This window comes from Pinus tabuliformis, chromosome 3_2 (assembly GCF_031772625.1).
Source record: "Pinus tabuliformis cultivar Carrire ecotype Pingquan chromosome 3_2, CPIR1, whole genome shotgun sequence".
NCBI lineage: Eukaryota > Viridiplantae > Streptophyta > Pinopsida > Pinales > Pinaceae > Pinus > Pinus tabuliformis.
The window spans coordinates 392,638,984-392,711,072 of NC_142302.1; positions in this window are offsets into that span (position 1 = coordinate 392,638,984).

Here is a 72,089-nt window from a genome sequence, read left to right on the forward strand (position 1 = left end):
AAAATCCTAATTTTCGTGGCTAGCAACAGCCCCAATACAGAATCAAACAAAGACAACAGCGAGCCCAAGATCAAACAGCGCAGTAGCAAGTGCAGACACCTTTACAACAGAATGTTGTGCTCGGTCCGGAATCAGAAGAAGAAGAGAATGCGATTGGAGAAGAAAATCATTTCTTTACGCCCGATGACATGCCAATTTACATCACTGAAGATGAGGAATATTCCAAGAATCCGGCTAAACGAGGGGATGAAAATTTTATTTTGGCAACTGAGACAGTGCTTGAGGAAGAGTCTGATGATTACCAAAGAGGATATATGAATGCTTTGTCAGCTCAGCAGCGGAAATATTCACTTCGATAGAGATGTGCCTATAAATCCAATTCAGAAAAGGAAGGAGGCAGCAACCTCAAAGAATGATCCTCCCAATGTGCAGAAAAAGGGAAAAGAGACAACTGATCCTAGCAGCAGAAAATCAACATCATCAAGTGAAAGACCAAATCAGCCTAATGTGTCAAAGGAGAAAACGGAAAAGAAGGATGTTTCAGCAAAAGAGGTAGAAAAGGTTTCAGTTTTTAACTTAGAAAATGAAATTGCTAAGTTGAAAATATCCATTCCTTTGATTGAGTTGATGAAGAACAACAATTATAAAGGTCAAGTGTCTAAAATTTTGAGCTTAGATCCATCATCAGACATGGTAAATGTGGAGGATGATAGTCCCGATTTGATCTTTGGGCCAACGTTGGAAGGTCAGTCCCAAGATAGCGATGTTTCTCCTTTCTATATTAGTCTCAGGGTGCATGATTTTGTTTTACATAATGCTATGTTTGATTCCGAAGCCTCTCATAATCTTATGCCGAAAGCTATCATGGAGAAATTGGGATTGGACATCACTAGAAAATACCATTACCTATACTCTTTTGATTCCGGTAGGGTAAGGTGCATCGGGCTTATAAATGATTTGGTGGTAAGTTTGGATCAAATTCCGGCTAAAAATGTTTTGATGGATGTGGTGGTGGCGGATATACCTCCTAGATTTGGCATGCTTCTTTCCAGATCTTGGGGAGCAAAGATTAAAGGGACAATGCAACTTGATTTCTCCTATGCTACGATTCTCATCTTTGGTCAAATGAGGAAACTATACTCGGAGCAGAAAATGAAGTACATGATCACTAGCAAGGAGAAACCGGTAAATCATCTGATCAACTATGTACATACTGATCTAGAGTCATTTGTTTTGTATTCAGATAGTTTTAATGATGTAAATAGTCAGCTAGTGGAAGTAGAAGACATACCTGAGATTACAGAAAATTTTAGAGAAGTCTTGAGACAAGAGCGGCAAAGACTTGATGGCACCACTGAAAAATCAGCAGTCCGACAGCAGCAACATAATGATGGACAGCAAGGTAAGGAAAAAGAGTTTCAACATTTGGAAGAGGATGAAACATACCTATGGAGTATGAACTTTGATGGCACTGTATGAAGTCCATTCAAAAGATTGATTTCCCACGAAGTAAGAAATAAATCCAATCTTTCAATGGTAAGATAAATTTCCTACGTCGTTTTGTTCCCAATCTTGCAGAACACTTAAGAGAGATCACAAACATGCTGAAAAAGGATAGTGCAGTAAGGTGGACCGAGGAAGTGGTTAAGTCTTTTAATTTGGTGAAATTAGCTCTTTCTTCAACTCCGGTTTTGATCAGCCCGGACTATACTCAGGATTTTATTTTGTTTTCCTTTGCCTTGGATCATACTATGGCAGCGGTCTTGATGCAGAAGAGAGACCAGCTCGAAAAACCAATTGCATTCTTCAGCAAAACCATAAGGGATGCGGTATTGAAGTATAATATTATCGAGAAACAGGCCCTTGCATTGGTTAAAGCATTGAAAGATTTTCAGGTTTATATTTTTCACTCTCACATCCTTGCTTATGTTCCTAATGTTGTTGTCAAAGATGTCCTAGTGCAAATAGATCCGAAGGGAAGGAGAGGCAAATGGATTGCTGCCTTGCTGGAATATGATGTAGAAATCAAACCGACAAAGCTCATTAAAGGACAGGGGCTGGCAAAACTTATGGCTGAGTCAAATCTACACGCTTTGGACATTAATCTAATTGCTGCTATGTCCGAGGAAGATGAAGAAAATTTTCCCACTTAGGTATCAGAAATTTTCCTCCTTTCTCCTTGGTATTCAAACATCGTTTATGTACTCCAAAATTTGTCATCACCTCCTGGAATGGCCAAGAACAAAAGTAGGGCCTTGAAGGCGAAGGCTGCAAAATTTTGTATCATGAATGGTGCACTTTATTGGAAAGATCCCGGTGGTGTCCTACTGAATTGCTTGGTAGAAGAGGAGGCAAAACAAGTTATGGCAGACTTTCACAAAGGAGATTGTAGAGGCCATCTTTTTTGGAAAACAACAACCAATAAAATCTTGAGAGTGGGGTATTATTGGCCAAGTCTATTCGTTGAAGTGTACAAAATAGTGGCCAGTTGTCACGAATGTCAAATTTTTCAAGGTAAGCGTAAGTTGCAACCTTTACCACTCAAGCCCGTTGAAGTGAGCACTCCATTTCAACAATGGGGTTTGGATTTTATTGGTGAGATTCATCCTTCTTCTTCACCATAGCATAAGTGGATCCTCATGGCGACGGATTATTTCACCAAATGGATTGAGGTAGTTCCAACAAGGCAGGCTATCGATTCGGTAATTATTTCATTTCTTGAAAACAACATTTTGTCTCGCTTTGGATGTCCAAACAAGTTGATCACTGACAATGCAACAACTTTTAAATTGAAACGAATGATTGATTTTTGTTATAAGTATCAAATCACTTTGGGGCATTCGACAGCCTATTATCCACAAGGTAATGGTTTGGCGGAATCCTCCAACAAATCTCTTGTCAACATCATCAAAAAGTTGCTGGAAAATAACAAGAAGAGTTGGCACAAAAATCTGATCAATGCACTTTGGGCAGACAGGGTAAGTCAGAAGAAATCCATTGGCATGTCTCCTTTTGAGCTCGTGTACGGTGTGGATACAGTCTTCCCGACCTCTTTGGCTGTCCCGGTGGTGAAATTGTTGCAAGAAGCTGGCAGCGAGGATGATGGTTTGCAGCGGAGAATCAACCAAATGATACATTTGCAGCAAACAAGAGAAGAGGTATTTCAGCATACTTCCAAGCTGCAAGAAAGAATTAAGAGGATATATGACCGGAAAGCAAAGGTGGACAGGTTTGAAATTGGAGACATAGTGTTGAAATGGGATGCAAGGAATGAAGAGAAGGGTAAGCACGACAAATTTGAAAATCTTTGGAAAGGGCAGTACAAGATTGCTGCACATCGGGGCCAAAATGCTTTCCTTTTGCAAGAGCTGAATGGCGAAGACTATCCTGGTGGGCTGGTCAATGGTCAGCTTCTCAAACGGTATATTGTGTAAACTGTGTTCTACTGTCTTATCATCATTGTACATACTGGTTTGTTTAAATTCCATTGCAAGAATGTGTTGTCTTCATTCTTCAGCTTGGGGCCCGAGGTGAAGGCTATAAAGCTAAAGTTTGATTTCAGTTTTGGTTTGGTTTGTTTGAGTTAAGTCTTTTGGTCAATTTCAGTCTTGAAAATGAGTCAATTTGGGTCACGTTCAGTCCTGAAATTGATTTTTTTAGTCAAGAGTTCTGATTTGTTGTGTCGAAGTTATTGACTCCATAGCCCAATGGACAAAGGAACTGCCTGCTTACCCAGAGATCTGTAGTTCTTGGCACCTCCAAGGAGCTACCATCCCCATTGGAGCCAATGTTAGAGTCAGTATTGTCATCCCTCCGTCAGAGATCAAATCCTCTTGTTGCATTTCATGTTAGGTGTCCCATCCAGTCATTTGCATTCCATTAGGTGCATAGATCATCTGACGGCAGTGGCGTTCCTCCAGTTTCCCTCATGTTATCTACCTACTGGCTCATGTTTGTTCATTTAGAAACACACACAATCTTATTTTTATCCTGAAAATTGCAAAGGTTGTCTTTAGGGTTTCATTGTCAAATAGGTCTAGGGTTTCATTAGGGTTTTGTCAAAAAATGTGTCAGAGTGTTCAATAATTGCCAGCAGGCCATGAGGATGTTTCAAAATCAATAAAATTCATCATCAAGTGTTCAAAATGTGTTTTTCCTCAAAACTCTGTTTTGAGGAAAAAACAGAGTATTTAGTATTTATTGTACAAAATCATGGAAATTTTGTTTTCCTCATTGTAAATTCTTTCATCTGCACCCTGGTTTCCTTCCTTAGCCCCAGAAGCTCCATGACCTGCAAAGCAAGCAAAGCTCAGGTCATTAAATTCATCATGAAGTTCAAAAGAAGTGAAAAGGTCCAAAAAACAGAGTTTGTAAATAAAGTCAAAGACAAAACATTATGAAAGTGGGTTTTGGAAAAAATAAATTTAAAAGCTCCATATATAAACCATTCCTCCAAGTGTTTGAAACTCATTTGCACTCCAAGAGCCAAGAGAAAACAAAGCAAAGTGATTGTGGGAGTTTTGGGTGAAATTCGCTCCAAATCGACCGGCACGACGCACTGGGCAGGAGGCGCGACGCACTGGGCCTTAGTCTACAGTTCATTTTAACATGGGCGCGACGCATTCGTGAGGCACGGCGCATTGGACATGCTGCATGGCGCATACAACCAGGAAGCCCGAAAAACACCAGGACGACCTCCAATTGCCAAAAATCGCACGAATTTGCCTTGTTCCAAGTAGGTTGAGCTTCACCTTTGCTGTTTATCCAAGTTTGGTGTTTATGTTATGATGGTTGATGTGGTGAGTGTTTTAACAAATAATCAAACCCTACCATTACAAATTCCTCAAACAAAAATTGCTGCCTAGGGTTTTGAAAATCTATTTTGCTACCAAGTTCATCTTCCCTCCATCATTCCCTACCCCATTTTTCCCTGTTTTCATGCTTCCCTAAGTTCCTCTACCCCCTAAATTCACTAATCCCCTATCCCAAGTTCCCTTTCCCAAATTTCCTATTATAAAATCCCAAACCCTAACCTTATACAAAACCTCCCAAACATCCCATATTTTCCCTAGCTAACTCTATCCCAACAGTCCCAAAATTCCCACTATTTTTCCTCCTCCTAACAGTCCCTTGTTTCAATGTTTTCCCTTCGTAGCAGAGGTCAAACAATCATCAAAGGCAGTCCAACACAGTTTCAGCACCTATTTCTCCAAGCCAATTTGTCTATCAGCAGTCATGGCATATGATCCTTCATGTGATTATGAAGAAGAGACCCAAAGTGATTCACCCACGGAGGGACATGCACCCAAGAGGCCTCATAGAGGTGGCAGACATATCAGAGAAGAACCTACCACTCTTACCGAGTTGCAGGCCTGCCCTCTTGCCCTCTTTCATTTCCAGCATCATTCATGCTATGAATTTTGCGAGAAAGTTTCTCATATTCAGTTTCATCGTGAGTTGGCCCGCTTATTTGTGTTGCATTTGCATGGTGATCAAGCCACTCTTGCTGGTGTTACTTTCACATTAACACCAGAAACCATTTCATTGGCAACCGCATACCAAACATTGGAGAACCATGGAATAAGAGACAGAAGATTGACCGGCAACACTATGAACCATACATCAAACCTGGTTTTCTGAGGCAGCTTAAGAGAGTGTTTCCTTTTTGGTTTCTCAAGGATGAGTATGCTCCTTTAATGAAACTCATCATGAAGTATTTCACCTGTGAGGGCCGGTTCTCCCGCTTGTATGCTTATCACATCAGGTTGCTGATGCATTTCACTTAGGTGCGGATGATGAACATTCCTTATTTCATATGCCGAAACATAGAAAGGATGACCACCCTTGTGCAGCACAAGACCCCTCAGCAGCAATTTAACAGTCTTTATCATTTTTCTCTCATCAAAATTGTGGTCGTTCATCAGCTTGGTTTATAGGGCATCACATGGGATGACTTCATCTCTCGTAAGTTTCTCAGAGCTTCACAGGGACCTTCAGAGGTTGGGCACGAGACAGGTGGACCTTCTTATCAGCAGGGCCATGAGACCGCTAGTGTGCCGGTGTTCATCTCTTATCAGAGAGGCACTAGACAGTTGTTTGTAGCAGCGAAGCGAGTGTTATCTCCACCCAGGGTGGAAGGGGCCTCGTTTCCTTCATCAGCACAGTAGGTTTAGGACCGAGGCAAGAGGCCTCTACAGGAGGAAGGACCATCAGGTGAGCGAGAGACTAATTTCATCCTCATTGAGGGTGACGATACTGACATGGGCCCACAAAGTGCAAATCTTAGAAAGATCATCAAGGAGCAGCAGGCGGACATTGATGCCTTTTCCACCAACTTGGATAGAGCCCAGTGGACTATACAGTATTTGGAGCAAAGGAACAAGCAGCTTGAGGATCAGCAGGTGGTGATGGAGTTATAGAACATTCGGCAAAACCGGCAAAGTGCCCAAGGAGGAGGATAGAGTTCACTTCATTGGAGCAAGAGATCAATGCAAACAGGGAGTCATGGCATGAAAGAGCCAACATCCACTTGGAGAGGAAACTAGAGAAGGCCATCAATGAGAAGAATATGCTCAGAAACTTGTCATATCATTATTTGTCCCGGAACTTGGTGTGCAAAGCAAGAATCAGGAATTTGAAAGCAAAGCTAAAGATAGCATCAAAAAGGCAAAAAGAGGATGAAGGACTTCAAATATTGGCTGAGGCTTCCTTAGCCCATCACAGCACTTAATAGAGAATACTCAGCCCGAATTTCAAGAAATTTGGAGCAATTTTTGCATTTTTGTAAATTTTTGGCACAAAAAACAGAGTTTTCCTCCCTATGTGCCGCGCCACGTGGCACTCGATTTTGCTAGAGGGCTCTAAATCACAAAAAATTTGTGTTTTTGGATTTGGCATACAAAATTACACTTGCCTACCTATGGCCAAGAAATTTGGGCAGGTTTTGAGCCCTCAAAAGGTCAAAAAACACTCAAAAATGACCTCACTGCCCCTATTTTGACACACAGGAAGTAGTGTTGGGAGAATGGATTTTTGGAGGGGCAAATGGAGGCCAAATTGAAAATTTCTACTTGGGTTGAAAAGTAGACAGGTAGACCTTTCCAGAAAGTACACCTGGAGCTCATTTGGACACCGTGAAGGCCTCCAAAAGTGGGTCCAAACAGGCACTACGTATAGAGAATCAGGCGCTGCACATAGAGGAAAAATTGCCAGTTTGACCAAGTTTTGCTTTATTTTTTGCCTAGCTTTGCCTAGTTTGACTTTTTCACTTTCCTAATGGCAAATTTATGATGTAATTTGATGAAAATTGATGGATTATGATGTAAATATGTTGTATTTTCACTTGTAGAGGTAGATTCATCAGTTTAGAGGTTGTTTGAAACTGAATGAATCAGTTCCCTTGTTTTTAGAGGCAGGCTGTTATCTTGCCTAGTTTCTAGTTCTAAGTTTAGAATCAGTTGGATCAGCTCCTAGACTCATGAGCTTGACTACTAGAGGCAAGGATGAGCTATGTTTGTCTATATTATGTTTTTTTTTCAGTCATTAGCATGGTTGGACTCTTGAGAAAGCCTTGAGCTTCATTGTACATTCACTTTCAGTATTTTGGCTAAGGAATTGAGACCGGGATTTTTAACACTCTTTGGGATTCATGTGGCAATTTGTATTGGTACAGTGTTTCTCTTTGTAATTGTGAATTTTGTTTATGTATGTCATCATATATCTTATTTCTTTTGAACTAAACAAACAAGAGTGTAAGTAGAATTCATTGAAAGTGCAATGCTCTACTTGAAGTTTGCTTTAGTTGTTTGATATTTTCAGCTGTTTGAGGAGGATTCATGATTGCCCTTGCCCTCTTCAACACCTCAAATGTCTTTTCCCTCCATCTCATTAAAATTTAAGTGCCAAAACGGTTGCCTACCTTGCCCCATCGAGATCTCTGCAGAACTGAGCCTCAATCCCCGCAGCCCAAAATCTGCCTTTCCCTTGATTCCAAAAAAAACCCCAAAAAATCACATCAAATCCTTGTACTTCATACCTAGCCTAAAATTAGTTTATATTTCAGTCATCTCAAGCCCCATAGATCATCTTTGTTGAGATTGACCCGGAGAGAGCCCTCTCCTGTCCTCATAGGGCTAGCTACGAGGCTGAGCATGATTTGATGTTGGCCCTGGATCCCACCTTTTCAGCCTGAGGTAAATCTAGGCCCTAACATGACTCACAGTCCAAGGTTTCAAAACCTTCAAGCTACTCTATGTACACCTCTTCGTCAATCATGCCATTGAGGAAGGCAGTCTTCACATCCATCTGATGGATACGCCAACCCATCTGTGTAGATAGTGCCAAACTAGATCTGATTGACGAGTACCTTGCAACAGGAGCAAAGGTCTCATCATAGTCAATCCCCTCTACCTGTGAAAAGCCACAGGCCCCAAATATGGCCTTATGCTTCTCAACACTACCATCTGCAGCTTGCTTTATCTTGTAAATAAAACAGGATCTCACAACTGACTTGTCCTCCAGTCTCGGGACCACATCCCAAACATTGTTTCGAACTATGGAGTCATACTCCTCCACCATCACATCAACCCAAATTGGTTGTTGCACTGCTTCCTGAAAGGAAGATGGCTCTGTCACAACACATGCACCCATAAGTTCCATGTATCCAGTGTACCTCTCTAGTGACCTCCTCTATCTGCGCTGAGAAGAGGGTGCTCCCACATTCTCTCATGCATCATCCAACAATCTATTAGCCTCTCTAGTGTGCTTTATTCCCTCTCTAGAAGACTCTGCCTGAGTGGATGTCTCCACTCCCGGAACCTCTACATGTGGTTGCTCCACATCAATCTGAGGCTCCTCAACCTTAGGAACTAAAAGTTTCTCCTCCACATGTAGCTCAAGCTCCCTCTCAAGGGATACTCGCATGGCCTTCTCCTCATCAAACTTGACATCCCTGCGAACCACTATCATCCGACTAGTTTGCATGTACACTCGATAGTTGTTGAGAGTATCAATGTAACCCACAAAGATCCCCAACTCTTTTGTTGGCTCAAGCTTCTTCCGTGCATCTTTGGTCACATGGAAATAAACCGATGACCCAAAAATCCTAAAGTGACCAACATCTAGCCTCTTACCGGAATAAGATTCCTTTGGTGTTTTACTCTCAAGTATCTGATGTGGGATACAGTTTTGAACATAAACCGTTGTGTTGTATGCCTCATCCGACAAGTGTAGTGGTAGGCCCTGATCATGCAACATCGCCCTTTCTACCCCTACTATGCTCCTGTTCTTCCTCTTGGCAACCCCATTCTATTGAGGGTTATGAGGTGTCGTCAACTCTCATTTAATCCCTTCCGCTGCATAGAAGTTCTTAAACTCATTGGAGACATATTCTCCACCATTATCACTCCATAGAGCTTTAACCTTCTTTCCTAACTCTTTCTCGACCAATGCTTTGAATTCACAAAACTTTGTGAATGTCTGATCCTTTCTCTGCATGAAAAATATCCAGCATTTACAAGAATAGTCATCTACAAATATAACATAATACCTGTGTTTGGCGGTGGATACTGTCGAGAATGGTCCACACACATCTGAATGGACTCTCTCCAGAATAGACTCTGCTCGACTGTCTCTATCTCCAAAGGAAGACTTGGTGTATTTTCCCAAAGTACAACCCTTGCATGTATCAACTTTCTCAAGTGTACCATTGGGAAGACCGGTAGCTGCAATATCTTCAAAGCCCCATGATGCAAGTGGACCGATCGCTTGTGCCACAACTCACCGATGTCTCGGCTCAATAGCTTTTCCACTTTTGAACTCAAAGTTGCACAATCCTCTACCTCTATCTTATAGAGATTCTGAACTTGAATCCATATCTTCTTTACTTGACCCGTGGCTATGTGTCGAAGGAACGCATTTCCTTTTGAAAAGATCACATCATAGCCTCTATCCTCAAGCATGGCAATGGATACCAAGTTCTTCGTCAGTCTGGGTACATGCATAACATTCTTCAAGGTGAGTGGAGCCACATCCAACCTCTGAAAAGTAATAGTGTCGACACCAGTAACACTATACTTACCGTCATCACCCATCTCGATATGCATCTTGAGATCTTTCTCCTCCAGTTCACTGAATAACTCTTTGTCGCCAATCATGTGGAAAGAATCTCCATTGTCTAAGTACTAGACACTTCCTATCATTGAAGACACCATGCATGTAATGAGGGAAAATTCCAATTCGAATTGGGAGGCCAAAGCCTCACCCGCCTCTCCTCCTGAGGACTTATCCTTGGACTTCTTCAATGGACAATTTGTAGCAAAGTGACCCATCTTGTGACAATGAAATCATTTAACTTTCATCATGTCCTTCTTCTTACCTCCATGATAAGAATCCAATTTGGAACGAGAAATTTTACCTTTCCCCTTCCTTGCCTTAATCGCTAAGGCATAGTTCTCTTCATTGTTAGTCTTTGATGAAGAGACATCCCTGGTGTTCCTCTTGATCTCATCCTGCATCAAATCCGACAATAGTCATTCCCAATCTGGCAGCTTCTCCCAGTCATTGACAGAGTCCTAATAACTATGCCAACTATTTGGTAGTCCAAGAAGCACAAGGCTCACCATATCCTCCTCGGAAACTGTGATTCCAACACTTCCAAGTTCATCCCAACATTGAGTGAACTTGGTCAAGTACTTTGGAATCGTCTCACCTTTCTCCATCTTTATTTTACGAATTTTATCCTTTAGTGTTAACTTCCTTTGATCACTGCTATTTTGATATAAGTTCGTCAATGTTTTCCACATAGCATGCGGAGTTTCCTTACCATGGAGACTCAAGACAACTCCCTCAAGGATTATCTACCTTGCCTTTGCCACACACAGCTTCCATTTGGCCAAGTTTTGTGCATCTGTATCTGCTGGCTTGGGGACTTCTTGATAAATGAATTCCTTCAAGCCATTATCTTCTAGCACAGTCTCCATCCTTTCCCTCCAGGCTATAAAATTTGAGCTACCTTCCAAGGAATACTCAAGCCTCAACCCATGGAATTCCATCTGTCGATCCTGAAGTATGTATGCAAATTCAACTTTCACCTGTAACCCAGAAACTCAAAACTTCAAAATATCCTCTAGAGAGATGACTTTAAATCAGCGATATCTCTCCCATACAAACTCCTATTCAACAGATTTATTTTTTGAATTTATGTATCTTTGCCCAAGGAATCCAAATCTGTAATTTGTTTCTGAAAATTTTACACATAAATTCAGAGAACTTCTCTGCAAACTCTCGGCCCAAAAAAAAATCTTGCTCTGATACCATGTAGGAAAACCTGTAGATTCACAAGCTCATGTAATCTACTAAAATAAGAGATAAGAATATAATTCTACTCTTTACATTAGAAGCCCATAAACATTGAGAAAACAATAATCGATAGAGGAAGCGAATCAAAGGCACATAACACAATAAATATCTGGGGAAAGCCACAACTCAAAACCCCACTATCTGATTTGTATTAATCTAGAAAATCAAGATGAAATTACAATGCTTGTTCTCTCAAGAACAATCCCAGCACTCAACAAATTCAATCTCCAACTCATAAGCAAGCTCAAGGTGAAATCTTAGCCAATTCACAAGCTCTCAAATTCCCTATTCCAATGTGTAATTCCTATTAAGGATAGCTTGTATTTAAAGGGAAATAAAGCCTCTAAAAGTAGCGTAATCCCTCAAGGATTAGTTCCTCATTGCATGCACTATTAGTGAAACTCAGAAAAATCTAAAACAAATAATACACTGTCCCCGCACTCTAGTCTCAATTGGGTCTTTCTCAGAATCAACATGCATGAGTTTCTGATGGTGGAATCTTCATTTAACTAGAGTAGCACTAATTAGGTCACTAGTGTCCCAACTGACTGTTTACTCACTATTAGTTCCTGAAACTAATTGGAACTAATTTAACTGGACTTAACTCAATAAACTGAGTTAACTAATTACAACTCATTCATAACTCATCCTTAACTCTTATAAGTTAGGGAGAACATATACATGTCTTCTAAAATACTTCCAATTCAAATTTCCTAAATTAATTAAGTTAATTAAACTTAATTAATTATTTTCAAATTGCTATGAGAAAAGAATTCTATTTTAATTCACAGTTTAATTCAAGGACAAATTAAACTGGAATTTCGTGTTGCCATTTGTCAACAGTTTGAGGACATTAGAAACGAGAACAACCATTTATGGTCAAAGGATAGTGGTGTTAATGGTACATTGACTCTAAATAGGGTAGGACAAGTAGAGCAGAAAAATGTTGAATGCAAACATGATATACTTGCAAAGCAATTAAAGAATTTTGCCCTCATAAAGGAGGTGAAGAGACTTCTACTATTATTGTCAAAGTAGGAGAATACAAGCAACGAGGTCCATCACATTAACATTTCATGCAAGAAAAATATTACTCAAATGTTTTCCTCTTTATAATAGAACACATTCATGTTCTCAAGAAAATACAATTGTTTTGCAACCTAATGGGAGTGAGAGCATTCTCAACCTTTCCTATATTAGATCAAATAGTTTCTTCAAATTTTTTTCTTCATATTCAAGGTTAAAGGAACCTTCAATGTGAATAGAAATGGTTCAAAATGTATTCCTTAATTGTTTTCTAGAATCAAGGCCACTATTAAGGAGCTAGAACACAGATAACTCTGTAATGAAGAAGCTAGGAAATCTACCCAAGTTTACACATATGGACAATTAATCAATGTATCAAAAGCAATTTTTTACAAGTAATTCATCAACTAAAAATCCCTATTACTTTTGAAATCCTACTATAAATACAATTACAAATTTGGTTATAATAACCAACTAAAAATTCACCTTCAATTTCACAAGGGCTTTCTCTCTGAAATATATGGCCAGTGATTAGATTCCCATTTAATCAATGTATCCAAAATATTATTTACAAAGTAATATATTAAAAAGTACTTGCACCAAAAAGCTCTATTTCTCCTCAAATCCTACTAGAAATATAATTTCAAAATTGGTTGTAATAATTATAACCCTGTGAAACCCTAGTTGATATTGAATGGTGGATGGCTCAGAGTGAGCTTCTCCCCGCCCATAGGATGACTCGACAACCTTCCATACCCTATTTACCTCCTTTTCAAAGAAACCACGATCAAAAAAGGCTCAGTCAAGGTTTGGTGAGAAGGCGGAGACAAGACGTTCAACGGTGTTACCTCTAGGATTTTTGCAGATCTCCTTGGCCTTTACAGATCGAGCCCAAGCTGGAAAATTCATTAGAATGTGGCCATCTCCCAAATCCATGGAGAAATGGTTAGAAAATATGTGGAAACCATTGGTGAAATATAAAATTGGACTATATGCTTGTGGTAATGGATTCTACATGGTTTTATTTGAGTTAAAAGAATATAAAGATGTTATCTTTTGAAATGGTCACAAGGGGTGTGTATTTGAACAAGTGGTCAATGGACTTTGATCCAAATGATGATATTCTAAATGCGACATTGGTTTGGGTTAAATTACTAATACTTCCACTGTCATCTTGGAGTGATGATTTCCTGTGGGTGATCAAGAATGGATTGGGTAGATACTTGGACAAAGTTGAACCTGAGTGACACCAATTTTTTTATGAAAAGATCTGTGTGGAAGTAGAATTGGAGAAGGGATTACCATAAGAAATTTATCTCATGCAGGGAGAGGAGTGATTTTCAAGTTCTTAACCATGAACGATTTCCTTTAAAATGCAAGGTTTGTCATGACTATGGCCACTTTGCGAGGGACTGTAAGAAGGGGCAACCAAGTAAGGGTGAAGTTGTAATAGCAACACAAGAAGAACAATGGAAAACTCAGAAAAAGGGAAGAAGTAAAGGAGATACGAAAATAAACAAAAATCAACCAGAACATGGAAAGAATACAACCTTGACTTTGACAAAGCCTTTTAAGGTTTTACAATCGTAGGGAGAGAGTGAAAAATATGCAACAAATAATAATAAGAGAAAATAATCCCCTGAGGAGGAAGTGTTGAATGTAGAAGTGGAGGAAGGGGAAATTCGATACAAGAGAATGGAAGAAGAGGAGCAGGGGGACAGGATCAAACCCTAATCTCAACTCAAGAAGTATGTAAAATCCCACTAGTTCAAGAAATGGTTGAACGTCCTCCAACGATTTAGAGAAATAAGGAAAGTGACTTATCTAGAAACTCTACGAAGCAAGCGGAAAGCTCTAGAAATATTTTAAAAATGAATGTGTCACAGAAATAAAGTTGGGTTGATGATATTAATATTCATGAAACAAATAGCAATAAGAAAGGGCCAGGGTGACCCACAAAGAAGGAAACCAGAGAATCTAAGGCAGAAAAAAACAAGAAATTTCGAAACCAACCCCAAATCACTAAAATATTTAATGTATTAGTATCCAAGGAACATGGATGAGGAAGAGGAGGAGGAGGTAAGAGACACAACCCTTCTAAAAAATAATGAAAGTAATTTCATGGAATATAAGGGGTTTGGGAAGCCCAACAAAATCTTTGTCTGTCAAAGACTTTTTGAAGCAAGAAAATCCATTGATTCTCCTTCTTTAAGAAAAAAAGTTAAAAGAAACTGAGCTCTTGAACTCTGTAAGAAATTTCTAGAGTGATAGTGTCAGGGTAGTTAAAAGTTCCCAATGGGCTTCAGGAGGTTTAGGTATGCTTTGGCTGGATTCAATTTTCATCTTCAAGGATTGTATCAAATCTAGTTATTGGATAACAATTTTTCCAGAAAGGAAATATATGCGTAAGATCATTTCATAATCAATGTGTATTCTCCCGTAACCTATGGAGATAAAAGTGACTTATGGGAATTATTGATATAATTAAAATAGGCCCAGTGTCATCTAAACAATATAGTAGGAGGGGATTTTAACACAACCCTCTTCTCTTTAGAGAAGCGAGGCGACAGTCTAGTCAGAGATCCATTTATGGAAAGAATGGAAGACTTGGTGAGTGACCGAGATCTAATCGATATAGTGCCAAAGAAAGAAAAATACACATGGATAAACATAATAAGTGGAATGGGTTACATTGTAGCAAGGTTGGATCAGTTTTAGCTTCATAGTATTTAGTTGTTGAAAGGAATGGATTGTGTCTCCTCATTTTTTACACAAGAAGATATGGACCATTAGTCGATCTTGTTAAAGGTTGACCCTCCATAATATCTGGGCCCTCTTTTTTTTTGATACGTTCCAACATGGTTGATGGGAGAAGGGTATCTGACCTAATAATACAAGTTTGGATGGTCCCAGTATTTAGGTTGCCTTCCTTTGTTTGGGAATCAAAGTTGTGAGCCATTAAGAAAGCCCTACGAGCTTGGGAAAAATAGAAATACAAACCTCCAACGTAGAAAAGGCTTGAATTGGTGGAGAAACTATAACAACATCATAATGTGATTGATAACAACATAGTGGAGGAATGGCATATTGACAGAGAAAAGGATTTGAGCAAACAATTTTATTGAGTGGGCATGGAAGAGGAGTATTGGCAATTAAAGTCAAGAAGTGTATCGTTGAAAGTTGGAGACCAGAATATAGCCTTTTTTAACAAGCAATCTAAGGCTTGGGAGCTTCAAAATTGGGTAAGAGAAATAACACCTAGAGGTAAGCCAAAACTATCCTCCTTCCCTGATATAAAACAGGAGGATTTTCTTCATTTCCAGTCTCTTTATACTGAAGATAAAGAATTAGATATGGATAAGGTGAGGGAGATCCTCTTATATGTCTCGTCAATTGTTTCAGAGCTTGATAATCAATAATTAAGTAAGGAAATTTAAAAGATTGAGGCAATAGAAGCAATTTGGTCCGTAGACACAAATAAATCCCTCAAACATGATGGATTTATAATCAATTTCTTTTAGACCTTTTAGATCCTAAGAATAATAATATGCTAAAGATGTTAAATTGGACCCAAAATAAGGACAAATTGGAGGGACCACCAACTGCTCATTTCTTGCTCTGATTCCTAAAGAATCAAAACTAGTGAATTTCACTCGCTTTAGGCCTATCTCACTTTGTAATGTTGCTTACAAAATCCTTACGAAAATTCTGGTGAATATATTAAATAAATTCATGCTAGCACTAATCTCTAAAAATCAAGGAGGTTTTATGCAACATCGCCAAATTTTGGATAACGTAATCTTCATCCATGAAGCCATTCATTCTAGCAAGGAGAGGGGGGAGTCAGGTCTTGTTATCAAATTAGATATGGCTAATGCTTTCAATCAGGTTAGACACTCTTTCCTATTATAAACTAGATTTTAATTGTGATTTCATTTGATGGATAAAGGCCTGCACCTAAGCTCCTTGGAGTGCACATTTAGTAAATGGAAGACCCACTCCCTTCTTTGCAGCCACCACGGGATTAAAACAAGGATGTCTCCTCTCCCCTATTTTGTATATATTGGTAGTTTAAAGCTTGAGTAGAAACTTGGAGAAAACAAGAGTGAAAGGAAGGCTCTTGGGACTAAGTATTGTGTCGAATGTAAAAACGTAAATCATTCACAATTTATGGATGATACACTTCTGTTGGGAGGAGCCTAAAAAATAATCGTGAGTTGATTCAAATCTACCTTGGATTCCTATCTAGAACTTTTGGGCAAATTGGTGAATAAGAGGAAGAGTCATATCTTTGGATCAGATTTATTTGAGTCTTATCTTAGAGATATTTCCTTAGTATAATAATTCCTGGTTGAAATTAGGTGGAAATACTTTAAGTATCTAGGAATTCCAATCTCATTGGGAGCCTCAAGCAGTGAGGATTTGCATGAAGTTTTGCGAAAGTCCAAAAAAAAAGATTTAGTCATGGGAAGAACAATGGCTTAATGCGGCTGGAAGAGTTATGATTAAAAAGGTATTAGCCCCAAGGAGCATGATCAATCAAATAAGCAGTTTAATTTGGAAATTACTTTGGCAAGGGAGCAAGAGCAAAGAAAAAAATTCCACCTAGTCAATTGGAATATAGTCCTCCTCCCTAAAATCGATGGTCAACTAGATATCAAGGACCCACATTTTCTAAATCTAGCATTAGGAGCCAAAATTGTTTGGCACCTTCTCCCTAATTCAAAAGATTGGTGGAAGCAAGCATTCTTGTGCAAGTATTTTCATAAGAATAGTTCTTAGGGCTGAAAAAGTTGAATGGGCAGGGGTGGATTCTAATATCTAAAAAGTTTGCAAATTGCGGCACCAATAATCCTCTAGAACTTGGGCTACTGAACTGGCAATGTTTCTCAAATTAACATATGGAAGGATAACATTTCTTCAACAGAGTTGTTGGGAGAATGAGCAAATATTAGTAGGCTAAAAACTATGATGAGAAATGAAGGATGTGCAAGACTCAAATACATATCCCAATGGGATGGTCAAGGCGTTTGGAAAGGGTGGACATGCTCGAGTTTGCCTCCAAATATCCAAATATAATGTGAATCCTTGTTAAATTCATTGAATGGATTAGATCCAACTGAAATTTCATTTGGAGATTAACACTCATGGTTGATCATTCCTTGTCAAAGATACTCTGTTAAGGAAGGATACGATTTATTAGTGCAAATATTTCCACACCTAACTCTTTGTAAGTTGTGGTGAAATATTTGGCAAGAGGATGGGATTCGAAAGGTAAACACCTTTTGTTGGTGTTGATGGTGTTGGACTCACCAAATTTCAGGGGATTTCCCTGATATGAAGTCCCAACTAGACCTCACACCATTCAAAGAGGGAGTCCCAGCAGTGGGGTGTTAATGATATGACTTGGTTGCGAATACACATAGAATGGTGCACAATTTCTTTGGTGAGAACAAGTGTGTGACCCTACGGAAATTCAAGTGTGATGTATGGAGGTTCCAACACACGAAGGGAAAATGAATTGAGCCCCTTAGAAACCTGTAATAGTGCACAACTTAAAACGAACAAACAAGCATAATGACATCAGAAGATAATATGTGGAATAGTCCACAAGTTAATAGTGACGAATTAATACAAAAACACACATTCAAAAATATTCATACAAATTCAAATGAAATAGTTCATAAGCATGAGCATAAGTTAAATAATATACATTGCAAATACAACAAGAGTAGTCCTACTATATTCACAACATATGCATGAAAGTGTGTTGGCTCTGAGCTTTTATTAAAAGTGAAAGTTCCAATCATACATACACCATTGACGAACCACTAGCCCCAATAGTGGAACGTGAAGTCAACAACACTTTCTCATCCAAATAAGTATACTCCCTCTACTTTACAAAGAATCCAAGGCTCTCACAAAACTCCCAAGCTCTTTCTAAGCCTAAAACTAGCCAAAATCTTGGCTCCCAAAATCCCTTTACATGAGTTATGAGGTTCTATTTATAACAAGAGGGGGTGACTCTTCAAATCCCCTTTGTGAATTTTGGACTACCCTCATGACTCTTCAACTTCTTTACAAAATAACTCATTACATTACATCATGACTCTTCACATTCCAATATTGACACTTGGAATTCCACTTACAAATTAATTACAAATAATATTACAATTTACACTCATACCCATATAAGACAAAATATGGTAGAGACAACTTGACAGCCTAACAAGACAAAACACTATGATGCTTGAGTTTGGGGAAACTCTAGCTCAGCAACTTCCACTTGATGTTTGTCGGTCACGTAGCAGTGCCAAGCCTGGTACTGTGCGATGACATCCCCAAATTGTGTGATGGTGTCTGGCTGGAAGCAGACTCTAGCCTCCATGGCATCTAGGTACAATGATTTGGAACCAGTTTCTACTTCCTTCTGAAGCATGATCAACATTGTTCGCACTTGGACAGGGCCACCAATGTATTTGTGCATGTTCTTTCTATTCACCTCCAAGTCCTCCTTGATGGAAATATGTCCCAGCTACTCCAAGTATTATTCTATCTCCTTACTGACCTGGTTCCTCCGTTTTACTTCAGTGAGTGAGACAATTAATGGGATCTTGTGGGTCCTCACCAAGGAATCCATACTATTGTATATCTGTGCATACAAGGCCTGAATGTTGCTAATGAATGAGGCGAGTTGTTTTCTTTTCTGAATCATCATCTGCACTCTTTCTTTCTTCAGCTCTGCCTGTGGATTCATTTTCTTACCCAATTCAAGTGGTGCCCCTTTGTATCGCATTTTCCATTCATGCACAGTAGCAATTGAAACTTGCATATTTCTAAGAGTTTTGACAAAGTCTTTACACTGTTGTTGCAAGCCAAGCACACAAACAATTACCTTATGATGGTAACAAGCTCCTTATATAGATCTTTCATGGTCTCTCCAAGTGTCGATACTTCATTAACTATCACTGCTTTCATTTCCTCCAAGTGGACCTGTGTGGAAGCTATGTTCTGAGCTATTGCATGGAGTTGTTCAACCTCTTTCCTAATAGTCTGCAAGTTCTTTGCCAATTCCTTATTCTTGACCATTAGAAACTGTGTTCAACTTTGTTTCACCTACGAAGGCCAAGTTGGATGAGGCAATGGATTTAGATCTCTCTTGCTGTCGGCCACAATTACCTTTTCTCTCATAAAAGCATGATATGTAAGATCATCTAGAAAATGATACTTACGCACTTGTACAATCTTCTTCTGGAGTTCATCGTACGACATATTGTACGTGTCCATAACCATATCATTTTCAAGAGGAATAACTTCCCCATCCTCGCCTTAAGATGACTCTATTTCCAGAGTTATTGGACACTGAATAGTGACTTGTTGTGTGCTAGGAATTAGGTCGATATCTTGATTTTGTGGCTCTAGTTCCACCTCCATGTCATTGATCTCTATCAATTGTTCAATCTACTGAGAAAGCTCCTCATCCTACATTTGTCTACCCTCCTCCTCTGCTGGTGGTTGGTTATGTTCTTCATCTTCATCTTCTTTCCACGATGTTTCTTTTGCTATTATATGTTTCCTTGTTCTTCATGCTTTTGCGTATCTTCTTGTTCTTGCTTCTGCTTTTCTTCCTCTAATCTCCTCCGCTACTCTTCCCTCTTCCTCCATTCTTCTCCACATCCTTTGTTTCCTCACTGCTTCAATTGGTAAAGTCGCTTTCGTAACAATTGGATATGCTCTCATCTTGCAGATTTTTTCTCCCCCTGGACTTTGAGCAACCTTTCGCTTTCCTTTATCCTACATGGGGTTTCTCCCTTTGGCTGTGACTACTTCTGGAGTTGCTTCCTTCTGCATAGTGACCTGTGAAGTTCCTTCTATACTAAACGGTTCACGGGGTTCAGAGGTATTGTAACATTTCTTCCACAGATCCTCCTCATGCCAATGAAATGTCCTGATGAGCCATTGAAAGTGAATTCTCGCAAAGTGGTTCTTGCAAATACCACAGGGATCATATTGATTAAATTCTTGAGTACTGAATGGAAACTTCTATATTGTATTTTCTTTGGTATCCACAACTTTCAGGTTATTTATCTTGTACAATCCAATTTGCATAGGAAGAGTCAACAAACGTGCTTTCTTATTCATGTGTAAATAAGTTGATAACCTAGTGGTGAGATGATACAACACTTCTTGCATGATGAGATTGTCGGTGGCATACCTTGGAAAAACATGTGGTGACTTCTCTCCATCAAACTCTCTAAGGAAGGTGCCATCGGATGAGGCAAACCAACTTGTAATCTTTGATATTTCCTCCATTGCACAGACGGCATGCAAGGTGGTTCTTCCTCAAATATCATTCTCTATAGTGGAATGAGGAAGTGGTCAGTTAGCTTCTCCATAACTCCTCAATGGTTGCAATCTGAAAGAAGACTGCAGTGGCTGTGCACGGTAGGTTCTGGAGGTGACCAATCCTAGTTTATACCAGGAAATGTGTTATGTGCACAGATTGCATCCAGTAAATATGAAAACATATAGAATCTCGCTTGCCCACCCTTGGGAGGATTCAAAGTGTTACTTACATGGATCCTTAAAAGATGAGCCAACAAATCTAACCAGTTGAGTGGCTTCCGTTGTTCACATTCTGGTTCAGAAGGATTGCCCACCCTTTTGGAAATTTCTCTGTGTTCTTCTAACCTTGAATTCTGAAAGCTAAGATGATCAACAACTGATAGGCCCTCCTGAGAGACCTTGTCTTATATGTGTTGGTGGGTGTCTATCGAAACTTTGATGAATCCTTCACCCAAATCTTAACAACATCCCTCATGACCACATAGTTGTTGGTGGCATAGAAGATTGAATCCATGCATGTTTCTGGCTCAGGAAAGAGGTACACATGTCGATAATATGCTGCCATAAAATTATTAAGCCTTTGTCCACTGGCACTGCTCAAAGTCATGGTATTCACATCAATATGTGAGACAATCCAACTGATGACATCTGCACATGGGAAGGTGTTATAGACATTTTTGTGCCTTCAGCATGAATCATGAAATGTCAATAATCTAAGGGATCCAAAGTCCCTAAACATGTTGTTCCTACCCCTAGAGGAACAAGGTCAGCAAACCACAGCACTGAAAATCAGTTCTCCACCTGAAAACACTCAAAAACAAGCTATTTCTGGATCATGTCAGCTGCTCCACTGAGCATCTGCGCTGAATGTCAACTGCTCCACTCTGTACCTGCGCTGAATGTCAAATCTAATGAAGGCTACCTGTGCTGGGCGAGATTGGCCAAGTGGCACAGTCATTCTGCAAGGTGTCAATTGCCCAGGAAGCTTCCAAACTGACACTTGGGTCAAGGAATTCGCCTTGTGATGAGTAAGAGGGTCTTGATCTCCAAGTGGAAGCAAGAAACTCCAAGTGGACTCAAGAACTGAAGTATAACTGAAGTGGGAGAGGACACTAGTCAGCTTCATGCCAGCCTCAAGCTGACTCATCCTTTCTCCAAATCTCCTATATATAGAGCTCTCTCATGAGGTCTAAGGAGGCGGGAATTTTGTGCAAGTAAGGAAGTGCTGTTGGTTTGAGTATAGAACTATTGGGTGATTGCTTTGAAGGAGGTGAAGAGGAGATTTCTTTCTGCTGGGAGGTGTTGCTGGATTGGGCCTATTATGGTTGTAACACTCTCAGAACTTTACTTCTTCTATTAATAAAGTATTTGAGGTTCTTCTATATGCATGTGTCTCTATGGTGAATTGATGCTTGTATATTTGATTTATTCTAATCCTTGAATCAGTTATGGATGTATGCTTCTTGTAGTTTCCTTTCTTTGTGATTTTACAGGATCTTTGTGTAGCTGGGCCGGTGAAAGAGCAAGGAGCTAGGAGCAAGCAGCAAGAGGGAAGATTAGATCAACCATTAGTGGAAGATAACGGTTAGTGGATCCCTTTTCTCTTCTCTCTCTCATCTCATAAAGAAGTAATCTTGAATAGCTTTGCATTCAGTTGTTGTTGAGGTACTGTCACCCTTAGAGTGGGATAGGGTCATTCCGTATTGGATACTTTTCCCAACAACAAATTGGCGACTCCGCTGGGGATCGTATCTTGTTGGTTGTTTTTGTTTTTTTTCTATTCATTTCATAAACAAAGGGAGTACCGAATCGAACTGTGTTTGAATCATTCAAATACAAAGTAGAGGGCACCTACTCTAGCTCAGTTTCTGGGCAAATTTATGATTTGAAGAGCTGATCCACAAGGACTCTAATAAGCTCTTAGTGATAGCTTTTCATCCTCCTTGTCATCCCTTAGTGTGTCCTTGACTGATAGTTTCTGATTTGAGCAAAAACTGTGAATTTTTGAGCAATATGTGACCCGGAAACCACCAAAAACGAAAGTTTCGTTCTTCAGTGCAGGCTGTACAAAGGCTATTTGCATTTCAGCGCAGTTCCCGAAGGGGCTACCTGCGCTGAAGGTCAAACAGGCAGTGTTCCACCTGCGCTGGACCAGTCCTGCCTTGTGCTGCTGGGGTTTCCTGCTGTTTCTTGCCCTGTTTTCACTCTTGTTTTTGTTGTTTGTTACCAGTCAATGGGCCTATCTGAAACCAACTTTCCTTGTCACTATCCTGCCTCAGTTGTATAAAGAAACTGTGTTTGTTCTTTGTGTATTTCTTGTACATTTACAGTTTCCCATAACGAAAGTGAACTAGTCTTGTTGTGACCTCTTAGATCTAGACCTGTGATAAAGTGTCGTTTTGATCTTAAGAGTTAGTTTGTTTGTTGTTCATAGCTGATTGAGCTTTTGCTTTCGGCATATGGTTTGAATTTATATATTTCTAGTGTCGAAACAAGTAAATCTTAAGGTGTCTTTTGATTTTGGACAAGCTTGTTTGCTTTCACTTGAAATTGAATTCAAAATTATACAACAGCTTTCTTTTTGCATTACACCAACATTAAGAAAGAGAAAAGAAATACCTGCATCTTTGCATTTTGCATATAAGTTTGTATGTTGATTTAGGGAAAAAGTGCATTAGCGAGTGCTCTTTGATCTATGTGAAAAGATTTTGTCCCTCTTTTCCCTCAGTAGTTAAGATTTTCATAAGTCGAAAAGATTGAAAAAGCTTGCTTCTCATCTTAGACTGCATTTAGGAATTTGTATCAATACATCTCGTGGTGAACCTTGAAAGGCAAACTTTAAAAAGATCAACTTAAAATATATTGAATGAACCTAACAACGCTTTGAAACATAACGCAAACATCTAGAGGTCTAAGCTAGAGACGTGTTCCGGCGTCGTTAAACGTAGTGACTGTCGATCTCGACGAAGGTGGGTGATTCCTCCTGAGAGTCAGTGGCACTAATACGGACTTGTGCTCCCACGTACCATCGCGTATATATTGGGAGACCCCTATAGGAATAAAGCCTTTATCCAATAGGAAACCGTGTCGGCCGCCCTACTGATCGCAATGCAGTGAACACAGCATTCACGAAGATCGACCACTCGTACCGTAAAACGTATTCTGTGGTTTTGCGAAAGGTTTGGCACACCCTCTGCCTAGATCTCCAGAGCAGTTTCTTTTGGCCTTTTTCAAACTCTATAACTGAAAAAGTCCAACCAAGCATTTGTCACTTCGGGCTCGTTAATACATCGAAGGAGACTAGAGTCATCTTTAGCTTTTTCTCGACTCTTAAAAAGTGAAAAAGCAGGTTGTGTCTAAAAGCGTCTAATAAAATTCATTCAATTCGGAAACACAAATATCCCCTTTTAATATTTTAGTTGATCGAGTAATCCGCAATCGTGGAAGAAAGTCAATTGAAAACCCGTCGTTCGCGGAGGCTTACGAGTCAACCGTCTTTGTCCCCGGAATCGAAAACAGTACGGGCAAAGCGAACTCGTTTAACCGGTTCAAAATCTCCTTTGAAAGTTAGAACAAGTGTTCCAACTGCAACTGAGGTTCCGGTTACTCCTAACATTTCTGGAAACCCTGCCTCTATAGAAGAAGTTCAACAGCCACAGAAGGACAGTAATATTGATCCTAGTCTGGGGGCAAATACTTGTGTAACTGAACCAGTTCCATCTGTAACCGGTCCAGAAAGTTTTGTTCCCCAAACAATTGTCGCTATCGAAACAACCACTTCTTCGGCACCAGAAATATTTTACGGACCTGACGGTCTTCCTCTTCCACCGGGTTTGATTGCGATAGAGGAAATTGTAGAGGATCCGCAAGCAAGTACTCCAACTCATTTTGGAGTAGGGGTCACTCTCTTTCCTTCATCAGAGGTTAATCCACCACAAGTGGGAGTCCCTGTAGAATCGCTAGGCAATCTATTGGATAGACTTAAAATGTCTGAACAACCGTCATCATCTAGGACTGTGTCAAATGACACAGCGACAGCAGAAGCCCCTGCCGTCACTCCGACGATGTTTGCCGGCATACCAGCTATCCCAACTAGCTCTCAACAGCTAAAAGGAGTCCACCGAGGGACTATTTCGACAGTATGGTCTGTTCCAGTTTGTTCATCCGGAGTAATACCAGGTAATTATTATGTTGAAACTCGACAGATTGATCCTCATGGAGGTCAATTTGGGCCATCTAGTCCTCAAGGACTAACAATCCCTCTGAGTTCTGGATTGCTACCATATGGGGGGCAGTATGCCCTTTCATTACCTCCTCCGGGAGGATATCCATATGGCAGTTCTCAACAATATTCTGGTTATACTGGAATTGCATCAAGTAGTTGGGTACCTATGCTACCCCAACAACCAAGGATTGTATATTCTATGCAACAGTGTGTACCTGTGACGAACATCCCAACCACCCCGGCTATTGTAACCATGTCACAAGTTCAAGCGATACCTGTTACATGTCAACCTCAGATTTCTCAGGTTGTAATGCAACAGTCGCTTGACCATGGGTCACAACCACAATCGCCAACTGGTGGGACGACACAAGTACAAACGGGTACAATTACCCCACACCTTGGTCCAATGGTTAGCATGGCACAACAGAACATGGCGTCACAACCATGGCTTGTACAATACCAACAACCGCAGTTCCAGCAAGTGTACCAAGGTTCTGAGCAACAGATATTTGCGAACAGTGGACAACCGTATATCCAAAACGGTCAAAACCAACCACTTTACAGTGGTCAAGTCCACCAGCCGTATCAGTCATACCAACATCAATTACATTATACTGGTATGCAAAGACCCACTGCTCAAGCGATTCCATCGTACCCTGGTTACGCTTCGCCTAACCTGAATCAACAGTTACCATTCATGGCAACTTTAGAGTTACCCGATTTACACCGTTTAACCAACGATCTGATTGCTTATGCCCCTTGGTGGCCAGCGATTCCTCATAAACTTCCATCTGACATTCCTAAATTCAATGGAAATCCGGGTGAAGACCCATCGAATCACGTGATGACTTTTCATCTGTGGTGTTCGTCGAACACCCTTAACGACGATTCGATAAGACTTCGCCTTTTTCAGAGGACATTGACAGGTCCAGCGGCTAAATGGTATATTGAATTGCCAAGAGCCTCTTTCGACAATTTTAGTTCCCTAGCCACGACTTTCTTAACCCACTTTCAATTACCGATAAGGTATGAAACGGGAACAGAAATATTAACCAACTTCAAACAGACAACTGCTACCCATATATCTGATCATATACATGAGTGGCGTCGTCGTCGTAGGATGGTGAAAACATATGTTCCCGATCAGCTATTAGCTGAATGGTTTATAAAGTCGTTACTTCCGGCTATTACGGAAGATGTGGCCAAGGGGGGAGTCGTAACAGAGGAGCAAGTTATTGCTCGTGCACAATATTTGGACTTAGTTTATACTCAGTCCGGCACACTCTATGACAAAATACCTGACGCCCCTAGACCAGAGTTTTCAATTCCTCCCCCTCCTAAATCAAACAGTGACTCTCATGCCGGTGACGGCGTGATTGGCACGGCAAACGCGAAATCGATAAAGGCTTCGTCAAAGAAAGCCCGTAAGAATTCGGATCAAAATGCAAAAGAAGAAATTCTTGCTTCGGAAGTAAATGCCGTATCAGAAGATAAGGGCAAAGAAACCAATCAACCAGGAAGCAAGAAGAAACAAAACAGAGAGAAGAAGAAGAAACAGGGTGAGTCATCTCCTGGAAAGAATTCTTCGAACTCTCCCAGGAAAGGAAAACCAAAAAGTCCATGTTTTATATGTGACGAGGATCATTGGACAGCAGACTGTCCATACAAAGTTGAGATAAAAATATTCTTTAAGAGTCCAAAAAATCCAGCTGTGCTGACTGATCCGTTTCCCGACCCAAGTCAAAATCTGGTTGATAATGGAAATACTTCCCGGGGCCAGGTGCTAATGGTGTCGACCTCTGAGCAACAGGATGATGCTTTGATCTCGACAAGAAGCAAAAACTACAAGACTCCGCAGTTGTCGAACAGCAAAGGAAAAGATCAACCGAGCAGTTCGACGACAACTTCGACAGAATTTGCGCCACCATTTATTACGGGAAGCACTCCAATGATCCACGGAAGGAATCATTCTCTCCAAAATATCGGAGTCATTTTCCTAAAAGACCCTACTTTAATGGGTACTTTTGCCTTACCGACTACGAACAATCTGGCGGAAATGGCCGCAGTGGAATATGAAACCTTCTATTTCTAATGGATCTAAAGCTTAGAGGATAGTTCTTTATTGTGTCAACCTCATTAAAAAATGAAACGACCCCCTGAAGCCTAGGGGGCATGCGCCTCGTTTGCATTATTATGCTGGGGGCATGCACGAATTCAAGCAGTTTTACCGCGGAATTTATGCTCGTTAAAAAATAGAAAAGCGAGATCCGAGCAGTTTTAGCGTCATAGTTCATGCTCGTTAAAAAATAAACATAAGCTTTTGAGCAGTGTTTTGGTGCATTCAAGCTCATTAAAAAATGAACCCATCTCGGTGAATAACCATTGTGATCGTAAATTTATTAGCCATAAAAAGCCTTGGTCGTGTTTTGCACCTGCCACCTCCATTCCATTTGGCCAATCGTTCACCTCCATATGATTGTTTACCCATTTTGAGGAACAGCTGCGAAGAGTGATTTCACTTAGCCATCCTTGTGACACTGCCGTGATTGGAAAATTCCAACCTGTACCTGGAATCCGCTGCTATCCCTGTTTATCACTCGTTCCTCAAAAGACGAGTCTTCTTTGAGCTCTTTTCTCCTGACTCGTAAAATATGAAAAGTTTGCCGAGTTTTGGCCTTCCAGCTCGTTAAAGTGACCGGAAGAGCTATCCCTCCTCTAGATTTTAATCTTTTTGGACCTGAGGGATTATTACACAAAAAGGTCGAGTGCTTGTTTTATTCGGCTCGTTAAAGTAATCAAAAACTCATCCCTTCTGTATTGTTTTATACTTTTTCGGACTTAAGGGATTAGATGACGAAAAAGGAATTTTGGAGTTAACTTTCTGTACCTTTTCAGACTCTCTAAAAATGAAAAGGACCGAGTTTTCCTTGTCGTTAGACTCGTTAAAATGATTAAATAGCGACAAACTTGTCTTTAGACGAGAACGAGTTTCCCTATCGCTAGGCTCGTTAAAACATAGCGATGGGCTTGCCCGAAGGGCAGGTTATAGAACAAGCATATGTTATCCTCCTCAAGCTTGACAAAAATAAAGAGGTACTGGTCAGAAATGACTGGGGAAAAATTGGGAGAACCTCAAAGCTTTAATGGTAGCAAGTCGCTCTTGAACATGACACTTTGTCCTCCGTATCACATCGGGTTGGGTTGTTTCATTCACCGGTCTCATCACCATGGTCCTCGCCAAACCATCCACATTTGGGGTAATGCTACCGATCCATCACATCAGTGTCGTTATATGTTCAAGAGATGTTGTTCAGAAAGAGTCAACCGTGTCCCATCCACTGCCATACATTATCCTTCATCCACCCATGATCGCCACCCTGAATCATATTTCACAGATTGTTTTCACCTCCACTAAAATCATTAGCTCCGTTCCGTGTCACTGATGTGGGATTCATTAAGGCCCTCCTTTGACGGATCGCTTCTTTTCGACTTCAGCTCATTATCCAAGAAGTTGATCTAGGAACAAACCCCCCAGTACTTTGAAGCTTGCATGCCTCAATGGCAAGTTTCTCACTTCCGGCGACAGGTATACATCAATGACCTTCGACCAGAAGATTTTGCGTGGTGTTCGACGCCAAGTCCTTTATTCACACCACGTGAATTGTACTGCAGTGCCTTGAGGGTCATTTTCATTATTGGTGATTCCTCTCGCGCTTGTTAACGGTTTACATTATTGACCGGTAATCAAGCGATGTCTTTCCATGTTCGACTTCAGCGCAATTCTCACATGGATCGACTTGTACTTAGAGTGAAGATCGAACGAGTTTGAAGACCCCGGATCTAGTTTCATCCATCCGGGCTGCGATATATATATTCAGGATATAAAGACATTTGTTATGTACATCATTGCAACAGATGATCATCCTACTCAAAGGATGATAATTTCAGCAGAGAATTATCAGTCTACCATCAGACGATCGTCTGTTCTATGTACCAAAATGAATTTATAAAGCTGAGCATGGGAATGCCCGCCTCAGCTAGATCATGAAAGCAGAATGAAAAATAATGTATTGTATTGTATTTTATTACAGGGCACCTCTCAGCGATTGAATGAACTTCGGATCCTCCTGATAAAGCATTTCACCCGATAAACGACCTCATACTTTAGGGGGCAACTGTTATAGACATTTTTGTGCCTTACAGCATGAAGCATGAAATGTCAATAATCTAAGGGATCCAAAGTCCCTAAACATGTTGTTCCTTCCCCTAGAGGAACAAGGTCAGCAAACCACAGCACTGAAAATCAGTTCTCCACCTGAAAACACTCAAAAACAAGCTATTTCTGGATCATGTCAGCTGCTCCACTGAGCATCTGCGCTGAATGTCAACTGCTCCACTCTGTACCTGCGCTGAATGTCAAATCTAATGAAGGCTACCTGCGCTGGGCGAGATTGGCCAAGTGGCACAGTCATTCTGCAAGGTGTCAATTGCCCAGGAAGCTTCCAAACTGACACTTGGGTCAAGGAATTCGCCTTGTGATGAGTAAGAGGGTCTTGATCTCCAAGTGGAAGCAAGAAACTCCAAGTGGACTCAAGAACTGAAGTATAACTGAAGTGGGAGAGGACACTAGTCAGCTTCATGCCAGCCTCAAGCTGACTCATCCTTTCTCCAAATATCCTATATATAGAGCTCTCTCATGAGGTCTAAGGAGGCGGGAATTTTGTGCAAGTAAGGAAGTGTTGTTGGTTTGAGTATAGAACTATTGGGTGATTGCTTTGAAGGAGGTGAAGAGGAGATTTCTTTCTGCTGGGAGGTGTTTCTGGATTGGGCCTATTATGGTTGTAACACTCTCAGAACTTTACTTCTTCTATTAATAAAGTATTTGAGGTTCTTCTATATGCATGTGTCTCTATGGTGAATTGATGCTTGTATATTTGATTTATTCTAATCCTTGAATCAGTTATGGATGTATGCTTCTTGTAGTTTCCTTTCTTTGTGCTTTTACAGGATCTTTGTGTAGCTGGGCCGGTGAAAGAGCAAGGAGCTAGGAGCAAGCAGCAAGAGGGAAGATTAGATCAACCATTAGCGGAAGATAACGGTTAGTGGATCCCTTTTCTCTTCTCTCTCTCATCTCATAAAGAAGTAATCTTGAATAGCTTTGCATTCAGTTGTTGCTGAGGTACTGTCACCCTTAGAGTGGGATAGGGTCATTCCGTATTGGATACTTTTCCCAACAACAGAAGGCTGGATATCTACATGCAACGTTGTGTAGCCCTGATCTCTGGACACTAATGTATAACTGTCAATCCCTTATATCTGTTGTGAATTCCTTTGCTGAAAAGGCTTCATTAACTTTCTACCATGTAATATCTGAGTATTTTTCTACATACAATTGAGTTTTTGAGTATACTGACAAGTTTACTGGCATTTTCTCAACTGCTTCCCTGGTACTACTCTCAGTGGTATCTTTTGAATCATTTCTCTTAGGTGTCATTGTAACAATGACTACTGGAGAGAAGTGCTCAATAACTTTGGTACCTATGGGACATAAAAGACACTCATGGCAAGCAAACATTAGCCTTTTGCAAATCTATCTTCACAGCAAGATCAAGCAGCAAACCAATGCACTAGTGAGAAAAATTGTGCAATTCTTTTGGGCAAGTGAGGGAGACTGGCAGTGGTAACTATGCATTCTATAGTCCCAGCAGCCAAGGTGGAGCCTGAGGCTTGAGACTATGCAATGTGCAGTCCAGCCTAGGCATCGAATGGGAGAGACTACACATTACACAGTCTTAGTGGCCAAGGGATAGATTGAGCCGTGGAACTACACAATGTGCATTTGGTGCAACATGTACTATGCACTGCATAGTCTCAGAGGCCAAGCCTCAGCTTGAGCTTCTGGATTGCACAATGCCCAGCTGGGCAATGTGAAAACTATCCAAGGAAACTGTGGATCTGCCTGGTGAAAGTGTGGGAAACAAGCAGACCTAACTAATGATGTGAGTTTGAGTTCATATTTGACTAAGTATAGATGAATCAATGTGAATCAACTGCAGAAAACTAACAAACAGAAGGAAAAACAAATGTGTTAGGAGAGTTGCTGAAATGATGATCGTTGGTGTGAAAAAAATAAGAAAATAAATGTGACACTTATGAAACACAAACGACAAACTGAAACAACACTTATGCAAGTTAATACAAGTTAAAATGCCATCAACCATGAGGAGAAATAAATAAATAAACACTCATAGAAGCAAAACGATAAAAAGTGACAAAAGCCGACAAAAGCAAAACTTACCCAAAAAAGCAATGACAACTCCACCGAAGGTTCCTTGATCCCCTCGAGAATGCTATAGCTCCAATATCGAATGTAAAAATGATTTGTAGAGGCATATATTAAATATATTTGATTGAATTAGGGTTTATAATTTGCATGCCTAAAATCAAAGAAAAAGAGACATTTGGAGAAATTTCTAAAAATAGGGGTTGTGCCACCTTCAGGAAAATAATGATGAATCCCTACCTTCTATGGATTTTTTTTTTTTTCTTTTCTTTTCTGCTTTTTTTCTTTTTTGGGAAACTTGCCATGCACACTATCGGGAAAGATTTTGCAATTCTGGGGAACTGGTCAACTTTCCAGCTCAGTGCACTACGCAGTTTCCATTAGGGGAATTTTGAGGTCTAAAATGGGTCTCCTAAGGAAATTATAAAATAATAGTGGAAATAATAAAATAATATTAGATTACATCATCAAATTTTAGAGGGAAAAAAAGAAAAAAAAAAACTATTTTTTCAACTTGTAATTTCAACTTATCTCTCTATGGGTTTACTCAAATTTCAAGCAGAAACACTCGTTGGATGCAAAAATTTGATTCGTCATCCAAGGAGTACCCATGTTACATACGTTTGATGGACCCTACTACACTAAAAATGAGAAATATATGTAAAACGTGATTGCAATCACGATTTTTCATGTATTTTCTTGTCGCTGGGTCCATCAAAAGTATGCAACATGGGTACTCCTTGGATAAGGAACTAAATTTTGCATCCAACGAGTACTCCTCCTCGAAATTTGAGTAAAATATTAGGGAGATAAGTTGAAAATACGAGTTGAAAAAGTAGTTTTATTATTTTATTATTTTTTAATCTTTTTTACTTTTTTACCCCAAAAATGGTGAATCATCACCCATGGTTGACATCATCGTCTTGAATCCTATTGGTTCTTATAAAGTTTATTTTGGTTGTACATTTTTCTTAGGAGGCCCATTTTAGACCTCAAAATTCCCCTAATGTGAGCTTAGTGATGGATTGCAAAATTTCTTGGTTCAGTGTTGGGCTTCCTTCCATGACTACGCATTTTCTGAGCTCAAGGCAAAACTACCAATCTAGATTGTGCAATTCCAATCATCAAGGTTGGCTTGCCCTCATGGATTGTGCAGTTTCCTGGAGGCAAACCCATAACTACTGTAAGGACAAGTCAGAAGGTTAGCTTGTGACTTAGAAATATTAGCTAAGTGTAAAAGAAACTAAACACAAGCACATATGAAAGGGATAAGTCTCAATGAAAAATGAATACTTGACGACAGTCAAAGGTAAGCTCATGTCAACAGAAAGGAAGGCTCAAAGCATAGGAAAAATTTTGGAGTGTGGTTGTAGCCGCTACAACCACTTAGCGACACACTGGTAGAACTCCAACTCTCTGTATGGGTCTTGTCTCATGCAAAATAGTTCTAACTCTTTAGGAAGTATTGATCAATTCATTGATTATTGTAGCTTCTTCACTTAGCTTGTGTTAAAGATATAGTCATTGCCTTTCTCTTCATTGACGACACACTAAACCAAGACAAGTCATACTAAGTTGTTTCAATTAGGGATGAGGAGTATATAGATGCACAAGTGAAAATAAATGTTAGTCTTAGTTTTCATCTTTGGTGTTGCTCCACTTCCAGTAGGCCTGGATAGTACCCTGACAGAGTCACTTCAAGAACACAAACATTGCTCTGTTGTTAGTGAGCCTGGATAGTACCCCAATGGAGTTTCTTACTTCACCTCTCTATGCAGGAATCCTTTCTCTTCTTTCACCTTTTTTTTTTTCATTTTTTTCATAGAATTGTGCATAGGCATTTATTTATTTAACTGTAGTTTTTAACCTCGTACAGAAATTACCTTACAGAAATTACCTTCATACGAATTCTAAAACACAGAAAATAAACAATATGAGAGCATAACACATAAAACACATATACACAGAGATTTTCCCCTGGATCCCAAAACTGAGACTACCAGCTTGATTTTTCATTATGTTCTTTTCAATGTTACAATACATATTTATACATGCCAAAGCATCCAATACCATGGACCGAAAACCATTGCGTCCAAAACCATGTGCGACAAATCATGCACAAAACCATAGGTAGGTTTGCCCAACCTAATATAGGTTCCAAAAAAAAAATTATGGGGCGTTGCCCCATACCCCATAGAGTGGGGTTACCTACACCCCTCAAACCCCCTATGACCCCCCACGTTACGCAATCAGCACAACGAAGGCGGGGCTCTGCCCCCCTTCTAATCCCCTGATTAACTACATCGGCTAGTCATGGAAAGAATATAACATAACCCAACATTATCCCACTTGTTGTTTTCTTTCCACAGGGGACCACAGGAGAGCTTATTCATTTATCCTGCCCTACAATGCCCATTGTTTCTCTACACCAAGAGAACTTCTCAGACCTCATAGATTTTGTCAATGCATCTGCAGTATTCTTCAAAATGTCCAACTTTACCAGCAACACCTTTTTTTCTCCTATCATATCCCTCACAAAGTGATACTGAACATCAATGTGCTTTGTCTTTGAATGACATGCAAGGTTCTTTGCCAAGAAAATTTCACTTTGGTTGTCATAGTCTATCCTTATAGCTCCCTGTACTAACCCCATACTTGGACACAATCTCTGCAATCAAACTACTTCCTTGCTTGCATGAGTGGCTGCCATGTATTCTGACTCTGTAGTTGATAGTGCCACTACAGATTGTTTCTTACTCATCTAACTGATTGCACCTCCAAATAGGTTAAACACATACCCACTTGTAGATCTTCTCTGATCCAGATCTCTAGCCCAATCTGCATCAACAAAGCCATGAATATCCAACGCTCTGCCCAATCTTGGTCTTCCTTGGTAGCACAAACCATAATCACTAGTGCCATGCAAATACCTAAAAACCTGCTTCACTGTTGTTCAATGCTCCTTCCCTAGTTTTGACATAAACCTGCTCAATACTCCTACTGCATGTGCAATGTCTATTCTAGTACATACCATCGCATACATCAGGCTACCAACTGCACTTGCATATGGAACACGTGACATGTCCTCTTCCTCTTCTTGTGTCTTGGGACACTGTTCAGCAAATAACTTTACACCTACAGGAATAGGAACCTTCACTGGTTTACTATCCTGCACATTAAACCTCTGCAATATTGTCTTGACATACTTCCTCTGGTTTAACCAAAGCTTCCTCTTTATCTGATCTCTTTTAATTTCCATGCCCAAAATATAGTTTGCAGCACCAAGATCTTTCATGTCGAATTTGGAGGACAAATGGGTCTTCAAATCCTGGATAATTTCTTTGTCATTTCCAACTAGCAACATATCATCCACATACAAGACCAGATAAATAACACGATCACCAATTAATTTAAAATACACACAGTGATCTACTTTGCTTCTGGTGAAGCCAAGTCCTCGTATAAATGTATCAAATTTGTGATACCACATCCTTGGTGACTGTTTTAACCCATACAGAGACTTCTTTAACTTGCATGCCAGTTATTTCTTACCCTTCACCGCAAAACCTTCAGGTTGCTTCATGTAAATCTCCTCTTCAAGATCCCCGTGAAGAAATGTTGTCTTCACATCCATCTGTTCTACCTCAAAATCAAAAGCAGCAAAAATAGATAGAAGTAATCTTAGAAGCTACCTTGGGAATAGGAGAAAAAATATCACCAAAATCAATGGCACCTAGGAATAACCTTTTGCTACCAACTGAGCATTGTATTTCTCCACCTTTCCTTCTGCATTTGTCTTCTTCTTGAACACCCATTTGCTGCCAGTGGGTTTCCTACCAGCTGGAAACTCCACCAGATCCCATGCCTCATTTTTGTGCAAAGATGTCATTTCATCAACCATGGCCTCTTTCCAGAGTTTGCCATCCTCTAAATCTATTGCTTCCTTCACAGTTCTAGGATCATCATCAGTAATAGATAAAGAAAAAATTTAATAGAAAGCAGATGGACTATACCTTTCTGGTTGCCTTCTTTCTCTAACTGATCTTCTCACACCTGGAGTTTGTGGCTCTTCATCTTCTGATTCCTCCTCTGTTGTAGAGTCTGAATCTTCCTCCTTAAGCTCAAACTATATCTTCTCAAGTTCCTTTGGTTGGACTTCATGTTTAATAACATCTTTCACCTCTCTAAACACCACATCTCGGTTGTACACAACCTTCCTTGTTACTGGGTTCCAAAGCTTATAACCCTTTAAACCATCCTTATACCCAATAAAGATACACCTTTTAGATTTACTATCAAACTTTGTTCTTTTGTCCTTTGTAACATGTACATATGCATCACATCTAAATACCCTCAGATGTGAAAGAGAGGGTTTCTTACCAGTCCATACCTCTTGTGGAGTCTTATCCTCCAACGTTGATGAAGGTGATCTATTGACCAAGTAACATGATGTCTCCACCGCCTCTACCCAGAATTCTTGTCCTAACTTGTCACCACTGAGCATGCTTCTTGCCCTTTCCATCAATGTCTTATTCATTCTTTCTGCAATTCCATTTTGCTGAGGATTATATGGAATAGTATTTTTCCGTGCTATACCACACTTCTTATATAATTCTTCAAATTCCTTACTGCAAAACTCTCCACCGTTATCTGTCCTCAACACCTTTATCTTCTTCTCTATCTGGTTTTCCACCAGAGCCTTAAATTCTTTAAACCTGTCAAAGACTTCAAATTTCTTCTTAAGGAAATATATCCATGTATTCCTTGAGAAATCATTTATAAATGATAAATAGTACACAGACTTACCTAGTGATGGAACCTTCACAAGTCCAAACACATCACTGTGCACAAGCTCTAATATCTATTTCGCCCTCTTACCACTAGAGGGGAAACTCACCCGGTTTTGCTTCCCATATACACAATTTCACAGAAATCAAAATCCAGAGAGATATTACCCATACCTTCTACCATACCTTTACCATGAAGTATTCAAAGGCCCTTCTCTCCAATATGTCCAAGCCTTTGATGCCACAGCATGGTCTTCTCTCCAAAGACCACTAGATTTTCTGCTCCACTTTCAGGAATCACGGAACTGTTGCACCCATCAACAACATTGCTACCTTGCAGCTTGTACAGAGTTCCAATCCGAACTCCTCGCATCAATATGAATGCTCCCGAACCATCTTGTAGGTATCCTTCTCGAACACTATTTTTACACCTGCATCATCTAGCTTTCTTACAGAAATCAAATTTCTGGCTAATGCAGGAATATGCAGAACACCCGGAAGTGTTCTAACCCTTCCACCTTGCAACTTCAACTTTACTTTTCCATGACCAACGATTATGGCCTTCCTATCATCCCCTAAGGAGACATCACCACCATGGTATTTCTCATACTCGCAAAACCACTCTCTATGGGGAGTGAAGTGAAAGGATGCACCTGAGTCAATCAACCATGCCTCATGATCTACATGTGTACTTGAAGAAGCCAAGTACACATCCCCACCTTCATCTGAGGTGGTTTTCACCTCTGCAGAAGGAGCATCATCATATCCCTTTCCTTTGTCAGGAGCTTTAGATTTACAGTCCCTTTTGTAGTGCCCTTTCTTTCTGCATTTCCAGCACACCACCTTTACAGGTTTTCCTAGAGATTTAGATCTCCCTCTAGATTTAGATCTCCCACTCGATGACTTAGTTTTGTTTCTGTTCTAGGACTGTCCTCGTACAAACAAGGCATCACCATTCTGTCTCTCCATATTTTTTTGTCTCATCTCCTCCATCAGCAAGGATGAGACTATTTCATCAAACTGTAAGGAAGTTTCATTGCTACCTATTGTAATAACTAGACTATCCCACGAATCTGGTAGAGAACACAACAAACTAATGCACTTATGTTCATCTGAAATTTTAATATCAATAGACAATAACTGACTTACCACAGTATTAAATGCATTCGGATGCTCTGTCACCGTGTCTCCATCTTTCATCCTCAATTTATACAACTTTTCCTGTAGGAACAGTTTATTCACTAGAGACTTAGATTGGTACAAAGTCCCTAACTTGTCCCACAAAGCCTTCGTCGTAGCTTGCCCTGATACATTTAGCAATACTGAATCTGAGACACACAATCATATTGTGCTCTTTGCCTTCTGATCCAACTTCTTCCATTCTTCATCGGACACTCCCGTTGGTTTAGTCCCTAGATCTACCACGATCCACTAATCTTTATCCACTAACATATCCTCCATCTTGATTTTCCACAACTCAAAACTCTGACCATTAAATTTCTTGATCTCTATCTTTCCACTGCTCGCCATCTTCTTTCACCACTAGAATCGATCTCGTAGATCTCCCACTGACCAAGGTCTACCATAGGCCCGAGCGAAACCCCTCAGCAACAAAGGTGTCCCCTTGAAGCCAAAACAGCTCTGATACCAAATGTAGGTTTTAACCCCACATAGAAATTACCTGCTTATGAATTCTAAAACACAGAAAATAAAAAATCCTAGAGCATAACACATAAAACACATATACACAGATATTTTCCCCTGGATCCCAAAACCGAGACTACCAACTTGATTTTTCATTATGTTCCTTTCAATGTTACAATACATATTTATACATGCCGAAGCATCCAATGCCATGGACCGAAAACCATCGCGTCCAAAACCATGTGCGAAAAATCATGCACAAAACCATAGGTAGGTCCACCCAACCTAATATAGGGTTCGAAAACAAAATTTTCTGCACCCCATAGAGTGGGGTTACCTGCACCCCTCAAACCCCCTATGACCACCCCCCCCACTATGCAATCGACACAACGAAGGGGGGGATCCACCCCCCTTCTAACCCCCTAGTTAACTACGTCGGCTATTCGTGGAAAGAATATAACACAACCCAACATTAACGAGACGGAAGAGGGATCCCAACTTATTGAGAGAAGAAGAGGTTATCCCTTTAGAGAATGATATTTATATATACCTCTGACACACTTGTTAAATTTTTCCTCCCCTCCTTACTCTACTCGACTTAATTGAAAAGTATTAACCAAAAAATAAAATACCAATTATAGTAGGCAGTATTAGTTAGAGGTTCAAGCATCATGATTCCACTACACTTTTATCTGAAAGGAATGTATTTTCCATCAAAGTATCATCGACTAAAATAATGCAAGACTCATGCAAAGAGAGGTAATAAATAGATAACCAAGCGTTTACGGTAACACAACTTCCTTGTGGACTTCACCATGCTTGCTACGGAATCCAAACACGGTCTCATGCAGAAGTTATCCTACAACCGAAAGAAAATAAACAAAATAAAAGAGCGGAGTAGAAATTAAATAAAAGCAAACAAAACAATTCAAAATAGTAAAGAAAAACAAACAACTATTCCTACTCCTACCCTAATCAGAGAATAGGGTAGACCTACATGAAATGATACTTCCATTGTAGCCACTGGTGGATTGGCTAGCCTATGTAAGTGAGGGAATTCATGTCAAGAAATATATTCAAGCATAACAATAAACAAGAAATATAGGACAATGCATACGAAAGTGTTCGAAGTTTGAAAAGGCATGCAGAAAAGTATGAAAGAAATGCACACGGATGAAAATCTAGGATGCATTATGGTGTTTAAACACATTGTGGCTAGAAGATACCCAACACCAAACTTTCAAACTACAGGAACAGGTGAACATAAATAAAGAATAAAACTTTTGTTTTTCAATTGTGCTCGCCAGGTATGACTCCTCCAAGAACTGAGATATAGGATCATGCAATGCAAATGGAGAATGCAAAAATTGTGAGAGAGATTTATTTTCAATGTGTGTGGTAGAGTGATGAGGAGCCTCGAAAGACACATCATTATTCTAATTGGAATTGGAATTGATCTCAAGAATGCGAGAACCTGACATAACCATCATCTCAGGTTGAAGTGCCTCAAGAGCTTGCGAAATTTCCAAATCATCATAAGGTAGATCATCAAAGGCTGGTGGCTTAGAAAAATCAACAGAGGAAAAATCAGAATCATGATCAGATGAACGAGTGAAAATATCACAACAACCACGATCAGAAAGTTCAATATCGAAAGCAGAGGCATCCTCATGATTTGATGAATCTTAAAGAGGGGAAGATGGAAAACAAGAAATTTCACCCTCTACTTTTTCAGAATGATGATAGGTTGGGAATATTTGAAAGAGAAGATCTTCGCTCTTTGCATTCAAATGAAAAACTGACATTCCACAAGTTCTGAAAATGATCGAAAATAACAATACCATCAGAAACTAAATTTTCACAAGATTCAATAGGAATGACAAAGTTGCGGAAAATGTAAGGATAATGAGGGATAGGTGCGGAAGGAGAGAAATCAACCTTCACACAGATTCTTGTTTGGATGTGAACTCCCACACATAGTCATCATAAATGACATCGCAAGTTTTCTGCGGAACACCAACTCCATCCAGAAATTTATCCTCTTTAACATTCAGAGAAATATTCGAAACGGGTGAACACAACAACTCACAATCCAGAGGACCAAAGGAACCAACGGATGCAGGACAAGGAGACAACACTTCATCGCAAACACCAGATTCACTGTCCAAACCTGTGATGGAAATTTGAATAAGTGGGGTGGGAGAAGATGGTGGTAAATCAACGGATGAATTCTCAAGTTTTCCCACCTCAACCTATGGAACTGGAGTTGTTTGATTAAAGGATATGGAGAGCCACTAGGAACAACAACTTTTTTTGTCGCATTTTTTGAAGCTCTAATACCGTAGTATGTTGGGAGACTTTTGAAAGATTGATATTTGTGCGGATTCATCGAAATGTGAACAAGAAATTTGAATTTATCTTTCATTAAAGGCCAATCAACATCATCTTTAGAAAATTCAAAGCAAAAATGAATGAAATGATTATGAAAATCATAAAGAGATTCATCAGGTGCTTTTCACAATCGCATAATTTTCTTGAACACATATTTGTAATCATACCTATCAAAGGCACAAAAAATTTATGTGGCACGATGTTTGAAAGAGTGTATAGAAGTGACAGATAATGTGTGTTGGGGCCTTCATTTGAAATTTGAAATATTTTGAAGATACGAAGAAGAGGAAACAGGTGGCGGTAGCAACAGTCAGGTTGCGGAGAAGACAGTTTGGGAGAAAAACAGGAACAGGCAGTTGTGGGACGGTCACAACAATGTGTCAACAGAAAGCAGGAGCAGCTGAGCGGATAAGGCGGATGAGAGGTAGTCAAGGAAAGAGACAGTTGAGTAATAATTGGCACTGCAAATGGAAGAGGTAAATACAAAAACAGAAGGCCACAAGGAGAGAGGGGTTGGTTGAGTAGTTCTAGTCATGGACGAGCAGCGAGGAGGATGCGGGCTACCAGATAATCTGACCTGAAAACCAGAGCGGTAGATGGGAAGCGGGGTTGAAGTCTATCGTAGTCAATCATGTTATGTAACCGGGTATATCATGCAATTTTTTGTGTCTGAGGCCTAATGTATAATGTAATGCTATCATATTGAATTAATATAAATGAAGAGTCAAACTGGTTACTTGGTATGATGTGTGTATTTGATTATGCTATTTGGACCCAATAAAATTTTGAATGTGTTGCGAGTCTATGCTCATGGTAGACTGATCCTCATGTTGATATATTGTTAGTCTGAATATATGCACAAGGCCACCTATAGAGTAATGGTTAAGATATCCATGACCCTATATTGAACCCTTCTTAGTTTCGGTCATGACACGCCTCAAGTGAGACTCCTTATCCCTTGGGGTAAGGTGAAAATGTTAGCATTGTCCTAGACTACAACGAACTAGTGTTGGCTCTTTGTGCCTGAACCTAGGGTCCTTACATGATGTCATTTTTGTGCCAATAAATGGTTCCGTTGTTGGGACTTGAAGTTATAAGAACCAGTTTGGAATATGGTGTCGAAGATATTTAAGAAATAGATTAGGGATTGGTGGGATAAAAGAATAGATTAGTTTATATCAGAACAAGCTATTCAAATGGGTCAACCTATTTCCAAAGTGAGTAGAGAGACTTTGTACACTCAGATTGCGAATGACCAATATGAGATCTTCTGGTGTGTGTTCCCATAAGACTTGTATAATTGGTTAAGTAGGCAAAAAGTGTAGAATTGATCAGAAGGAACGACTCTAGCATGTCGCAAATGGGCTCCCTTAGACCTTGTATCACTTCGACACTTGGATATTGATCTGACAAGGGTAGTATATTTTTGGGTACAGACTATAGTAGAGGGGTATATAGTCACGTTTTTTGAAGAGAACTATCAGCCCTTCTTGAGGGTGGAAGTGGTATTCAAGTCAGGATTAAGAGGGAAGCTGGTGAGGGAAGTGTCACTGTGGATTAAGATTTTCATGGTGGAAGAAGGGCTGCTACCTTCATCTACAACAACCATGGTAGCGTAAAAACCCAGTACTGGGGGAAGGACCTAAGGAGAGGATGCTACCAGTTGGGGAGTGGAGATGCTGCTGAAGGAATGGATGTATAAGGATTGCGGAAATCTAGAGACATTAGGGCACAGAGGAGAGTGCTATTAGATGACAAGTGGCAGGCGAGAGCAATGCAAACTCTAAAGAAGAGACAAATGGGACCCCACCAAGTAGGAGCGTTGATGGGAAGCTTAGAAAAGGGAAATAGAATGGAGGAAGATGTAGTACAAGACAGGAATGTCGACAGGAAGAACAGAAGCCAAGATAATGACGAGGACTCTCCCTTACAGGTTGCGGGGAAGATGGCCAAGGGAAAAATTTGGAGCAGTCGTGAAGAGGAAATGGAAGAGGAAATGAGTAATGTCATGAGAAGGTTATTCACCAAAGGTGAAACATCTGCAAGAGATCAGCAGCAAAATCCCCGAAGTATAGGTAGTATCCATCTCAACCTTCCCCTAGTGCCTTATAATAATCCTGAGAAACTTGTTGCTAAGTTAGCTAAAGCGATACGAGTACACAATGTGCATGAGAAATATAAGGCCAGTTTTAATACAGTAAATAATAGTGGAACTAGCAGTATAATTAATCTCAAACTGCAAGGATCTCAACAACTTGGAATCAAAGGATTTGTGTTGTTGGCACACACTCAGGTAACCATGGCAGGATCTTTCACTAGATACCCTGAATTTGCTGGTAGAGGAAATGAAGACATAGAACAACATTGGTACCTCTATGACTCTATATGGAGAGTGTGTTATATGCCAGTTAACGTTAAATCAATTGAGTTCCAGACCACGTTGAGGGAGAGAGCTCTATGTTGGTTTATAAAATGGGTAGAACATAACCAGAATCCCACTGTAGATGATATCAAGAGAGGATTTGTGCAAGGATTCAAAGTACCTCAAACTGACCAGTACGGGTTATCGGAACTATGGGAAATCAAGCAGAAGGAATTTGAAAATTCTTGGGAACTGATGTAGAGATTTAAGGATGCTATTACTAAGCTGAGCTACACCTTAGATCCTAATCACCAGAGAGACGGGTTCATCAAGGCACTCCTACCCCTTACGAGAACATCGTTGACACAACAAAAGATTAGGACTCTCCAAGACGCTTTAAAACAAGTGTCATGTATAGAGGCCATGGAAGATACCTACTTGAGTATCAGGGGGGAGGGATTACAAGACCCGTCAATCATGGGCCTCCAAAATCAAATCACCAACTTAACAGAGAAACTGAAGGATCTACAACCAGTTTGGCCAGCTATACAAACGTATGGTGTACACACTGCATGGTGGAAGGGCATGTTGCGACATAATTCCCAAGGTTGAGGGGTATCAACCATTCATGGGTGGTTGCAGGACCATCAGGAATCCCACCAACAACAGGATTTGCAGCAGTAGGGGCACAAGGAGCTTTCCCACGATGAAATACCTAAGAATACTGTGAAATCTATAGGACCTACAGACATCTACCGCGGGTATGCCCTATACTACAAAAGTACTCCAATGTTCCAAATAATAGCTATTGTGAATTTTGTGCATCTACAATGCATCACACTGACCAGTGCAGGGCATTAGATGCTTTAACAGAACGGTTGGACAGGTCTACATTCAGAATCAATGAGTCTAACAGGGGAGGACGAGGAGAAAATATGAGAGGAGGAAGAGCGGGAGGTAGAGGTCTTGTAAGGTGCTATAATTGTGATCAAGAGGGGCATGTTTCCAGGGAATGTTCGCTCCCTAGGAGACCATGGTGTTCGCAATGTAGAATCAATATGCATGCCACAGAGGATTGCCCTGAGCTCATTGCAAAATGGGAAGAAAGGACTAGACAGAGAGGGGCTAACCTGATCAACGCAGAGCCTCGTACAGACGACACTCTTCCCGTAACTAATATAAATATAGTTACAAGGGGAGGAAAGAGAGGGGATAACCTGATCAACGAAGAGCCTCGTACAGACGACACTCTTTCCGTAACTAATATAAATATAGTTACAAGGGGAGGAAAGAAGACCGAGGAAGATCGTGGTACGGTGGACCCACCCTCAATTATTAAGGCAGTGTCTCCAAAGAAATCATACAAACCCATACAACAAAAACAATATTATCAAGAGGAAGCTAAATTGTTTGAAGGGATGACTGAGACAAAGGAAAAGAAGAAACAGGACAAACGCTCACTCAACAATGCTCAACCCATAGAAGAATGGCTTAAACTATTTTTGCAAATCATTGATGATGAGCGGATGTTAAAGGAGTTGCACAAAATTTTAAAAGCGGTATTGCCAGAAGATGAAGAGGAAGGAGAACTACCATCTGCCAACTTACCAGAAAGACATACAAGAAGAGTGTGGCGGAATAAAAAGAGAAGCGGAAGGGAATTTTGAATCAATGCTCAAATTGCAGGATTCAACATCAAAGACATGATGATAGACCTGAGGTCAGACGTAAACATTTTGCCCAACAAAACATGGGAGGCAATGGGGAAGCTGCAACTTAAGTATTCACCGATACAATTGAGGATGGTGAATCAGTACTGTATCTTGCCTATTGTAAGTTTATAAGTGGTAGATGTGGAAGTGGCGGGAGTAAAAACATACACTAAATTCGAAGTAATTTATATAATGGGTGACAAGGACTTGTACCCAGCACTCCTTGGGATCGACTGGGCATATGAAAACTATGTTGTCATCGACTTGAAGAAAGAGCTAATGATCTTTGAAGCAGAAGGGATGTGGGTGATACAACCCTTGGACCCATATCAAGGACCCAGGTTCACAGAACCTGTGGATGACAAAGACGAGTCGGGAATGCTAGACCAATTATACACATTAACGACGGGAAAGAGAGAGGATTATATAAATCCTACAACAGTAGGATCTATCAGCTGGAGGAGTATTCAAATATTACAAGCTGGTTTAGAAGCCACATGGGATGCATGGTAGCAATGGGGATACGAACTTGATAATAGACGTTGTGCGAAGATATGCAGGATAAACCAGATAGGGGTAGACATTTTCTTAAACAAAGTATATAGAGAAATAAGAGAAGATCACAAGGTTCCATTGCTAGATATCACGTGACATGCCACCCCAGCAAGGTTGTGGAGAACGCACCACAACACGTTGCGTGAATGGGGAACCATAAAGCGAGCCATGAGAGAGAGGTTCAGTCAAGAAGAAGGTCGGCCATAAAATAGAGTGAAATATAGAGGCAATTAAGATCCTAAGAGGCATCTAGAAGACTGCATAGAAAATTGGGAAAGAAAAAGGCTTTCGAAAGAACTTTGGGTGCATGTATTTATACACACCCTAGGCACCATTCCGCAAGCATGGTACATACAAGAGGAGCTTCATAAACAAACAACGGATTGGGATGTCATGGCTAGCCAGTTCGGCAACAACTTCTCGTTCAAATATGTTGATCGACGCATGACTAAAACCTTATATGCCATTAAAAGGATCCTGTTCACCCCAGGACAGCTATGGGAAAGTTGCATTGATGATAAGTTCTTACAACATATTTATGACACAGGTTATCCAGAATATATGGCCTGCAACAAAGTAGATGGAGAACCAAATGAAGATGGTTTAGAAGGATTGAGACACCTGACCTTTGAGGAAATAGAAGGGGAAAATGGTATTCAAGAAAGTCTCACAGGAGAAGCCGCACACCTACTCTCGATGAAATTTAGAAAGCATAATATTAGGTCAGATGATAAACCCAAGATGGCATCTGTCGGGGATTATTGGGACGAACAAAAAACAAGGGAGATATTTGACATGTTGCAAGAATATCAAGACTTATTCCCAGCTTCGATAACTGAGCTAAAAGGGATAAAGGGGGCATAAGGGAGATGAAGATTGTTCTAAAACTGGATTCCCGTCCAGTAAAGCACAGGCCGTATAGGCTAAACCCAAGAGTGAAAGAAAAGGTTAAGAGGGAGATTGACAAAATGCTAGAAGCTGGAATTATTTTCCTGTTAGACGAATCAGAATGGATTAGTCCAATAGTCATATAGAACATGAAATATGCAACGAAGATCAGAGTCTGTGTTGATTACCTAAGTTTGAACAATGCATGTGTGCATGATCCCTTCCCAACACCTTTTAGTGATGAAGTTATGGACAATGTAGCGGGAAATGAAACATATTCCTTCACTGATGGATTTCCGGGCCATCATCAAGTTCGAATAGAAGAAGAAGACAAGAGGAAGACAACGTTCACCACTAAATGGGGGTAATATGCTTATCATGTAATGTTGTTCGGGTTGAAGAATGCCCCTGCTATTTTCTCAAGGATCATTATAGCTGCATTCAAAGACTATATTCACAGGTTCCTGGAGGTATACATGGATGACTGGACAGTATACAGTTTATTGAAGAAACACACAAGCTTATTAAGGGTCATGTTTGAAAGATGTAGACAGTTGCAAATCTCCTTGAATCTAAAAAAATGCATCTTTGCGGTTCCATTTGGAACACTGCTAGGCCATATTGTTTGTAAAGACAGAGTGTGTGTAGACCACGCAAAGGTTGCAGAAATTGTTAACATGGAACCACCACATAATGTACAGCAATTGCGGTCCACTCTAGGCCATACAGGATATTATCGATGGTTCATCAGAAACTACGCATCAATTACAGCCCTGATGGAGAAGTTACTGAAAAGGACAGAAGCATTCACTTGGTCGGAGGACTCTCAAGCAGCAGTGAATAAGTTAAAATAGAAATTGGTAAGCGCTCCTATCCTTGTATAGACTAGAACAAGACATTTCATGTACATATTGATGCATCAGGGATCACACTAGGGGCAGTATTGGTGCAACCAAGAGAGAGAAATATGGATCACCCAGTGTACTATGCCAGTAGGAAATTATCAATTGCAGAAAGGAACTATACGAACACAGAGAGGGAGGCACTGGCCATGGTTTACTCTTTGCAAAAATTCAGGCACTACTTGTTGGGAGCGCGATTTAATTTTTTCACAAATCATTCAGCACTAAAGTATTTGGTGAACAAACCAGTATTAGAAGGCAGAATATGTCGTTGGTTATTACTCTTCCAAGAATTCACTTTCGAGGTAGTCATCAAACTTGGAAGGCTGAATGTGGGGACGGATCATCTATCACGACTAGAGACTGAAGAGAATGAAGGTTCATTAGCTGATCAGTTACCTGATGCCAACTTATTCATAATAGAGGCAATTCTGGACTACTTAGAAGAAATTTATGGGCTATTAACAATAGGGTACTGCCCGGAGGGGTATACACCAACACAAAAGTGAAATCTAATAGTGAGGGAAACAAACTATCAACTAATCGTAGGACATCTCTATAAGATGGGACTAGATCAAGTCCTAAGACGCTGTATACTTCAACGCGAAAGAGAAGAAGTGCTCTGGGAATGTCACGCTGGAGTTGCGGGAGGCCATGTCAGAGGAAAAGCCACTGCAAGGAAGATACTGCACGCAGGATTATGGTGGCCAACCATCCATAAGGATTCTAAGGAATACGCTAAGAATTTTGATGTCTATCAGAGGGTTGGAAAGCCAGCACGTCGAGATGAACTCCCTTTGAACCCAGTTCACACAGTGCATATTTTTGAGAAGTGGGCGATAGACTTCATCGGGCCTATAACACCACTAGTGCAACATTCACATGCAAGATACATAATAACGGCTACATAATATCTCACACAATGGGAAGAAGCAACACCAGTCAAGGACTGTACAGCCGACACTGCTGCAAGATTCATTTTTGAATACATAATATCAAGATTTGGATGCCCAAAAAGCCTGACAAGCGATCAAGGGACACATTTCATTAATGAAATTGTTGAGTCTCTTCTCAATAACTTTATGATTCAACATCATAAAAGTAGCCCATACCACCCACAGGCCAACGGAACTGTTGAAGCATTCAATAAAATACTGGAGAAAGGCCTCACGAAAATTGTATCAGCCAACAAGGATGACTGGGATGAACGCATGCCAGCAACTTTATGGGCATACAGAACAACAATGAAAAGACTACATAAACAAACACCATTTTAGATGGTATATGGAAAAGAACTAGTGGTCCCAGCGAAGTTCATAGTGCCCAGTATGTTTATTTCACAAGCAACACAAATGACAGATGATGCAGCATTAAAAGAAAGATTGAATCAACTGATGGAACTGGATGAATCCAAATTCCTAGCTGAATTTCACTAGTCAGTAAAGAAAATAAGGAAAAAAGCTTGGCATGATAGGCATATGAGAAAGAAAACATTCCAAGTCAGAGATCATGCATTGTTATACAACAGCAAGTTCCAAAAGTTCCTGGGTAAGTTGCATATGCACTGGTTGGGCCCATTTATAGTTGTGTAAATCAAAGATCCTGGAGTGGTAAGGCTAGCGCAACTGGATGGTGGAATGCTACAGGGATGGGTAAATGGTGTACGCTTGAAACCCTTCCACATGCCAAAATCCACACAATCAAGGTAAGGGGTCTTGGAGACGAGCGCAAGTAGGTAGGAGTCAATAAAACTTAGTCAAGTCATTACAAAGTTCATCTGAAGTTTATGACTTTTATAGTATATTAGTAAGAATAAGAAAAGGCGTCAATAAGGTTGCGGCAAAACTTCCATGATACCGCAACCCATTTGTGGTCAGGGGGATAGGTATGTTCTTTTAGTCTTAATAGTCACACACAGGTAGACACATTTTTAGTCTTAATAGTCACACACTTTTTTAGTCTTTTCGTCATACAATTAGTCATTTCCATAATAAGTAACTAATAATACAACTGTCAGATAGAGTTCGTAAAATATTTTCCCATTAGGAACAAATTTAGCTAATAAATACCCCCCATTACGAAAAATTTATTAACCATGCGGCCCACACCGTCCTTCCCAATTCTACGTCATAGATGTTAGGTCCAAGTCAGCCGACGGCGATGAAGCATAGTTAAGATACATGGGGAAAGTTTTCGTACTAATTAGTTTCTAAGTATAGTCAAAAAACGTCATGTCAAATCCGACTACTTAATTTGCATGACAATGCAGGAAGCTATAGAATTTCGAGTGCAGGTAGCAAAAATACTCCAAACTCGCTCTAAAGAACAGCAATAGCCAAAGTGTAGAAGTTCAAAGCCTCCAGTAATGATTGTCTATCAGGGATGAAGAGCAATGGCAAAGGGAATTATTTCAGTAACAGAACACAGACTCAATGAGCGAATTGTCCTGCTAGAAAATCCATATGGAAAATACGATAAATCTACTTTGGTTGACAACGATCTTACGAATTGTTTCCAGTTTCTGACACTGAAGAGGGAGGTGTATACAAAGGAAGTTAAAAAGGAAGATCGCACGAGCATAACCAGAGTCAAGGAAGATTTTAGAGGCCTACAACGATCTACACTAATCAATTTGAGGAGTCTACTAGTCTTCGACACACAACAGGTTGCGATGTAGTGCACGAAGATGCTAACCAGCAGAATGCATGGGGGATTGTTGTGGCTCGATAAGGACTATCTAATTCACGTAGATGATATCCATCGTCTCATAGGGCTATCAACAGGAAGAAATGTGGTGAATACAACATTTCAAGTAGGAACGAAAAGAGAAAAGAAGGAGGGAGAAAATGATTATTATGGAAAATATGGAATAAAGCGCGGGGGCAGGGGAGCCAAGATTGCCCTTATTATAAAAATTGAGATAAGTTTTTCTTGCTACATCATAGAAGGAAAAAAAATGAGAAACTTCGCTAGAAATGAGTGCACTCTGGATGCAATATCGGTTGCGGAGCACTGCTGTAAGGGAGAAGTTCTCAACTGGTCCCCTTTTATACTAAATGAGCTCTTCGAGGCCTGTGAGGATATCTACAAGAGGAGTACCAATTTCTTATTTGGATACATATTGATGACCTTGGAAATGTGGAAGTGGCAGCCACCAAGGGGGATGGAGATGATGCAGATTACTGAAGGACAACCGATAGCGGTCAGGTATGAGCCATGGAGAGTTTCGGGAGACCCGAGGAACAAGGAAAATAATGAGGAAGCTTTTGCCAAATGGTATGAGCTAATGTTGGATATAGTTAGGTCGATGGAGAGAATACCCAAACCATTTCTGGATGAATTTTTAGAAGACATCTGGTTTGGAGTCTCACATGGGCACACGTATCTTAGACCGAGATGTGTCCACCTAGAGACCTTCAAGATGAAGCCGCATAAATTTGTTTTAACTGAAGAAACACTCCATAGCGAGATTGGGTCATGATCACGGGTTGCATGTGAGATCACTGAAGGGAAGTACCGTGGTAGAGCACCCAAAAGAGACCAGCCAAGGAAGACATACAACCAATGGTGCTACAAATGGAAAAACAAATGTTTGTAATAAGGAAGACGATCACAAGCTTTGATGAACATTTAGGTGAGGCTACCCAGTCCATGTGTTTTCAAGATTCTACTATGTTTACACCAATAATCACAACTCCGCTAGTAGTGGAAATTCCTACTGTTGGCCCTGAAACTCAATCACAGCCAACAGTCCCAAAGCCCAAGAATAAAAATGTAGTCAAGAACCTAGCATCTAAAAAGCCCATGACTACCCCAAAAATACACATTTCCAACCTCACGGATGTGGTCAAAAAATCAATATCTGCATCACTGATTGTTGAAGAAATTCCCCCAAATCCATCTACCATTCTGTTAGCGCTCGAATTTGCCTCAAGCTGAGGAAGGCAGAATCCAAGGCAACATCAAACCACTTAGCCTCGTAGCTATTAGCTACCTATACCAATAGGTGTCATATTTCATGATTGGCTATGAAAAAGTCCAAATATGCTCTGCTTTGATGATTCAAAGATCACATATTTCCATAAGAATACAATCTGTGCTTATAGCTTGGTATGGACTCAAATTTTGATGGATGGTCCAACAATCTAAACTGGATCATGTCATGTTTTAAATTTTCAGTTGTAGAATAGAGAAAGGAGTCTGTCCAAACTGTTTAATCTTGGCAGACAAGTAGTTTAGGTAGAGAAAAAAGGCTTCCAACAGCTTAATCTGGGACCTTGGAAGAAATAAGGGCAGAAGTAGATAGAAAAACAAAAGAAAAAGCCAAAAGAAAAGAAAAGGCAAGTAAGGGTCTGCAAGTCCAAGTGCACCCTCCAAGAAGAAATAAAAAATGCTAGGCAATAGATGGGTAGGCAGTTGGGGTTGCAGAAAGGTCATTTTTATAAGTTGCATGTGTGCTAACTTTGTTTACCAAAGCAAAATCAATGAATTGAGGAGGTGTCATTCTTCATCAAGTTACAGCAAGCAAGAAGCATGTCTAACCTCCCTTCTTCCCCTTTCCATTTCATTACTAACACTCCCTAATCAGCTGAGATTCATGGAAGAGATTATGGTTTCATGGTGGTTCTTAAATCTTTTAGAAGCCACATTTCTTGTCTAAAGCTCTTTTCATTTTGATCTACTCCCTAAACTAAGTAAGTTTCAAATAAACTTAGTAACTTCCCCCTCATTCACATTTCCCCCCATATTAACTCTAACTTTACTATGTAATTCCCCTATGTTACCCTTCCCCTACTAGTATTAACACCATGGTGTATAAACCCCAAATTTTGTATAAATATCCCTCCCCTTGGAATTATAGCCAATAAATCCTCTGTCAGGAATCAAATTGGCATCTGGTCACTTTGATGAACCTAAACCTTACCCCTCTCCCTTCTTTGAAGTCATTCCATCCATTAAGCCTTTGATTGTAAAGAAAGAACCTTGTAAAAACCCCTCCTATCCATAACCCCTTTGAAAATTATGAAAAAACCCAAAAACCCACCTTTTACCACTTTTCCAAAGTTTCGGTGCATATATGTGATTTTCCAAAATACATTGAAAACCTTACAAAAATCCATATCCTAATGTTTTCCGCCGGGCGCAGCTTTCAAAAACAAATAATAAATTAAACCCGCCCCCTCCGTATTGTTCGATCACATCGCCCTTCCGTCAACCATCGGATTGGACCCATGTGATCCGACGGCTCTCATTGATATCGGAGCGGCTCCCACGCCTGACAGTTAGCGCCCGAGAAAATGACGAAGGGTTACGTCAGTCCTCGGCCACGCGTCACCCTCTCGAGTCTCTCAGAGTGGCCTCTGAAAAACCGGGGCCGTATCGTAAGCGGTCCGAGAAAAACCATAACCACTATTGCAATTACCGCCCGGTTTGCTGGTCCCACGTCATGCCCACATCAGAGCCACGTCGCCGCCACCCCGCTGTCACATCAGTACTTTTGTCCGCCCCTGTGCCAGCGTGTCTGCCACCGCATCATCCCCGTGGACCAATAGCAGCTCGCCACCTCACCCGATGACGTCATGCTGACGTCATTCGAGCTTGACCCCACCCTATGACGTCATGATGACGTCATCCGAGAAAAGGCGCCAAATTGCCAAAAGGTCCATATTTTGGCCAAAAATCACGTTTTGCATACTTTTTCGCTCATTCGCTATTGTTTCCGCTGCATGGTCTTTTACGTCCAAAACTGCGCCACCCCACTGGAATCGACCTGGAGACCTCCAGAGCACCAATTCTGCCCACATTTACGACCACTGCTCGCTGTTTGCCAGGTATTTCTCATCATTTATCCTCCATACGCCTAAATTGTCTGTAAATTACTCAGAAGGCTCAAAGGACACTAAAACTCATCATTTTACCGGCAAATTCCCTCTGCAAAGCCTCTATTTCCAACTGCAAGCTCGAAAACCACCAGCTGAGCCTTGATTTCCCGAGTTCTTATCAAAAACTGTAAACTGCTCGCGCAATCGTGAGACAGTTGGTCAATCCATTAAAAACCTGCCACAAAAGACAGAGTGAGACCAGACCTTGGTCTTATTCATAATTCAAACAGTATTTCAATTGATGTATGCTCCTTTCACCCTCTGGTCCCTGAAATTCACACTTTCATTGCAAGTAATCACCTCTGTGTTGTTCTGCTTACTTCAACCAGTTCACCTGCAAGTCAGAAGCTTAATAGACCATGGAAACTCCAATTGCACTGAACATCAAGCCTCTCAATACCCCTCATAGGGAGTTAGAATGGAAAGCTCTGGGAGATATGGATTATCAAATGTTAGACTATTTTCCATTAGGCTCCAAATATAATATTCAGATGCTAAATGAGTTGAAAGCCTAGCACCTTAGTGGAGCTGATATCCTAGGGATTTGGGACTCAAACTTGCCCATCTACAACCTCCCCCAGGTAAATCCTATGCCAGAATTGATCCACAGATGCCAGGAGTGCTATGATCCATGCCAAAGAGCTGTCCTCAACCCCACAGGCTCAATTCTGTTCCATATCACCCCAGAGAGCATAAATGAGATGCTGCATTTCCACACTGCAAAACCATTGAACCCCCTCTACATGCAGAACTTGATAAAGAAGGGGACTAAGTTGTCAAATGACCAGATCATCAAAATCAACCAGTTGTTTGTACAACCAGGCTCTGAAGCCATCAGAACTCCTCCTATTGGATATGCATACTTAAATGAATTGGGCAGAATGCTAGTGGATTTGATCAGCTATGTCCTAGGGTTCAGGGGAGTGGAGGATGTGGATGATATTATAATGGAAATGCTGTCTATATTCTCTCCTGGAAGGCCTCCAGCTGTACATTATGACTATGCCACATATATTGCAGATAGGATCCATGACCAGCTGATGAATCTGCAAAGGGAAAGACTGTTCAGATACACTTCCTACATTTACCATCTATTCTTGTTTTATCAACCAGGCAGTTTCCTCATTCCCCTGAAGCAAGTTAATGCCCAGGGGAACCCAAGGTCAGTTGTGTTTTGGACCTCTGTTTTCATTGCACCTCTGTATCACCATACACATACTGTGAGTTCATAGACTTGTTCATTCATCCAGCTACGACATTATTGTATGGTGTTTCTCCTCCGAGGTTAACTGATGACATGAGGAGAATTCTACATCTAAACAAAACCTACAGCATTGGTAATTGGTACTTTTACCAAGACCACACAGTCATCAGAGTATATGGCTGTGAGTTGAAGCCTTATAGGCTGCCAAGGTATGTCCCTATGAGACTTTTTGCCCTGGAATATTTCAGGCAATTTGGGAATGCCGACTACCTCCACTTCCAAAGTAAGAACAAGAAGGCGCAGTTGAAGGTAAGGAGCCAGCTGGGCCCTTTCCTATATAACAAAAAAGAGGAGGGATGGAAAGAGGAAAATAGTATCCTAGAGGCCCTCAAACTGCAAACTAGTTTTGAGTGGATACCCTATGACCCCAATCACTTTGTTTCCCTCAAGAGGATAAGATACAAATTGGGTACCTATTCACATGTGAGGCAGCCTGAGATTGAGCAGTATGCCAATGCATTGAGCTGGGAAGAGGGCACCCTAGAAGAGGAAATTACTAGTGAAGAGCTGCTAGAAAGAGAGGCTAGAAATATTCAAAAAGAAGCTGACTTAGAAACTTGTGGACAGGTCCCCCTCTCTTATAAAAGACAACTTGGAGCAGCTGCCTCATCCTCAACAACACATCAACAAGCTGCCATGAATACTCCACAGACATCCAGCAAAAGCAAAGAAAAGCAGGTGGAACAGCCACCTCCTATGACAGAAGAGCAAATGGAAACCCTAGTGCAGCAGCAAGAAGAACAGCAACAACAGGAAGAACAAAGGCAGGAACAGCCTGTCCAGCAAGAGCAAACAGTGGAAGCCCCTAAATCCACTGAACAAACTGTGCCTCCAAGGCAAGAAACTTCAGCTGAGGCATCAATCCTCCAAACTCCACAAAAGGAGGATACAAGTAGGAAAAGGGACAGGGAGACTCCCCTTACAACATCAGAAACTCATGGGGAGAAAAGACAGAGAATTAATCCCTTCTCAGAGGAAGAAATGCCAATAGGACAATCTTTTGGTATGGTCCCACCCAGCAGGGAAGCATCAGCAAGTTCCTTTCAACAGGAACAGGATAGAGCAATGGGAGGTGAAGTGAGTTCCTCAAATCAGCAAAGGGAAGGCGGACCCAGCATTAAACAGCAGTTCATCGACATTAAGAGGAGAAATGATCCCATCAAGATACAGCTATATAACCATCTGTTAAACATGGCTCCCACCAATCAACAAAGACTCATGTCTGCATATGATGTGCAGGAAGGCAAAATGATCATGAGTCATTTTATGCCAACAGCAGTGCAGCCCCAATCTGCCTCTGACTACTTGAGGACTAACCTGGAAGTCCTTGCCAAGGATATCCACCCAATGGACAAGATAGAACTGCATAAGCAAACGAGTGAGATGGTCTATGCTTCCTTGGCAGATCAAACATTGGATAACTACAGGCTACAAAATAGCCTTAACAATACAGCCTCTCAGCTAGAGTTGGAGAGAGCATCATCCCAGGCAAAGGACAACAGAATAAGGTCCTTAGAGGACATCATCATAGAGATTGGGCATGATCCCAAAGACATCAAGGGCATTCAAGAGATATTAAAATTGAGGGATGCAGACATGGCAGCCTTGAGGAGAAAGATCAAACTCCCAGCCACAATTCACCCTCAAACAGATGATGTTGCCCAGCAAAGACATGATCAAGAGGCCACAACCTTGTTGATATCTCTGTACAAGCAGCTAATCCAAACTCAGGAAAAGCTGGGAGAATCGGAGGCTGCAAAAGCAGCACTACAGGCAGCCTTGAAACAAAGAGAAGAAGGGCAAACCTCCAAGCCTCCTCCTGAAGTAATCAACCTTGAGGAAACTGCTCCCATTGTTACTCCTCCTCCTCAGCAAACAGAACCTACAGCACCAACTACATCGACAGCTGCACCAACAACAGAGCAGACTCATAGTCTGGATATGCAGAAGCTTCAAAATGAAATTCAAGTCCTGGAAGCTCAAATGTTAGAGCTCAATCAAGCCAAAGAATCTTTGGCTAAAATAAATGAAAGATATGACAAGAGCAAACAGAATGTGGCCGAGAAGGAAAGAGAGATAAAAGATCTCAAAAAGAGAATAACTGAGCTTGAGAAAGAGCTCACACTAGATAAGGTGACAGCAGAGCTCAAAACAGTCCTTTGGGCCAATATTGGCCAGTCAATTACTGATCAGTGGCAGTTCATTGAGACCATAGATGAACAGTTAGTACTCATTACAAAGGCAAATAGGGAAATACACAGAGCAAGAGCAAGCCTTGGCAACATGCCTGATGCTGCCAGCAGAATGATCAACATATTGAATAACAGGACAAGCTCTCAACTGGCCACCATGGGAATTGCTCATAGGACTGAGACAATCTCAATGGTTAAAAGGGTCCTGACATTAAGAAACCTGGTTGGAACATTGGAAAGGAGAACCCAAGACATGCAGACCGAAATCAACAAGTTCATGGACAGGTTTCAGGTATTGCAAAACAGAGGCCTCCCCAGCCTAATAAGCAGTGTGGGAAGACTGCTTACCCATGAAAACTATGCTAAAAGGGTCAATGCCTTTGCTGCAAGTCAAATTGCAGCACAGCCCAGCACTTCAGCAGAATCAGGGCCAGCATCAGGACAGACTCTATATAATAGGGTGGAAAACCTGTTTTTTATCATGAACGAGATCAATCATCTGTTCGATGTGCCTCCAAATTTCTATAAATATACAAAAGCAGATGAAACCATAGAGGCAATTTTGAAGCACCAATTGCCCACACAGGAAGTCTGGAATAAATTGACACAGATGATATTATCAAGCCAGAACCTGTAATGTTATGTTTTGTCCAATTTATAAGTGATCATACACAGGTAAAATTTTGGTAGATAAGCATACAGAGGAAAGATGAAAGGTTGAGCCAACTCAGCAGGGCTATTCGGTCACCACAGCAGCAAGCACAGTCACAGGTGGCAGGGCCGAGAAAATACAGCGCAGCAAACGTAAAGACACATTTTCCAGCATTAAAGCAAAGCGGTTCAACCGACTCACTGACCTCCAAAGGTCAAAATATCCTCTGACAGACTTAAAGAGCAGTTATGCTGCATTCAAAGATGTAATAACTTCTTTTCTACTTTTCTGTACGAAGTAATGAAGATATTTCTCTCTCAGATGACTCAATGCCTGAGATATTTTGTATAAACATTTCTATAAAATCCCCTTCGCATGAGTTTGCAAGGGTTGTTGTTGATTTCATTTCTAGACTTCTGTTGTTGTATAACTCTCAGAGAAATAATACAAAAGGTGGATGGAATTTCCAAAGCTCTGTGTTCCTTGATGCATTGTGGTGGCTGGCTGATTGTTACAGGATTCCTGCATGTTTCATAGCACAATAAGTCTTCTTTTAACCTCTGTGTTATATGTTTTCTAGTCTTTCATGTTCTTTCATGTTTCTGAGTTTTACACTTAATGGCAAAGTAAAAGAATAGTTCCAGGATTTAATCACAGATTACCCTAAACTCAATCTAAGCTATTATAAATGTTTTCTTCCAGATAGAGTAAATAAGGTGTAATTCTTAATTGCTACACTTTCAAGCTATATCTCTCACTGTGATAAATATTTTCAGGAATTCAAGTTTGCTCCTGAGACATCTATCTCTTCCCCTCACCCCAGCTTTAGTGAAAAATTCTTAAATTCTTTTCACTGGTTGTTTACATATCACCATCATAATCTAACTTTGTTATATGAAATATTTAATTGGCCTTGTAATCTCAGAAAATCACCTCAAGGTTTCTAAAACACTTGTAGCCACAGACTCCATTGCCCAATGAAACAAACTTATCTGCAGATTGCACACTTCAAGTACAGAAAGATATCCTTCAACCAAAATATAAACCAAAAACCTGAGCATAATAACTAGCCTAAAACACCATCATAACAGAGACAAATTATAAAGAGAGAGCCCTCTCTGATTACAGTGTGGCTAGGCACTGCAATCCAAAGATTGGTTAGTGGTTACCCCGGCCGTATTCCCTTGGGAGTCATAGGGAACAACCTGGGTGTTAACATAATTGGCGACTCCACTGGGGACTTCTTAGGATTTTCCAATTTCTATACATCCCTCAAAGCCTGAAATCAAGCCTGAAACAAGTCAGGAGGCCTTCAAAACTGTTTCTGTGTCACATTGACAGTTTTAGGGAAGAGCTCTTTCAGTGAATCTTCATCTCAGTTTTGAAATATATATAGCCATTCAAAAATCTTTATCCAGCCCTTGCAAATATAAAAACTTCCTATAAAATCCAAAAACGATTAGAAGCTGGCTCCCAAGAAAAATACACGGCACACTAGGGAAAATCCTGACCCTAATCCACCCATCATTGTTGATAATCCAAATACCATCCCTAGAAACATTAGGAGGCAGCAAAGGCAGGAGCAGCCTGCTAACCTAACTTCAGATTCAGATCATCCCAGCCTTATCTCTACCCCATGCAAGGTCCTCTTCCGGTCTACCCCAAATTCCCCTAGTTCACCATCCACATCTCAAAGTCCTCCTCTCACATCTTCATTCACTGCACATATCCCCTTGACCAACACACTAGGTTCACCCCTACTTGTCACCCATGTAGTACCCACTGTTCCTATTATCCCAGCTGCCCCTGTTAATCCTCTAAACCCTGTAAATATGGCTAACAGATATGCACCTTTGCAGATACCAGCTAATGCTGCAGCTCTACCCCAAGATTACCAAACCAAAATCTCATACTTTGACTCCAATGGTTCTCTGACAGCTGTCCAGCATGCTAAGAGGATGCAAGACCATTTTGAGACCTATGAAATAGATGATGACAGTGTCAGAATGAGGATGTTTGTTCAAAGCCTAACTGGGGATGTAAGAACTTGGTTTAGATCCCTAAATGCAAATTCCATTACAACTCCTGATGAACTGTATCAAGCCTTTACTAGTAGGTGGGAGAAGAAGAAAGATCCTCTGCACATACTTGGGGAATATGACACTATCAAAAGAGGTCCCCAAGAGACTGTTTTAGAGTATTGTGCAAGATTTAACAATGTATATAACGCGATTCCACAAAACTTAAGACCTCCTCCTGATTTAGCCTTGTACAAATTCCCTGATGGTTTTGACCCTGACATGGCCTATCAGTTGAAGGAAAGAGATCCTCAATCCCTTGCAGAGGCCCAAAGGGTTGCTGTCACAGTGGAAGCCAACCTAATTGCCAAAAGAAACAGGGCAAGGTTGGAAAAGAGGACTTGTTTTCAAAGAGGAACCCTCTGCCTTTGATCAGAAGCTGGATGCAATTCTCACTGGAATGAAAAGATTGGGTGATAGAGTGGAATCGGTTGAAAGAAAATCATCATGGGAAGCACCACAAAACAACCCTCCTAGGAATCCAAATTTTAGGAGAACTCAAAACCCAAATGTTGGTAAAGCCAGTGCTGACCTAGACATAAGACCCCCTTTCCAAGAAAATTATGCAGAAACTTCCACATCAATAGAGCCCAATGAAGATCCTGAGATTAATTTAATGGGTCTAGATGGTGAAAGTCAAGTTTTCTTAACACAAGAAGATCATGAGGATGATGAAACCAAACTGTTCCAAACTAAATCAGGTGAATCCTTTGACTTTAAGCAAGGCTATGACACTGTTGTTTATGAAGTCCATAAACAATACAAGCTGAGGAGCAGAACTGTGAATGTAAACCAGCCTGAAAAAATAAAGGATAATCGGCAGCCTGAAAGAGTCATAGTCACAGAACCTAATGACAAAATAAATTCACCTACAGAAGAAGTGATTGTTGAGGAGATCACTGAACCACTATCCTTAAAACAGCAGCCTGTGGCCACTTCACCTTCTCATCCTAATTTAAATGTTACTCCCCAAGAGATGAGTAAAAGAGGCAGGTCCCACAGTCAAGATAAAAATCAAGAAGAAGATTTAATGAACAAGGAAAGGACTGTTATCCATAACCCCAAGACCCAATCTGAAAAACCTTTTGATCTAGAAACAGAAATTGGCAAACTAAAAATAGCAATTCCTCTCTCAGAACTAGCCAAGCATGACATCTATAAACTACAGATCAAGAAGTCCCTTCAACTCACTAGCAGCAAAGATGATGTCAATGTGCTGGACGACACCCCCGAACTCCTGTTTGGCCCAGAAGTGGATGGAAAAACGGTAGTCACAGGGGTATTGCCTTTCTATGTCAGTTTACATATTCATGATAAAATATTACATAATGCAATGTTTGACTCAGGTGCCTCTCACAATCTCATGCCAAAAGCAGTCATGGAGAGATTGAATCTAGATATAACAAGACCATACAAAGACCTGTTTTCCTTTGACTCCAGCCAAGTCAAATGTCTAGGTCTCATAAAAGATTTATGTGTATCTCTGGTTCAATACCCAAACAAGACAATCCTAATGGATGTGGTAGTTGCTGATATTCCACCTAAGTATGGGATGCTGTTATCAAGATCTTGGGGAGCTAAACTCCAAGGTTCCCTGCAATTAGACATGTCATATGCCACCATCTCTGTTTTTGGGCAACCAAAAAGACTGTACAGAGAAACACTCATGAAATACATGGTCAGCAGTGAAGAAAAGCCTCAAAACTTTCCCATATATGATGTCCATTCAGACATAGACTCATACATTCTCTTCAATGACACCACAACTCCCTCAAAAGGTGAGGTTGAAACCAAGATACTCATACAGGAGGAAGACTCAAACGAAAGAATTATCACCCATGAGACAACAGTCAATCAAACACTAGATACTGTTGGTGTTCTAAATATCAAGCATACCCAATCAAATGATGAAACTGTCCTAGAAGACAAGCTAGATGAAAAACCACAACTTCTACTCACATTGCCAGCCCATGAACAGATCATTAAATCTCCTTCCCAACAGGATATTCTATGGTTCCTTGAATTTGATGGCTCAGTCAACAAGTTAGGGGCAGGAGCTGGAGTTTGGGTACACAATAAAGAAAATAGTCATGCAGAGGGCAGAGCCTATAGATTGAACTTCAGATGTACTAATAACATGGCAGAATATGAAGCTCTTTTACTAGGCCTCAAGTTAGTAAAGTTCTTACAAGCTGCCAGGGTTTCAATCATGGGGGATTCAGATCTAGTTATTCAACAAGTGAAGGGAAACTTTGTCACCAATGACAAAAGACTAAGGACTTATAGGTCTGCTGTTGCTGAGGTACTAAACTTGTTCTCTGAATTCCAAATCACTAAAATTCCTAGAACCCAAAATCTACATGCTCATAGTTTAGCCACCTTTGCAAGTACCTGCAAGCTGCCTTTTGAGCCTCGTCATTGTTTTACAGCTGAGGTAAAACACAAACCCTCCATTCCAAACAATGTTAATGATTGGCAAGTATTTGAGGATGACAAGCAAATAAACCTTTTTTTGACCCTGCAGCAAGAATTTGCAGGATTAAATATTGACACTGATACAGCAAGTCAATCACAAATACTTGATGGAGCAAGTCCATCACAAATACTGTTTCAATAGATTACTCACCCAATATCACCTAGAACAGCAAAACAAATGCTAAATCCAACTATTTTCAACGAAGACAACATCCAGCAAATTCGATCAATCAATGGTGAGGAAGTGGCCAATGCTGAAACTGAAATCATAGAGCTGAAAGACAATTTTTTACCAACAGGCCTAACTCCCCTAGAAGACATCTTTGACTCAAATGATATTCCCAGAAAACCAAAAATGCAGCCCTTAAATGCAGCCATTGAAGAATGCAACATAGGTACAATTGACAAACCCAAAATAATTAAATTGTCTGCTTCTTTACCTCCTGACCAAAAGCCTAAATACATTGACCTCTTTAAAGAGTTCCAAGATGTCTTTGCATGGAGTTATGAGGACTTAAAGTCCTATGACACCTCTGTTATCCAGCATACAATCCCTCTCAAACTTGATCAAAAGCCCTTTAAACAAAAATTGAGGAGAATCAATCCTATGCTTCTCCCAGCAATGGAACAAGAGGTACAGAAAATGTTCAAGGCTGGCATCATAGCACCAATCAGATTCTCTGAATGGATCTCCAACTTAGTCCCTACTAGAAAGAAGACGGGTGAAATTAGGCTGTGTGTGGACTTAAGGAATCTGAACCAAGTATCCCTCAAAGACAACTATCCCTTACCCAAGATGGATCACATTCTCCAAAGGGTGGTAGGGGCCTCAAGGATCTCATTACTAGATGGATTTTCAGGCTTCAATCAAATCCTGGTGAACCCTGATGATCAAGATAAAACAGCATTCACTACCCCATGGGGAACTTTCAAATATGTAAAGATGCCTTTTGGATTGAAAAATGCAGGGGCAACTTTTCAAAGAGCAATGGATATTGCTTTTTCCAAAGAGATTCATGACTTTTTAGTCATTTACCTAGATGACCTTACACCTTTCTCAAAATCAGACCAAGAACATATAAAACATTTGAGACAGATCTTCCTAAAATGCAGAAAATATGGAATTTCCTTAAATCCCAAGAAATCCCTGTTTGGTTTAGAGGAAGGTAAGCTGTTGGGCCACATCATTTCTAAAGATTGCATTAGAATTGACCCAGATAGGATACAGGCTATCCTACAAATGCCCCACCCAAGAAATGTCAAAGAGTTGCAAGGATTCTTGGGAAAAATCAACTTCTTGAGGAGGTTTATCCCAAACTTAGCAGAGCTAATCAGATTATTAAATAACATGCTAAAAAAGGATTCAAAAGTCAAGTGGACTGTTGAAGCCAATCAAGCCTTTGAAAGTATAAAACTGGCCCTTACCCAAACACCAGTGCTGACCAATCCTCAATTTGACAGAGAATTTATCATTTTCTCTTTTGCCTCCCAGCATACTATTGCTGTTGTTTTATTGCAAAAAGATGACCAAGGAAATGAGAAGCCAATTGCTTTCTTTAGCAAAGCTCTTAGAGATGCACCTTTAAAGTATCAAATCATGGAAAAGCAAGCTTATGCTTTGGTCAAAGCCATTAAAGACTTTAGGATTTATATCCTTTATTCCCATGTTATAGCATATGTGCCAAGTCCTATTGTCAAAGACATTCTCACCCAAGAAAATTTAGAGGGCAGAAGAGGAAAGTGGATTGCCAACATCTTGGAATTTGACATTGAGATAAAACCTACAAAACTAATAAAAGGGCAAGGCTTGGCCAAATTAATGACAGAAGCAAATTTCCAAGCCTTAGACATTAACCAGCTGGACAGTGAACCGGAGCTGGCGACTCCAAAGATCAATGTAGCCTTTGAACAATCCCCTTGGTACTCTGATATATGTTATGTACTGCAAAACCTGTGTGCTCCCCCAGGATTGTCCAGAACTAAATGTAGGTTTTTAAAAATGAAAGCTTCTAAATTTTGTATTATGGATGGAAATTTATTGTGGAAAAACCATGAAGGAATATTGCTAAACTGCCTAATTGAGAATGAAACTGACAATATCATAAAGGAATTTCATGCAGGTGACTGTGGTGGACATTTATACTGGAAGTCCACTGTGGATAAAATACTAAGGGCTGGGTACTACTGGCCCACCATGTTCTCTGATGTCAAGAAATTCACCACCTCATGTCATAAATGTCAAGTGTTTGAGGGAAAGAGACAGTTGCTGCCACTTCCCTTAAGGCCTATTGCAACAGAGAGACCTTTTCAACAATGGGGCTTGGATTTCATTGGGGAAATTCACCCCTCATCCTCAGGCCAACATAGATGGATCTTGACAGCCACAGACTACTTCACCAAGTGGATTGAAGTTGTCCCATGCAGACAAGCAAATGATTCCACTATCATTCAGTTCTTGGAGAACAACATATTGGCTAGATTCGGCTGTCCTGACAAAATAATAACAGACAATGCTGCTGCTTTCAGATCCAAGAAAATGGTGAACTTCTGCCATAAATTTCACATCACCTTGGGCCATTCTACTGCATACTATCCCCAAGGAAATGGCCTTGCTGAGTCATCAAATAAAAGTCTGGTAAACATCATAAAGAAAGTACTAGAAGAGAACAAAAAGAATTGGCATAAAAAGCTTGTGAATGCCCTATGGGCAGATAGACTAACAACCAAAAGATCAATTGGGACCAGCCCATATGAGTTGGTTTATGGATTAGAGGCCAAATTTCCTTCATCACTAGGAGTGCCTGTTATGAAACTTCTTCAAGAAAGCCAAGCTAAACCAAATGATATGCAAAGAAGAATCAATCAGATCATATGCTTACAGCAAACTAGAGACCAAGTGTTCAGCAGAGTTCAAATTCTACAAGAAAAATTAAAGAAGGCCTTTGATAGAAGAACTAAGGCAGAAGATTTCAACGTTGGTGACAAAGTCCTCAAGTGGGATTCAAGAAGAGAGGACAAGGGAAAACATGGAAAATTTGATTCCCTTTGGAGAGGACCATTTGCTGTCCAAGCAGTACAAGGAAACAACACTTATTTCCTTAAGAGTCTCAATGAAACTGATTTGGATGAAGGTCTTGTGAATGGCAGGATGCTGAAGCACTATTTTGAATATCACCCATAAGTGCACCCTGAGTTTTTCTTGTACATATCCAGATGTATATATTATTTTCTGTCAACATGTAGAAATGCAATTTCTCAAAGTTTTCCTAAAACTGCCAGCAAAAGGTCAATAGAATCAGAGGTCTACCAAGAAGAGAAGCACACAATTTTGGCATTTCAAAGCAGCAAACTTCAAGATTGGCAAGAGCAGTCAAGGAGCAAGGCAATCTGACCTGCTGTTCTTGGTCTTTCAAATGAAACACCACCCCCATGTGGAGCCACTGTTAGCTACCTATACCAATAGGTGTCATATTTCATGATTGGCTATGAAAAAGTCCAAATATGCTCTGCTTTGATGATTCAAAGATCACATATTTCCATAAGAATACAATCTGTGCTTATAGCTTGGTATGGACTCAAATTTTGATGGATGGTCCAACAGTCTAAACTGGATCATGTCATGTTTTAAATTTTCAGTTGTAGAATAGAGAAAGGAGTCTGTCCAAACTGTTTAATCTTGGCAGACAAGTAGTTTAGGTAGAGAAAAAAGGCTCCCAACAGCTTAATCTGGGACCTTGGAAGAAATAAGGGCAGAAGTAGATAGAAAAACAAAAGAAAAAGCCAAAAGAAAAGAAAAGGCAAGTAAGGGTCTGCAAGTCCAAGTGCACCCTCCAAGAAGAAATAAAAAATGCTAGGCAATAGATGGGTAGGCAGTTGGGGTTGCAGAAAGGTCATTTTTATAAGTTGCATGTGTGCTAACTTTGTTTACCAAAGCAAAATCAATGAATTGAGGAGGTGTCATTCTTCATCAAGTTACAGCAAGCAAGAAGCATGTCTAACCTCCCTTCTTCCCCTTTCCATTTCATTACTAACACTCCCTAATCAGCTGAGATTCATGGAAGAGATTATGGTTTCATGGTGGTTCTTAAATCTTTTAGAAGCCACATTTCTTGTCTAAAGCTCTTTTCATTTTGATCTACTCCCTAAACTAAGTAAGTTTCAAATAAACTTAGTAACTTCCCCCTCATTCACATTTCCCCCCATATTAACTCTAACTTTACTATGTAATTCCCCTATGTTACCCTTCCCCTACTAGTATTAACACCATGGTGTATAAACCCCAAATTTTGTATAAATATCCCTCCCCTTGGCATTATAGCCAATAAATCCTCTGTCAGGAATCAAATTGGCATCTGGTCACTTTGATGAACCTAAACCTTACCCCTCTCCCTTCTTTGAAGTCATTCCATCCATTAAGCCTTTGATTGTAAAGAAAGAACCTTGTAAAAACCCCTCCTATCCATAACCCCTTTGAAAATTATGAAAAAACCCAAAAACCCACCTTTTACCGCTTTTCCAAAGTTTCGGTGCATATATGTGATTTTCCAAAATACATTGAAAACCTTACAAAAATCCATATCCTAATGTTTTCCGCCGGGCGCAGCTTTCAAAAACAAATAATAAATTAAACCCACCCCCTCCGTATTGTTCGATCACATCGCCCTTCCGTCAACCGTCGGATCGGACCCATGTGATCCGACGGCTCTCATTGATATCGGAGCGGCCCCCACGCCTGACAGTTAGCGCCCGAGAAAATGACGAAGGGTTACGTTAGTCCTCGGCCACGCGTCACCCTCTCGAGTCTCTCGGAGCAGCCTCTGACAAAACCGGGGCCGTATCGTAAGCGGTCCGAGAAAAACCGTAACCACTATTGCAATTACCGCCCGGTTTGCTGGTCCCACGTCAGAGCCACGTCGCCGCCACCCCGCCGTCGCATCAGTACTTTTGTCCACCCCTGTGCCAGCATGTCTGCCACCGCGTCATCCCCGTGGACCAATAGCAGCTCGCCACCTCACCCGATGACGTCATGCTGACGTCATCCGAGCTTGACCCCACCCTATGACGTCATGCTGACGTCATCCGAGAAAAGGCGCCAAATTGCCAAAAGGTCCATATTTTGGCCAAAAATCACGTTTTGCATACTTTTTCGCTCATTCGCTATTGTTTCCGCTGCATGGTCTTTTACGTCCAAAACTGCGCCACCCCACTGGAATCGACCGGGAGACCTCCAGAGCACCAATTCTGCCCACATTTACGACCACTGCTCGCTGTTTGCCAGGTATTTCTCATCATTTATCCTCCATACGCCTAAATTGTTTGTAAATTACTCAGAAGGCTCAAAGGACACTAAAACTCATCATTTTACCGGCAAATTCCCTCTGTAAAGCCTCTATTTCCAACTGCAAGCTCGAAAACCACCAACTGAGCCTTGATTTCCCGAGTTCTTATCAAAAACTGTAAACTGCTCGCGCAATCGTGAGACAGTTGGTCAATCCATTAAAAACCTGCCACAAAAGACAGAGTGAGACCAGACCTTGGTCTTATTCATAATTCAAACAGTATTTCAATTGTTGTATGCTCCTTTCACCCTCTGGTCCCTGAAATTCACACTTTCATTGCAAGTAATCACCTCTGTGTTGTTCTGCTTACTTCAACCAGTTCACCTGTAAGTCAGAAGCTTAATAGACCATGGAAACTCCAATTGCACTGAACATCAAGCCTCTCAATAACCCTCATAGGGAGTTAGAATGGAAAGCTCTGGGAGATATGGATTATCAAATGTTAGACTAGTTTCCATTAGGCTCCAAATATAATATTCAGATGCTAAATGAGTTGAAAGCCCAGCACCTTAGTGGAGCTGATATCCTAGGGATTTGGGACTCAAACTTGCCCATCTACAACCTCCCCCAGGTAAATCCTATGCCAGAATTGATCCACAGATGCCAGGAGTGCTATGATCCATGCCAAAGAGCTGTCCTCAGCCCCACAGGCTCAATTCTGTTCCATATCACCCCAGAGAGCATAAATGAGATGCTGCATTTCCACACTGCAAAACTATTGAACCCCCTCTACATGCAGAACTTGATAAAGAAGGGGACTAAGTTGTCAAATGACCAGATCATCAAAATCAACCAGCTGTTTGTACAACCAGGCTCTGAAGCCATCAGAACTCCTCCTATTGGATATGCATACTTAAATGAATTGGGCAGAATGCTAGTGGATTTGATCAGCTATGTCCTAGGGTTCAGGGGAGTGGAGGATGTGGATGATATTATAATGGAAATGCTGTCTATATTCTCTCCTGGAAGGCCTCCAGCTGTACATTATGACTATGCCACATATATTGCAGATAGGATCCATGACCAGCTGATGAATCTGCAAAGGGAAAGACTGTTCAGATACACTTCCTACATTTACCATCTATTCTTGTTTTATCAACCAGGCAGTTTCCTCATTCCCCTGAAGCAAGTTAATGCCCAGGGGAACCCAAGGTCAGTTGTGTTTTGGACCTCTATTTTCATTGCACCTCTGTATCACCATACACATACTGTGAGTTCATAGACTTGTTCATTCATCCAGCTACGACATTATTGTATGGTGTTTCTCCTCCGAGGTTAACTGATGACATGAGGAGAATTCTACATCTAAACAAAACCTACAGCATTGGTAATTGGTACTTTTACCAAGACCACACAGTCATCAGAGTATATGGCTGTGAGTTGAAGCCTTATAGGCTGCCAAGGTATGTCCCTATGAGACTTTTTGCCCTGGAATATTTCAGGCAATTTGGGAATGCCGACTACCTCCACTTCCAAAGAAAGAACAAGAAGGCACAGTTGAAGGTAAGGAGCCAGCTGGGCCCTTTCCTATATAACAAAAAAGAGGAGGGATGAAAGAGGCAAATAGTATCCTAGAGGCCCTCAAACTGCAAACTAGTTTTGAGTGGATACCCTATGACCCCAATCACTTTGTTTCCCTCAGGAGGATAAGATACAAATTGGGTACCTATTCACATGTGAGGCAGCCTGAGATTGAGCAGTATGCCAATGCATTGAGCTGGGAAGAGGGCACCCTATAAGAGGAAATTACTAGTGAAGAGCTGCTAGAAAGAGAGGCTAGAAATATTCAAAAGAAGCTGACTTAGAAACTTGTGGACAGGTCCCCCTCTCTTATAAAAGACAACTTGGAGCAGCTGCCTCATCCTCAACAACACATCAGCAAGCTGCCATGAATACTCCACAGACATCCAGCAAAAGCAAAGAAAAGCAGGTGGAACAGCCACCTCCTATGACAGAAGAGCAAATGGAAACCCTAGTGCAGCAGCAAGAAGAACAGCAACAACAGGAAGAACAAAGGCAGGAACAGCCTGTCCAGCAAGAGCAAACAATGGAAGCCCCTAAATCCACTGAACAAACTGTGCCTCCAAGGCAAGAAACTTCAGCTGAGGCATCAATCCTTCAAACTCCACAAAAGGAGGATACAAGCAGGAAAAGGGACAGGGAGACTCCCCTTACAACATCAGCAACTCATGGGGAGAAAAGACAGAGAATTAATCCCTTCTCAGAGGAAGAAATGCCAATAGGACAGTCTTTTGGTATGGTCCCACCCAGCAGGGAAGCATCAGCAAGTTCCTTTCAACAGGAACAGGATAGAGCAATGGGAGGTGAAGTGAGTTCCTCAAATCAGCAAAGGGAAGGCGGACCCAGCATTAAACAGCAGTTCATCGACATTAAGAGGAGAAATGAGCCCATCAAGATACAGTTATATAACCATCTGTTAAACATGGCTCCCACCAATCAACAAAGACTCATGTCTGCATATGATGTGCAGGAAGGCAAAATGATCATGAGTCATTTTATGCCAACAGCAGTGCAGCCCCAATCTGCCTCTGACTACTTGAGGACTAACCTGGAAGTCCTTGCCAAGGATATCCACCCAATGGACAAGATAGAACTGCATAAGCAAACGAGTGAGATGGTCTATGCTTCCTTGGCAGGTCAAACATTGGATAACTACAGGCTACAAAATAGCCTTAACAATACAGCCTCTCAGCTAGAGTTGGAGAGAGCATCATCCCAGGCAAAGGACAGCAGAATAAGGTCCTTAGAGGACATCATCATAGAGATTGGGCATGATCCCAAAGACATCAAGGGCATTCAAGAGATATTAAAATTGAGGGATGCAGACATGGCAGCCTTGAGGAGAAAGATCAAACTCCCAGCCACAATTCACCCTCAAACAGATGATGTTGCCCAGCAAAGACATGATCAAGAGGCCACAACCTTGTTGATATCTCTGTACAAGCAGCTAATCCAAACTCAGGAAAAGCTGGGAGAATCGGAGGCTGCAAAAGCAGCACTACAGGCAGCCTTGAAACAAAGAGAAGAATGGCAAACCTCCAAGCCTCCTCCTGAAGTAATCAACCTTGAGGAAACTGCTCCCATTGTTACTCCTCCTCCTCAGCAAACAGAACCTATAGCACCAACTACATCGACAGCTGCACCAACAACAGAGCAGACTCATAGTCTGGATATGCAGAAGCTTCAAAATGAAATTCAAGTCCTAGAAGCTCAAATGCTAGAGCTCAATCAAGCCAAAGAATCTTTGGCTAAAATAAATGAAAGATATGACAAGAGCAAACAGAATGTGGCCGAGAAGGAAAGAGAGATAAAAGCCCTCAAAAAGAGAATAACTGAGCTTGAGAAAGAGCTCACACTAGATAAGGTGACAGCAGAGCTCAAAACAGTCCTTTGGGCCAATATTGGCCAGTCAATTACTGATCAGTGGCAGTTCATTGAGACCATAGATGAACAGTCAGTACTCATTACAAAGGCAAATAGGGAAATACACAGAGCAAGAGCAAGCCTTGGCAACATGCCTGATGCTGCCAGCAGAATGATCAACATATTGAATAACAGGACAAGCTCTCAACTGGCCACCATGGGAATTGCTCACAGGACTGAGACAATCTCAATGGTTAAAAGGGTCCTGACATTAAGAAACCTGGTTGGAACATTGGAAAGGAGAACCCAAGACATGCAGACCGAAATCAACAAGTTCATGGACAGGTTTCAGGTATTGCAAAACAGAGGCCTCCCCAGCCTACTAAGCAGTGTGGGAAGACTGCTTACCCATGAAAACTATGCTAAAAGGGTCAATGCCTTTGCTGCAAGTCAAATTGCAGCACAGCCCAGCACTTCAGCAGAATCAGGGCCAGCATCAGGACAGACTCTATATAATAGGGTGGAAAACCTGTTTTTTATCATGAACGAGATCAATCATCTGTTCGATGTGCCTCCAAATTTCTATAAATATACAGAAGTAGATGAAACCATAGAGGCAATTGTGAAGCACCAATTTCCCACACAGGAAGTCTGGAATAAATTGACACAGATGATATTATCAAGCCAGAACCTGTAATGTTATGTTTTGTCCAATTTATAAGTGATCATACACAGGGAAAATTTTGGTAGATAAGCATACAGAGGAAAGATGAAAGGTTGAGCCAACTCAGCAGGGCTATTCGGTCACCACAGCAGCAAGCACAGTCACAGGTGGCAGGGCCGAGAAAATACAGCGCAGCAAACGTAAAGACACATTTTCCAGCATTAAAGCAAAGCGGTTCAACCGACTCACTGACCTCCAAAGGTCAAAATATCCTCTGACAGACTTAAAGAGCAGTTATGCTGCATTCAAAGCTGTAATAACTTCTTTTCTACTTTTCTATACGAAGTAATGAAGATATTTCTCTCTCAGATGACTCAGTGCCTGAGATATTTTGTATAAACATTTCTATAAAATCCCCTTCGCATGAGTTTGCAAGGGTTGTTGTTGATTTAATTTCTAGACTTTTGTTGTTGTATAACTCTCAGAGAAATAATACAAAAGGTGGATGGAATTTCCAAAGCTCTATGTTCCTTGATGCACTGTGGTGGCTGGCTGATTGTTACAGGATTCCTGCATGTTTCATAGCACAATAAGTCTTCTTTTAACCTCTATGTTATATGTTTTCTAGTCTTTCATGTTCTTTCATGTTTCTGAGTTTTACACTTAATGGCAAAGTAAAAGAATAGCTCCACGATTTAATCACAGATTACCCTGAACTCAATCTAAGCTGTTATAAATGTTTTCTTCCAGATAGAGTAAATAAGGTGTAATTCTTAATTGCTACACTTTCAAGCTATATCTCTCACTGTGATAAATATTTTCAGGAATTCAAGTTTGCTCCTGAGACATCTATCTCTTCCCCTCACCCCAGCTTTAGTGAAAAATTCTTAAATGCTTTTCACTGGTTGTTTACATATCACCATCATAATCTAACTTTGTTATATGAAATATTTAATTGGCCCTGTAATCTCAGAAAATCACCTCAAGGTTTCTAAAACACTTGTAGCCACAGACTCCATTGCCCAATGAAATAAACTTATCTGCAGATTGCACACTTCAAATACAGAAAGATATCCTTCAACCAAAATATAAACCAAAAACCTGAGCATAATAACTAGCCTAAAACACCATCATAACAGAGACAAATTATAAAGAGAGAGCCCTCTCTGATTACAGTGTGGCTAGGCACTGCAATCCAAAGATTGGTTAGTGGTTACCTCGGCCGTATTCCCTTGGGAGTCATAGGGAACAACCTGGGTGTTAACAGTAGCTAGCCCTACGGGGACAGGAGAGGGCTCTCTCCGGGTCTATCTCAGCGAAAGGTCTTCAAAGGGCTGAGATGACCAATAAAGAAAACTGATTTTAGGCTAGTAAACTGATGGGGAAAGTTTGATTTCAACTTTTTAGGGTTTTGTTGGAAAACTGAGCACGGCAATTTTGGGTGCGGGGATGAGACACAGTTTTTGCAGAGGTCTTTTTGGGGCAAGGTAGGAGATTGTCTTGATGCCTTTGAAAGAAGTGAATGGAGAGATATGACCGGTGAGGAGTCAAGGAGAGCAAGAAACCATCGAGAGTTCTCCTTAAACAGATGAAAACATAGATATTAAGCAAACTTAAAGGCAGAGCATAGAAACCATGAATTCTACCTTAACACTTCATTTACTTAATTTGCAGAAGAGA